This window comes from Salvelinus alpinus, chromosome 14 (assembly GCF_045679555.1).
Source record: "Salvelinus alpinus chromosome 14, SLU_Salpinus.1, whole genome shotgun sequence".
NCBI classification, from domain to species: domain Eukaryota; kingdom Metazoa; phylum Chordata; class Actinopteri; order Salmoniformes; family Salmonidae; genus Salvelinus; species Salvelinus alpinus.
The window spans coordinates 31,511,420-31,583,508 of record NC_092099.1 but is presented as its reverse complement, the minus strand read 5'-3'; the positions used below and the strand labels follow the sequence as shown (position 1 = coordinate 31,583,508).

Genomic DNA, 72,089 nt, shown 5'->3' with positions numbered 1-72,089 from the left:
AATTAGCTAGAAAGCTAGACAAGCAGTCATCATCATGAATCACTTCTACAGTCTACTGGCAAATCATATGAAGAGAAATTACAGATAAAACATATCAGTGCTCATCAGCCGTTGGACATAAACATTACACAACAAGTTGGAAATCGCAAATTCAACAATATGTGGTTTGGAAGGAATCGTCGGCTAACTGCAAGTGTTGCAAATAAATCACTAGCCTGCTATTCAGCGGAGTGGGTGTGTGTGGTCCAAGTCTGGGTTTAAGGGTCTCTTTCCAAGCTTAAAATTCTAAACATTCAACACCATGGGCCTGAAAAGGTTGAATACATTGACCATGCTGTCAATCCAGCATGATTGCTGCTGCATTCAAAACAACTGGAAACTCAGAACTTGGAAATCTCAGACTTCAGTGAGTTCAAGACAACTGGGAATTCTGAAAAAAACTATTTTCGACTGGGAAAATACGTTTTGAACGGTCATCCAACTCAGAATTCCAAGTCGGTAACTCTGGCCTCTTTCCAGAGCTCCGACCTGAAGATCACTGACATCATGATTCGACCTTGTTTTTTTCAGAGTTCCCAGTTGTCATGAAAGCACCATAAATCCAGAGAATTACATTATTTGATGACAAAGTTTGATGACAAAATGTGCCCACAAGAAGAACCGCCATGCCACCTTCTGTTCATGTGAGCACAGCACAATAAGGTGAGTCCAAAAATGTATTGTATGCTGCTGAATAAATTATCTAATATGCCAAGGAGATATGTACACTGTAGCTAAGAAAGTAATACTAAGTGTATGTTGTGTAGTAATCTGTTAGTAGCCCATGTGCCTCACCCTAATAATTTGGTCCCTTTCCCCCTCATAACTTAGCCTACTGTTCTGACTTGATGGTGCACATGTAGCCTATAGCCTGTTTTAGATAAATGCAATAATTTAATATTGTAAGAGCTTTCATTGTCTGCTTATATGCACCCTTAATTTATCCTACAGCCCTGACTTGGTGTACAGGGAGAATACTTTAAGAACGGCCCATGTTCTGAATTCTGTGCTGAACAAATAGTTATATTGACTACGTCCATCCTAGCTCACTCATTAATGTCTTAATAGAAATTACGGATTGCCTCTTATCCGCTCATTGCCCCCTTATGCCATAGTTTGTACATCTCAATTGTCAGTAGAAACCACATTTGTTTAACCTCTATGGGATTGGTGTCCATCCACCGGGATGGTTGAGCTAATGTGTGCTAATGTGATTAGCATGACGTTGTAAGTAACAAGAACATTTCCCAGGACATAGACATGTCTTATATGGGAAGAAAGCTTATATTATTGTTAATCTAACGGCACTGTCCAATTTACAGTAGCTATTACAGTCAAGAAATACCATGCTATTGTTTGAGGAGAGTGCACAACAACAACAAAAAAACTCATCCTGAGGGTCCCAGAGATAAAATGTAGCATAGTTTTGTTTGATAAAATCCATTTTTATTTTCAAATTTAGGAACTGGGTTCTACAGTTTGAACCCCTGCTGTGTCTGACTCCTCACCCCCCCCCCCCCGCCCGGCCATCTAGATGTGTGAAAGTTAGTGTATAAGCTAATGATCCATCATGTCTGACATTCCTGGGAGTGTGTAAACTTAAATTTAGTATTACCATATAATTTTTGTATGTTCTCTATAGCTATGTACTTAAAATGTATCAATCGACCAATTCGGCACATTTGGGCAGACTTGATACAAAATATTGTCCAGTATTGCAATGCTTCACTGGAACAATCTGAAACTCTGCACACACACTGATGCCATCTAGTGGCCAAAATCTAAATAGCGCCTCAACTGCAATATTACATTATGGCCTTTCTCTTGCATTTCAAAGATGACGTTAAATAAAATAAAGGCATGTTTTTTGGATTGTATTATGTTTTACCTGATCTATATATATTCTCTGACATTATTTTCACATTTCCACAAACTTCAAGCTGTTTACATTCAAATGGTATCAAGAATATGCATATCCATGCTTCAGGTCCTGGGCTAAAGGCAGTTAGACTTGGGGATGTCATTTTAGGCGAAAAAGGTTCCAATCCTTAAGAGAGCAAGTCAGCCATATCAGTTAGTTAAAAAAAAAAGGCAGTAACTTTTTTGCTGCCAGACAAGGCTCTGCTGATAGCCAGGTGTTGCAGTGGTAAGGATTCACTCCATGGTGCTGAAAAGAAAGCACTGCTGTTGGGACAGCTTTATGTAGGCCCTAACAGTTTGTGGGCACCGTTTGTCACCGTAAAAAAAAAAAAAAAAACTTTATATAACCCGGTAGGCTAGTTGAGAACAAGTTCTCATTTACAACTGTTTTAGTGCAATTCATGTATTGTTTAGTATTGTGTTGTGTAGTGGCTTTGCTGGCATGCATCTAAAAAGATATATGTTTAGTTTTCCCCACCAAGATTGACATGCTAAATTCACCACTGCATCTAATTGATTGATAATTGTTATTTAGCAGTCTTAAAAGTGTGCCTTATCTAATTTGAAGAACTTCTGAAGTAGTGATTTCGTCAGATGGCTGGCAGCTAGTCAGCTAGACTAGCCTACTAGCCTGAAGGATGACTCTTTGGGGAGAGCAGATATAGATTGCTGGCTGGCTGGCTGGCTGACTGCTACTGCCTGAGCAGAGATGAGAAGATGACTTGGAATTAAATATTAAGTAATCAAATTTTAAAAAAAATGATATACACAAGAACCAAAATATTTTATTAAAGTAAAGTAATGTGAATAAATGATGGTTAGAGCCTAATAAGTGATAGTAATGGGCAGTGACTACCATCAATTGTTTTATTCTGGGTTTTTACAGCATTGAACCCCCATAATGCATTTATTGTTTAAAAAAAATCTAAACCAAAATTGAAAACCATGATTATTTTTCTAAAATCTATCCGAAACCGACCTCAGAAAGCAGTAGTAGCTCAGCACTAGTTACCCGTAATGTTCCCGTTATGTTTAAGCGTCCAGTTTTCCGTTAGTTAGGCGAACCTATTTAGCATGTTTTAGCGTTAGAATTCCTTTAATGTCAAACAGAACTTACCCAGAATGTGGTTACCATGTTCTCAGATAGTACAATATAAATGTTCAAGACACGTTTCATGGGACGTTGCAAAAACATTAATAAGTCTAGTTTTCTGAGGGTTAGGAAAATATTTTATCAACGGCACACCAAACATACACAGAACATGGTTGCCATGTTCTAACAATATAAGATATTAATGTTCTAGACACGTTTCATTGGAAGGTTGCAAGAACATTCTGTCCTGGTCCCCTAGAGGTTTTTGTCTAGTTCCTGGCTTGTTCCGGGGACGTCCATAAAGATGTTTTTATGTTGCCTGATGGACCCAAAGAAACGTTCTCCCTCCCAAAAAAGTACACATCACCCCTTGTTACTTTTGCCGAGCCCATCAAGGCCCTGATTGGTGAACCACAGATCCATTCACAGCTCTTTGCCTGTTGGCAAGGTTAGGGACATCCACACACACAGTGCTTTTAACATACAACCATGTTCTGTGTATGTTTGGTGTGACGTTTAGGCAGTATGCAAACAAATACTTAATTGTTTGAAACCTGAACGTTTTACATCAAATTATGAGGCATGATTTACCTTGCTTCAAAGTAAAATCCAACGATAGAAACATGGAGGCATTTATTTTATAAAGACTTCCACATGCCATTGAACCAGTTGCCTATTTCTCTCATGTTCTATTGGTTTACAAATCAACATTCTTTCATTGTACAGTAGCCAAAGGCACAATCCTAGTCATATTAGCAACCCATGCTAGTTGTTGCATCTTTAGATCTTCCCTCTTTCTACATTTCTAACTGATATTTTAATCTCTGTCATATGAAACCTCTCGCAGGTGGGGTGTGATTTTGACAACAGTGTTTCCCGTTAATTACATTATGGAATGAACATTTGTGCGCAGCCTTTTAAGCTAATCGTTCTGATGTGTTGCATCAGACTCATTGCTTTAAAACATTTAAAAGAAATGTAGCCTAGACCTACTGGTTCTATGAGTTTACGATCTATCATCCCACAACTGTCCTTTCTCGCACAGAATGACAAGCTGACCAGTAAAATGGGTAAACTTTTCTGCTATGGGGGATAGTAGATTGACAGGCTGGTGATGTTGCTGTTGGTTACTGGTCTTGTTGATGAGGAAAAGTAAATGTGGACAGTTATTCTAACATCTTCAAAGTGTACATTAGAATTCAGTAATAAGGACGGACACATGCCATTGCAACCTCGAGTTGTACGTTTTGTTAAGATTAATAACAATAATCTAAATGTGATTTCTGTCATTCTGAGCATCGTGGGTGGACACCCTAATCAGGGTACGCACCCAATGCATATGGGAAATGCTGCCGGTCAAATGTCCGGTGCCATATTTTCCTATCGGAAACCCTGACATGAATGTTCTTTCAATGTTCCCATGAAACGTGTCTAGAACATGAATATCTTATATTCGGAGAACATTGTAACCATGTTCTTTGTATGTTTGGTGTAACGTTGTTGGAATATTCTCCTAACCCTCAGTAAACTGGACACTGGAATGTTTTTGCAGTTCAAATGAAACATGTCTAGAACATTACTACTGAATATTCTGAGAACATGGTAACCACGTTCTGGTAAGTTCTGTTTGACATTAAGGGAATGGTCTCTTGGAAACAGACCTAACACATCACTGGAACATTCCTATGTAAACCTTAGGTAATGACCTAATGGGGACGTTCTCTAAAGAGTGAGAGGTGCTGTGGACTGGACCAGAGAGGGTATGCGAGGGTATCTACCAGACTTCAGACTTGTTTCATATTTTGATCCTCTCTCTCTCTCTCTGATCCTCTCCTTATCTTGGGCTCCATCTCAGTCTGAAACCTTGACGGTAAACCTCACAAAAGTGTTTGATACGCCAGTAAAATCTGGCAGCTTCACATTTGAGTTTTTTTCAGTATTCTCAGATATAAATGTGAACACCTCATGCTGTGCTGAATTGGTAACTCTGGTAACACACATCTGTAGAGCACATTGAGTATCGGGGTGCTCGGCTGCGTGTGGACATCGATCTGCCTCAGGAGCCTGTCAGGCATGTGTGTGTCAGTGTGTGAACTGTATTTGGGAATGTGCTGTGTGTGTGTGTGTTTTTTTGTTTAACTATCCTTGTGGGTACCAGAAGTCCTCACAAGGATAGTAAAACAAGGAAAATTAAGACAAGTGGGAACATTTTGCCAGTCCCCACAAGCAAAAATTATATTTAGGTTTAGGGGTTAGGTTTTGGGTTAGGGTTAGGGTTAGAATTAAGATTAGGGTTAGGCATAGTTTTAGGGTTAGGGGTTCAGGGTTAGGGTTAGGGTTATGGTTTGGTTAAGGTCAGGGTTAGGGTTAGATTTAGGGGTTAGGGAAAATAGGATTTTGGATGGGAATCAATTCTATGGTCCCCACAAGGATAGCAATACAAAACGGTGTGTGTGTGTTTTGTTCAACTGTTGAGATGCAGCTGCATTCCTACTCCCAGGCATCTCTCTGTTTTTGTAAAAAAAAAGGTCAAATTAACAAGTCAACACGTAACCTAAGACAGGAGACCAATCCCAAATAATTTAGACAGAGAGCGAAGGAGAACCACCGTGAGAACCCCTCTCTCTCCCCAGTGTCCCCCTCTATCCTCCCCTACTGTAACACCTTGCCCCTCCCTTCCCTCCCCTACTGTCCCCCCTCTCCCAAGGGGGTGACCCACCAGTGGTGAGGAGAAACTGTGAAGATTGGAGCTGGCACCTCACACACTGCGAGAGCTCCACGGGGAAGAGGCCCTGCCCCGGGCGGTCTGTGCCCAGTAAGGGTTAGCGATTGTGGGGGAAAGGGGACCTGGCAGCTCCACTTCCTCTTGGCTCTGTGGAGGAGGCCTAATTAGTGCAGAGCCTACTCTCAGCTTTCCTCGGATCTGGCCTGGCTGGATTGATGGCTGGGAAGATGCTGCAGCACTAAGAGACTGACGAGGAGGATGCAGAGAGAGAAATTAAAACCAGATGAGAACCAAGGAGGAGAGGGAGACAACAAATATCATCAGCGCTGATAATCTGTATCTATTCGCAACAGACACTCCCTAACTGGTCTCTGTCAGCATTTTATGCTGAACATAAATGTAAATTCAACAATTTCAACAATTTTACTCAGTTACAGTTCACATAAGAAAATCTGTCAAATGTTAGAGAAATGGACATCAAATTCTTTGGCAACAGCTCTGGTGGATATTCCTGCAGTCAGCATGCCAATTGCGTGCAATTGGCATGAGACAATTTTGAAGATGCTCCAGAGCAACATACAGGAGCAATTAGGGTGCCTTGCTCAAGGGCACATAAACATAGCCTTGTCGGCTCGGGGATTCGAACCAGCAACCTTTCCATTATTGGCCCAACGCTCTAACAGCTAGGCTAACTGTGGCGGCTTTTTATTGTGCCCAGCACAAGATGCACCTGTGTAATGATCATGCTGTTTAATCAGCTTCTTGATATGCCACACCTGTCAGGTGGATGGATTATCTTGGCAAAGGAGAAATACTCACTAACAGGGATGTAAAACTATTTATGCACAAAATATGTGTCACGATCGTGTGGAGGAGAGACGGACCAAAACGCAGCATTTGGAAAATAAGCCATCTTCTTTATTTATAACGACGAAGATGAAAACGAAACGAAAACACTTACACAAACTATACAAAACAACAAACGATCGTGAAGCTAAATAACGTAGTGCACACACACAGGCTACAAACGTTCAACATAGACAATTACCCACAAATACATGATGCCTATGGCCACCTTAAATATGGCTCCCAATCAGAGACAATGAAAAACATCTGTCTCTGATTGAGAACCACTCAGGCAACCATAGACATAGCTAGACACATTCACTCAACCATAGACTTCCCTAGAAACATTCACTCAACACAAACCCATACACTCTAACAAAATCCCCCTAGACACTACAACCACCCAAGACAAGACAAAAACACAAACATAACCCATGTCACACCCTGACCTAACTAAAACAATAAAGAAAACAAAGAATACTAAGGCCAGGGCGTGACATAACCCCCCCCCTTAAGGTGCGAACTCCGGGCGCACCAGCACATAGTCTAGGGGAGGGTCTGGGTGGGCCTCCGTCTACGGCGGCGGCTCCGGCACTGGTCGTGGTCCCCACCCCACCATAGTCACTACCCGCTTTCCTAAACCTACTGGAATAAGAGGCAGCACCGGACTAAGGGGCAGTACCGGACTAAGGGGCAGTACCGGACTAAGGGACAGCACCAGGATAAGGGACAGCACCAGGATAAGGGACAGCACCAGGATAAGGGACAGCACCAGGATAAGGGACAGCACCAGGATAAGAGGCAGTACCAGGATAAGGGGCAGTACCAGGATAAGGGGCAGTACCAGGATAAGGGGCAGCACCAGACTAAATGGCGGATCCTGGCTGGACGGCTCTGGCGGATCCTGGCTGGACGGCTCTGGCGGATCCTGGCTGGACGGCTCTGGCGGATCCTGGCTGGACGGCTCTGGCGGATCCTGGCTGGCTGACGGATCTGGCTGCTCATGTCTGGCTGACGGATCTGGCTGCTCATGGCTGGCTGACGGATCTGGCTGCTCATGGCTGGCTGACGGATCTGGCTGCTCATGGCTGGCTGACGGATCTGGCTGCTCATGGCTGGCTGACGGATCTGGCTGCTCATGGCTGGCTGACGGATCTGGCTGCTCATGGCTGGCTGACGGATCTGGCTGCTCATGGCTGGCTGACGGATCTGGCTGCTCATATCTGGTTGGCGGCCCTGGCAGATCCTGTCTGGTTGGCGGCCCTGGCAGATCCTGTCTGGTTGGCGGCTCTGGCAGATCCTGTCTGGTTGGCGGCTCTGGCAGATCCTGTCTGGTTGGCGGCTCTGGCAGATCCTGTCTGGTTGGCGGCTCTGGCAGATCCTGTCTGGTTGGCGGCTCTGGCAGATCCTGTCTGGTTGGCGGCTCTGGCAGATCCTGTCTGGTTGGCGGCTCTGGCAGATCCTGTCTGGTTGGCGGCTCTGGCAGATCCTGTCTGACGATCGGCTCTAGCGGCTCCTGACTGACGATCGGCTCTGACGGCTCGGGACAGACGGGCGGCTCTATTGGCACTGGGCAGACGGATGGCTCAGATGGCGCTGGGGAGACGGATGGCTCAGATGGCGCTGGGGAGACGGATGGCTCAGATGGCGCTGGGGAGACGGATGGCTCAGATGGCGCTGGGGAGACGGATGGCTCAGATGGCGCTGGGGAGACGGATGGCTCAGAGGGCTCTGGAGACACACTGGAAGCCTGGTGCGTGGTGTTGGCACTGGTGGAACAGGACTGGGGCGGGAAGGTGGCGCCGGAAATACCGGACCGTGCAGGCGTAATGGCTCCCTTGAGCATTGAGCCTGCCCAACCTTACCTGGTTGAATGCTCCCCGTCGCCCGACCAGTGCGGGGAGGTGGAATAACCCGCACCGGGCTATGTAGGCGAACCGGGGACACCATGCGTAAGGCTGGTGCCATGTAAGCCGGCCCGAGGAGATGTACTGGTGGCCAGATAGGTAGAGCCGGCTTCATGGCACAATGCTCAATCTAGCCCTACCAGTGCGGGGAGGTGGAATAACCCGCACTGGGCTATGCACACGTACAGGAGACACCGTGCGCTCTACTGCGTAACACGGTGTCTGCCCGTACTCCCGCTCTCCATGGTAAGCCTGGGAAGTGGGCGCAGGTCTCCTACCTGCCCTCGGCCCACTACCTCCTAGCCCCCCCCAAGAAATGTTTGGGTAGTACTCACGGGCTTCCAGCCTTGCCTCCGTGCTGCCTCCTCATATCGCCGCCTCTCTGCTTTCGCTGCCTCCAGCTCAGCTTTGGGACGGCGATATTCTCCAGGTTGAGCCCAAGGTCCCTTTCCATCCAATTCGTCCTCCCATCTCCAGAAATCCTGTGTAGGTGGGTCCTGTTGCCGTTTCACACGCTGCTTGGTCCTTTGGTGGGTAATTCTGTCACGATCGTGTGGAGGAGAGACGGACCAAAACGCAGCATTTGGAAAATAAGCCATCTTCTTTATTTATAACGACGAAGATGAAAACGAAACGAAAACACTTACACAAACTATACAAAACAACAAACGATCGTGACGCTAAATAACGTAGTGCACACACACAGGCTACAAACGTTCAACATAGACAATTACCCACAAATACATGATGCCTATGGCCACCTTAAATATGGCTCCCAATCAGAGACAATGAAAAACATCTGTCTCTGATTGAGAACCACTCAGGCAACCATAGACATAGCTAGACACATTCACTCAACCATAGACTTCCCTAGAAACATTCACTCAACACAAACCCATACACTCTAACAAAATCCCCCTAGACACTACAACCACCCAAGACAAGACAAAAACACAAACATAACCCATGTCACACCCTGACCTAACTAAAACAATAAAGAAAACAAAGAATACTAAGGCCAGGGCGTGACAATATGAGAGAAATAAGCTTTTGTGCATATGGCACATTTCTGGGATCTTTTATTTCAGCTCATGAGACCAATACTTTACATGTTGCGTTTATATTTTTGTTTAGTAGAGATTGATAATTGAAACATCAGCCCACACAAATCCAGCCTGCTTTTTGGAGAATACCAGTTTAGGGCTTAGTTTAGATGTTACACTGATGGTGGTGACATGCTGATCCACTGAGCTGTGTTGTGGACAGGTTCCAAAGACACTGTGCTGACTCTCTCTCTCCATTTCTGTCTCTGTTCCTCTGGTGTTGATTGGAGAGGTAGAGCAGAAGCTGTGGAGGGGTGGAGGTGTAGATAGGATGGGGGTGTAGATGACTCGGTCCAGTTTTTGGTCTCACTTTCTTATCTCCTGTCTACGATCTGGGCCTGTCATCTCGAGTGTGTGTGTGATAGCTGGCAGTTTTCCCCTCGCTCCCCATCAATGCCCTGATTGGTCTTTCCTGGCGCTGACACACACATGGGGGCTTTGAGGTTGGCGGTCCACTACAATCAGCAACAAACACAGAGCTGACCTACTCTCCCAAGACTAACGCAGGACTGCAAAGAACATTTGGCCTACTGATCTGCTCGGGGAGAGGATTGAACATTAAACCAGAGCAGTCTGAAGAGTCAGAAAGAGCAGCAGAGGCCCCAGAGGAGGCTACACAGAAGAGGTACAGTACAGCACAGCAGGCCTCTGGACATGGCTCAGATGGAAAAAGCATGCAGTGAGCAACTAACAGTAGATAAAGATTCCTCCTGTTCTGTTGATGGAGAGGCCAGAGCCAGTCTTCCCCAACTACAGCTCCCACTGGGGGAAGCTCTTGCTATGGCTGACTGAAAGGTGATTGGGTGTAACACGAGTTTGCTTGCCTGAGTGTTTTTAATCAGTAACAATGACACTGATCAGTTGGTACGAGAGGAACACAGAAAAACAGAGTCAACCTGAAGATAGACTGGTAGAGTTATTGACCACATATGATAAGAGGAAGAGAGAATGCTAAAGAATGAGAAGAGAGAGAGAATGGCGTTTTTCTGAGAGCAGGAGTGAGGTAGAGAAGGGAGGAGGAAAAATAAGGAATGTAGAATGCTTGAAAGCTTCACTCTCAGAAAAAGTTGGACTGACTCAGAACTTGCTTGTATGGGGGCATACATATATGCTGTAAGTATTCTTTCTCTCTCTATCTATTTTTCTCTCTCACATCAGATTTTTAAAGCTATGATAAATACTTTGGCCAGGTCCCTCCCCCTCGCTGTGCACAAAGCAGAGAACTCTCCCTCTCTTTCTCTAGGTCTGGTTTACATTTCTGGAAAATGAAGAGGTTGTGAAAAGGACAAACTCATGGCTTGTAAATCCATTATTGTTCGGGATATAACTGAGATCCATCTTTAATAGCTCTGTTTGTTTAAGATATACTCTCAATCCCCCACTACATAATCTCATTCGCCGACCAGGGTTAGCTGCACAAATAAATACCGTAATGGATCCCATCATATAGAGAGAGGAAGGCAGCGACGGCACCATGGTCCAATCTATTCCAGATGGCACCAATAGATCGCATTATTTACATGTACTGTATTCGGTTTCCACGGCAACTCGGCTCCATTTAGATGGCTGCTGACCCGATTCCTCTTCTTCAAGGGCCCTTGATTAGCGGGATCGAAGATGGTTTTCATGGAGGGATGGGACTGCTGATGCGCAGATGTAGTGTCACACGGACGCACCTTCTCTCGAATACAGTACACCCCTCCTTCCCTCACACACACACACACACACACACACACACACACACACACACACACACACACACACACACACACACACACACACACACACACACACACACACACACACACACACACACACACACACACACACACACACACACACACACACACACACACTTTCCCTCCCTATGATATTCAATCCCCCTGAGTTGAGAACACATTAAAGCCTGATCATTCTGTATCGTTTCCATTAGCGTAGCATGCCTCTGCTTCGCTCACCCGTAAACTGTGGTCAACGTTGGAACTCATTACCCTATCGCTCTCTCAGAGCTGCCATGGATGGTGAACTCTCTTCATGACACTTAATTGTTTCTCTCTGTCTCTTCTGCTCAGGGAAGAGCCCGGTGGATCGGGCCCTGCTCTCTGAGGCACTTCTCAGTCTGGCCACTAGGCGGAGGCCTTCACGCAGGAAAGATACCGTCTGCTTGTCCAGTACATAGGCCTACATGTATTGGGAACGCCACATATTGTGTAAAGGTTTTACTCGTGATGTGTTTACTCTGTTCAGTAATCACATTTAATATTTTTGTGAAAATAATGATTTTGTAAAATGTGAATACCACTTGAATATATGGTGCATTACAATATATACAGTATATCTTCTGCACTATTTGGGAATTGATAAAAGCTGTTATTTTTCACTATCTGAAGTGGATGATTGTTTGACATTGCTATAGTTGCAGTAGTGTTCTGCCAAGGCTTGCTCTCTGCCTCTGGCATGGAGTCAAGGCTTCAGCCTGCTGGCACATGCATCCCTCCTAGAGAGGAAACCTGCAGAGGAAATGTGACATTACTGAAGAGAAGACAAGCAGAGAGGACTTAGGTTGTAGAAGTCTGGTAGGCCTACAATATGTCTCTGCTTTTATGACCTGACTATCTCTATCTTACTCATGCTGCCAGAGAATATATCTGAAAAAGATGTGTGTGTTTGTTTGTGTATATTGAAATATTAAATGGGTAATATCTTTACCTTGCCCTCTGACAGGCTGATAGAACCTAACCTTTAAAGTTTAGGGGTGGAGGTGGTTGGATTTGGGATTGATGCTGTGTTCACTTGCCATTTGGAACTAGGAAACTCAGAAACGTCTGACTTGCTAACTGGTTGTAGATATACAAGTACAGCATTCAACCAGTTAGCAAGTCGGAAATGTCTGTGTTTCCTAGTTCCGACTAGCACGTGAACACAGCATTAGTGTAGGACTACAACATTCGGACAACCCCAGCCAGTAGTGTCAGGAGAGACCAGCTGACCAATCAGAACCAGTAGAGGTCCCAACCTCTCTCTCCTCTTTAAACGAATTAAACTATAACATTATTAAATGTCATACCTCCATGAATCAAATAAATCACCACTCTAAAGACAAATACATTATTCAGCCGTAAGACATGAAGTGACTCGATTAATTGGGAAAATCAGGAAATGTAATTATTGTTAACGTTTTTGCTCAGGCTGCTGTGGGCAAGGTGGACAGTAAGCAAAGGCAGTCTGTTCTGATCCTCGGGCCAGAGGGTTGTGGGTGTGAATCCCTTGTGAGGTGAGAAGCTGTTTAACCTGAGGTAGGACCCAGCTGAACAAACGGCTGGAGGAATGTGGGAGATGTCTGAAATACTAAGTGAATAGAGTCAATGGGTAACATATAGTCACATTAGAGGATGTGGGTTACAAAGGCAGGCAGGCTGTTAGGAAGCACCACTGCTGAGACCAGGCAGATGTATAGGATCCATTTCTCTGTTTCCCTTTCTGTGAGAACACGATCCCCCTATCCGTCAGTCGTTTTGAAATGTAAAAGGGCTGGTTTCTTCCGCTAGCTGACACTTTCCTGGTTTTAAAGAGAGGGACCGTGGCCAGTTATGATTGATAGACAAATCTAAATTATATAATTATTATATAAATTATGAATACATTTTCATTCACTTATCTGAGACCATAATGTAGTTGTTAATCAAGTATTCAGTCAACATATTAAATACTTTTGTCACGTTCTTCGTCCTCCTCGTCTGAGGAGGAGTAGGAGATATCGGACCAATACGCAGCGTGGTTAGTATTCATATTTATTAGAATACTTTCAATAAAGAACAAAAACAATAAACTGACAAAATAAACGAAGACACACCAGTCCCGAAATAGTGAACACTAAACACAGGAACACACGAACAGGAACAATCACCCACAACCCACAATACAAAACAGGCTACCTAAATATGGCTCCCAATCAGAGACAACGACTAACACCTGCCTCTGATTGAGAACCATATCAGACCAAACACATAGAAACAGACAAACTAGACATACAACAAAGAATGCCCACTCAGATCACACCCTGACCAAACAAAACATAGAAACATACAACGCAAACTATGGTCAGGGCGTGACAACTTTGCTAAGAACATAGCAATAGAAAAATATATGTTTAGTGTGATCATGCTTTTTGATTAGACAATTTCAGTTTGGTATCTATATTTTGCACAAGTAATTTCTGAAAATTAATATTATCTTTGCAAAAATATTAGTGCAAATACAAATTTGCTCAAATGTTGTGTCCATTTTACTAATTTGAGATGTTTTATTTTCAAAAGAAATATTTAGAGCAAAATTGAACAGAAAACTAACAAAGTCAAAGCTTCAGACTGAATTTTAATTGAAAGAACAACAACCTGTGAACTTGTGACTTTTAGACAGAAACATAAACAACAACACTTGAGTTGATGATCGTGTTAACTAATGATCGTGTTATCTGAAATGTTTACAGTTGTTTTAAAAACCTGTTAATCTGGGAGCAGTCATATTTAGGGTATGAGTAGAGACTCCAGCTGGGGCAGGTATGCCTGGGCTCCTCTACGCTTCATTATTAGAGAGAGAACCATAAACTAAGCAGCCTGTAAAAGCAGCCAGCAGATCCTGTGTCTCAGAGCCATCTGTTGTGTGCTGTAATTTTGCAGCTAATTACATGCCAGTGCTGGAGGACTGTAGGACTCTTTCTGTTGGTGGCAGTGTTTGTCGGGCCTAAGCCTACTAATTTTCTATGAGAGTTTTATTAGTGATTGGGCACATTAGAAACCTTGAGAGAGAGAAGCAGAGGCAATTGCAGAGAGCGACAAATAAGTGTCCAGACAGTGACCTGAAATTAGACAGAGATTATTGACCTCATATCCAGTGTTAATCATGTGTTCGGGCCTTAATGCGACTCACTGTATTTGCTGTCTCCTATACTAGCCCAGCAGGACGTCAGACCTTAACAAACATTACCACAAAGGCAGATAAGAGACTGTGTGTTTGGTTCTCGGCAAAGTCAAAATACTTAACACACTTTACTCCCGCAAGAATCTGATCATTACGATGTCACTTGACATTAATCACCTGTGCTCCATGCAGCAGTCTCCTAGGACTTGACCCAACAACCATCTGGCCCCAAATCCCTGAGCCATGACTGCAGCTGGGCATCCATCTGACAGCTGGTCGGTCCTCACTGGTCCCCCTCACTCTACTCCCCTCCACACACTAACACCAGGTCTGTTTTCAACATGGAGAATGTAAAGAGATTACACCAAAATTAAATGCAAATTGAAATTACAGGGTTTGGTGCAGAGAGAGGGAGGAGGTTCCAGGGCTATGAGGACTTCAGTGTAAAGCGATACCCTTCCTAGACTGAAGAGCAACGTGCTGACAGCGATGGGCCCCACAGCATATATTACATATAGGGTCGCACAAACACATGTAAACACACGCATGCACACGTGCACAGACAAACACACGGAAATACACACAAATGTTACTACCTTAAAACAGTCTCCATCTTGATTTGTGCTTACTCATGAACGTGAACCATGAACCAGATGATGCCAGACTTTTTCACCAGGAGAGCTTGGAGCAGGTAACGTTCTAGGGACCAGTTAAATTAATGTAGATATCATAATCTTGTTAATTAGTTGTTAATTAATCATGAATTAACCATCACTAATTAATCTAGATAATTGCAGCTGAGACTTTTCTGTAAACTGACGGAGTGTTTTGAACATCTGTATAGTGAAAAAACGTCTGAACTTTCCTTCACTCCCTCTCTGACTTTTAAACTAGAGAAAATGAGATGTTATAATGTTGAGGGTGTTTGTTTTTAGCAACCCTTGAACATACACATACACACACACACACTACTGCTAGTACACACTGGATTACTGACACTTGAGGGAACAGTGTTTGCAGTGTTCTGACGCTTCATCAGTCATCAGGTTGTGAGAGAGGCGGGCGATGCTGTCGTCATTGCCGCCCTCCACCATGTGTTAATACAGGGTAATGATTTAATCATCAGAGACATATAGGCTGAGCCAAAGTAAACCCCATTCTCTAGCTGGGCTCGACCACAGTCCCTCGCTCCATGCAGAGTTCATTCACTGTGTGTGTGTTTGTGTGTGTGTGCGTTCCATGCAAGGCTGTTTAGCTACAATCTTGTAAAAACTATTTTATTTTTCCTCCCACATTATTGAACCCACTGTCACCCAAATTGAGTTTGGCTCTGTGGAAACCAGTCTCAGCGTGGATTCAGGGAGACTTCACATCTAAAGAGACAGTCATTATTTTACTGCATGGACACTAAATTAATAATGTCAGTCTGACTAATCCTGGTCCTCAATTGTGGTCAAATCAGGAGAAGTCTCGTTCTACTAGCATCAGTCGTTTTCTGATAAACCCGAGCATTGATTTATGCAGGAGGCTGGCTTTGATTACGCGCTAACTGACATGGAGTCATCCCCAGACCTTTGATATTGTGGAGATGAGTAGCGAACACACACTCTTGTGTGTTGTCTTGATCCGACTTGACACTTCCTCTCTTGTAGAAATAGCTTTCATGGAAATTCACATCTATTAGATAGGCTCATAGTCTTAAAATCCCACTAGAGAAAACCTACTGGACACAAACTGGTTGAATCAATGCTATTTTCACAATATTTCAACAACGAAATATACCTAAGGACGATATATCAACGAGGAAAGGTCTTTGGATTCACGAAATGTCACCAATGTAACCCATTTTTCGAACACAATGCAAAACAGGTTGTATGTTTCATTTTCGGTGTAGACATGCTAACATTAAAGTACCTGCTCACTCATTGTATAATTAATATATACCTATACAAAAGAGATGTTACGGTGCTGTCTAGCAGGGTTCTAGTACTCTGGACTGAGTAGCAGTGAGTGCCCCCCCCCCCCCCCCCCCCGCCGCTCTGTCAGCACTACAACAGACAACAAGACAAGGTGCTGAAATAGACCCCCCTCAGGGACCCCATACCCCCCTCCCTCTTTTCGTTCTCTCTCTCTCTCTCTCTGTCGCTCGCTCGCTCGCTCGCTCGCACACACACACACACAACACAACACAAGTGAGAGAGAAAAAGAAAGAGCCAGAGAGTAAGAGAAAGAGAGACTATGACTATCTCTCTTGCTTCATGGCGGTTGGTTGATGTCCAGGCCCAGGTGACCCCTGGTCGTGTGGTTGGTGTTCTGGTGTCAGTCACATCCGATGCTGCCTGTGACAGAGATAATTCACTTTAAGCCCCTCTCTGTCAGGCCTGGGGGGTTCTAGCCCAGTTGCTCTGCTCTGCCTGTCTCTCTCTGCTGCCTGCCTGCAGGCTACAACAGACAGACAGACATGCTGCTGCTTTAATAAAAGCCAGACCCTCCTCAGGGAAGAAAACATTGCTTTACACAAAATACTTTCGTGCAAAAAATGTTTATTATCCTTCCAGAGACTTTCACTCTAAGAAAATAATAGAAGGAGTTTGGGGAATGTTCCTGCAGGCCTTACGCGGCCGGCCCATAGAGGAACCTTCCATTAAATAAAGCAGTGATATTCATTTTTTTTTCTGACCTTCCCAGCCCCCTCCTTTTCCTCAATCCATCCATCCATCCCTCCACTCATCTGTCCATCCACTTGGGTGGCGGATACCCCGTGGTCTCAGCCGGCCACAGTGTCAGAGGGGAGGGCCTGTCTTTCAGTGTCAGGATACAGCCGTGTCAGGGATCCGTTGATCCACACTGAGGCCAATACACAGCGCTGCAGAGCCCCAGGCCCCAGGCCTCCCAGCCCAGTCCCACGGTGGGCCACTGCCCCCTGCCTGGCTCTATTATCACAGGTGGGCCGTCGGTCGCCACCACCCTGCCCATTCTTTCCTCAGCTCAGGAGGGGTGGTCAACAGGTCTCTGGCCCAATACATATGCCTGGACAAGGGGGTAGGCCCAAATACATAGCCTTTTGGAAGGAGATAGTGCCCCAACGTTGCCTATTGAAAAGTTGGTGATGGTCATGGAGGAGGGTGAGGAGTCGAGTCGTGGAGGATCAAAAATAAATCCCCCAAATGGTTGTGTGGTGAAAGGACAGACAATTAGTGATCTGTGGAGAGTGATGAAAGGGTGAGGCTGTCACTCATCGAGCAGGCAGCTTCTCACCGCTTTTCAGCAGGCTGTTGGACAGGCAGGAGGGGCCTCAGGAGATCCGCTGACTCCAGCACAAAATGGTCCTTGTTGTTTTTCCCTCCATTTTCCACAGATGGACTGTCTTTCAGAATTAAATTGAAAAGTCAGCAAAAATTCTGTAGATGGCAATGTACAGTACACAGTCAATGAAGGAAGGCCCAACCTCCATACATTTACTTAAACTCAAATTTGACTTGGGTGCTAATTTAACAAACCATGTGTTAGAAGAAAAGAGGAGGGCAATAACAAAAAGAGGGGATAAAACAAAACCCTCCTTCCCTGTACCAACAGAGATGAAGTGGAAGAACCTGCAGACACACGTTGATACAAGGGGATGAAATTCTTATTGCGTGAGGGAGGAGGAGAGAAGAGTAGAGGAGGAGAGACCAACCTCATGTGGGTGGCCAGGAAACGGGGGCTAGAGCGGGAGAAATGGTAGAGCAGGAGAAACCAGCTGACCTACACCGGGCCCATCACACACACACAAACACATATACTCTAGCAAAGCGCATGCCCCGCCCACCTGAGGATCAGTCATCTATTTCCTGTGTTTGAGGGTTGCAAAATCCACTTGTCACTTAAATCTCGCTGGATTGATTGCTTTCATTTCACTCTTGCAACTCTTTCATGCTCCTGTGGTGCCTGTCGTTTTTTCCCGTTTACGTGACGACTGCGAAAATTGTTTTAATGTCAAACATCCTGGTAATGGCTGAAATGAGAAGATTTTGATGGAAGTTAATTTATTGTGAAAGTAATCATTTAATACAGTTGAAATGTTTAAAATGTATATGCTCTGAAATTAAAGCAACTTCCAAAAACGAACACCCTGACCAAACAAAACATATAAACATACAAAGCAAACTATGGTCAGGGCGTGACTGTCACGTTCTGACCTTTATTTCCTTTGTTTTTGTCTTTATTTAGTATGGTCAGGGCGTGAGTTGGGGTGGGCAGTCTATGTTTGTTTATCTATGTTTTTCTATTTCTGTGTTTGGCCTGATATGGTTCTCAATCAGAGGCAGGTGTTAGTCATTGTCTCTGATTGGGCACCATATTTAGGTAGCCTGTTTTGTGTTGGGTTTTGTGGGTGGTTGTTTTCTGTCTTTGTGTGTCTGCACCAGACAGTTCTGTTTTGGTTTTTCACATTTGTTGTTTTTGTATTTTGAGTGTTCACCTTCATTAAACAAGATGAACAATTACCACGCTGCACCTTGGTCTTCTTCTTCTCCTCCAGACGACAACCGTTACAGTGACATTATTTCAGCTTTTATTTCTTTCATCACATCCCCAGTGGGTCAGAAGTTTACATACACTCAATTAGTATTTGGTAGCATTGCCTTTAAATTGTTTAACTTGGGTCAAACGTTTCGGGTAGCCTTCCACAAGCTTCCCACAATAAGTTGGGTGAATTTTGGCCCATTCCTCCTGACAGAGCTGGTGTAACCGAGTCAGGTTAGTAGGCCTCCTTGCTCACATGCGCTTTTTCAGTTCTGCCCACAAATTTTATATAGGATTGAGGTCAGGGCTTTGTGATGGCCACTCCAATACCTTGACTTTGTTGTCCTTAAGCTATTTTGCCACAAATTTGGAAGTATGCTTGGGGTCATTGTCCATTTGGAAGACCCATTTGCGACCAAGCTTTAACTTCCTGACTGATGTCTGGAGATGTTGCTTCAATATATCCACATACTTTTCATTCCCCATGACGCTATCTATTTTGTTAAGTGCACCAGTCCCTCCTGCAGCAAAGCACACCCACACTATGATGCTGCCACCCCCATGCTTCACAGTTGGGATGGTGTTCTTTGGCTTGCAAGCCCTCCCTTTTTCCTCTAAACATAACAATGGTCGTTATGGCCAAACAGTTCTATTTTTGTTTCATCAGACCAGAGGACATTTCTCCAAAAAGTACAATCTTCGTCCCCATGTGCAGTTGCAAACCGTAGTCTGGCTTTTTTTATGGCGGTTTTGGAGCAGTAGCTTCTTCCTTGCTGAGCGGCCTTTCAGGTTATGTCGATATAGGACTCGTTTTACTGTGGAAATAGATACTTTTGTACCTGTTTCCTCCAGCATCTTCACAAAGTCCTTTGATGTTGTTCTGGGATTGATTTGCACTTTCGCACCAAAGTACCTTCATCTCTAGGAGACAGAAGGCGTCTCCTTCCTGAGCGGTATGATGGCTGCGTGGTCCCATGGTGTTTATACTTGCGTACTATTGTTTGTACAGATGAACGTGGTACCTTCAGGCGTTTGGAAATTGCTCCCAAGGATGAACCAGACTTGTGGAGGTCTCAAAAAAACAATTCAGAGGTCCTGGCTGATTTCTTTTGATTTTACCATGATGTCAAGCACAGAGGCAATGAGTTTGAAGGTAGGCCTTGAAATACATCCACAGGTACACCTCCAATTGACTCAAGTGATGTCAATTAGCCTATCAGAAGCTTCTAAAGCCATGACATCATTTTCTGGACTTTTCCAAGCTGTTTAAAGGCACAGTCAACTTAGTGTATGTAAACTTCTGACCCACTGGAATTGTGATACAGTGAATTATAAGTGAAATAATCTGTCTGTAAACAATTGTGGAAAAATTACTTGTCATTCACAAAGTAGACTTGCCAAAACTATAGTTTGTTAACAAGAAATTTGTGGAGTGGTTGAAAAACGAGTTTTAATGACTCCAACCTAAGTGTATGTCAACTTCCGACTTCAACTGTAGCTATATTTTAATACAAAATATATGTTTTAAATACTTATACCATTAGAAAATGTATACATGAGAAATTTCTAAGATAAAAATCTTTAAAATCTACTATAGGCCTACCGCTGGCCAATTGGATGGCTCAGATGACCATGTCTGCAGGAATGTAGCGGGCATAAAAGAAAGCTACAGCAAAGTTTAGATCTCAAAACCATGACTAGAGAGAGACTGTCAATGAATACAGCAAAAATATGGTGGTTTTATGAGTGAGTTTATGTTTAAGTTCTTACTCAGCACTGTCAACACTTTGTATTCAACACTTTTATAAGGCATACAATGCGCGTTCTTCCTATTTCCACTCAGCGCTACAAGCAGCACTGCAGCAGTAATGAATGAGTAGGAAAGTGTATCTCTAGGCTTGTATTGTTGTTATTATTAGCGGCTTGTGTCTTTTTTAATATCAATGAATATTTCACTTTCTCTGTTCATAGGAGTAACAACATGAATTTGTGCATGAGGCAGAAATAATGCGGTGCGACTTGAGTTTCGCCATCAGCTGGAGGATGGTGTCCCTTTTTGGTCAGTGTCAGTGGAGGAAAGAGAGAGTGGAGGGATGTTGAGAGGCGGACCCTCACTCTGCTGCTCTCTCCCTCCACTGAGACTGACCATCAGATGAAGGCACCATCAGCCCAGCAAAAGTATTTGAATGCATGCTCACTCAGCTGTGCTTCACAAGTAATACAACAACGGATCTACTACCGGTGTGATCATATAGCCTACCTCAAAATGGCCCAAACAACAATGAATTCATTGGCAGGGCAATTCAAGCAAGGCCAATATGCGGTGATAATGTATTGGGCCTATAGCTTACTGCACAAACCTCATTGCTACAATGCTGTTTTTAATTGGTTAATGTTGCACAGGCTTACGTTTAAAAAAAAAAATCTGAGCGGCAGATCTCGGGCATGTATTTTGACTCAAAGTGATTTGGACTCAGAAAAGGTTGGTGACCACTGTTCTAGAGTTTCCCTGTTAACACTATCAACGCTTCCCTTTACTGTGGCAATTAGGATCGAATCAACGCAATATTAGCCACTTTCAATGCAACATACCAAAACAAAACTTTACATAGACCGATGTGGCATAAACCAACAGACCACTACCATATATGGATCTGTGCCATTTACTTTGAAATGGACTGTGTTTACAGCATGAGCAGTCATGAGTACTGTAGATGCGCTTGTTATGAGGTCAAAACGAAGGCTGCATGTAGCCACGTGTGCACATTTTGTTCATATCCTTCGCTAGTTAGTCAGTTATTAGCCCAGTTATAGATCATTTGTAGTCAGCAATAAGGGAGTGATTGCTTCCTACAAGAGCACAAAACATGTATATTTCTAGACATCTTTGAAAAGCGAGTCAGGTAAAGAGCTTTTATGTCTTAAAGGGGTAGTGTTGTATTTTGAGACAGGTTTGAATAAACTAAGTGACCAATAGTCAGAGGGTAGCATAATTTGAATGATTCTCTATAATAATTGTATGGGAAAAACAATGCATTTTATTTTGTAAAGTGGTTTCTTGCATCAAACAACGCAACCACATTTTCAGTCACTTCCTTGTCTGAAGGACAAGTGGATAAAAAGGTTAATGTCAAGCCATGCATGTTTTTTTTCAAAGGTCTCATGGATTGTAGGCCTACGTTGAACACCACACATTGGCTGCTACGATTGGCTGAATGATAGAACAACTATTCCCATGTTAAAATGTTATGGGATGCATTTTCTCCATTGTTTTTGATAGTAGGCAATTCTGGTAGGCCTAGATTGTGATCAAATAGCCACAGTAGCCTACATGGCCACTGTTAAAACTGTAACTTAAAGCCTAGATCTTCAGTGTTCACAGTAAACACGCGCTGGAAGTTGCACAGAACTTTCACAACATTTAAGTTTGTGCTCAGCAGACCTGAAATTTTCCCCAGTGCCAGAAAAAATTTGAGGGAACATTGGTTTAAAGTATCTGCATCCATTGTCCAACTGCTGCATTTATTAGAATTGTTTTTAAAACCTTTTAACCATTTTGATGACCATTGCTATACACACATATGCTGCTAGCCACACAAACCTCAAACCCAGATGGGAGAGGATCCCCACAGAGACCTTGTGCATTAGGAGCTCCGCGCCTCAGGAACTAATAATGAATATGGAATGATATTTGTGCAAATACAACCAGATGCAAAGGTGGGGAAAACCAGGAGCAGATGTTGGTTATGGGGACAAAACAAGGGGTCTGAAGTGAACTCTGAGGACTCAGAGGACCGAGCGTGCCCTCCAAACATGTGAAATCCAATCCGCCTCGGTGTATAATCATATCGCCCTGGTAATGAGGGAGGTATGGAGCAGAGTTCTTCAGCTGCAGCTGCTGGGGAAGGTTTAGGAGCTGGCCAGACACAACACCAACCAATTAGACATAGGTTTCAGACAGAGAGGAAACCACACGTCTGTCACACAGCTATTCATGTGTGTAAATATGGTAGGAGGATAGCGTAAACTAAAGCATAGCCTATACTGTGCCTACCCAATACACAAGAAAAATGCATGCAAAAGACAAACAACATTCAAAGTAATTGAAAATATCATAGGGTTTTTACATAATACACGGTTTTTGTTCATTATCAAATATTTTTTACCACAGTCATAGGAATCATACAAATAGCCTGTGTTTATTAAAACGTTTATCATTAAAGGGCTCAATTGTATTTTTTAACCATGAAATAATTTAATGGCACAGAAATAATTATATTATTGTCTACAAACATTTGCTGTCTCCCCATATCAAAGGGATAGACAAATTGAGCGTAGGTTAGCTTTTCTGAGCGATGAATGCGGATTCACTGTTTTAAGTATACTGGGTTTGAGTCTTCATGCCTTTGTGATCAAGCACATGGTTTGAAAATGGAGTATAGACCAGAGATCCGGGAATAATTACACCACAGGGCGTAGAATGTCCCTCGAGAAGGCAAGAAAGAGATTTTGAATGGGAAAAGTGGAATATTTTCAGAAGGAGTCGGGTAATTGGTTAAGGGAGGTGGATTGAGGGAAAGAGAGATGAGGTTGAAAAGACTGAGCGAGGCAGAGGATGGGTGTGAATTTGTTGAAGCTAGCAATAACAAGGGAGAGTGTATGTTGAGCAAGATTGGTGTCAAGTTCAAACAGAGTGAGCCAGACACCAGTTCGAGTTCTGGAGGTAAAATGAGGAGGAAGGTGTGGTGAGGAGCTCGGAGCCTGAGCCTTGCATTGATGGACATGGTTATAATAGAGATAACTTTGGTCCAGTGGGAGTGAGATTTTTGAAGAGGGTGGATCCAGGCCTTTTGGCTGATCCACGGGTGGTTTTAGGTTGGGTGGAAAACCCAGGTTGGGTGGGTCCTGTTCAGTTGGTAAAGGTAACATGAAGTGGACTTGTGATTTTTGTTTGTGTTTCTTCAGATCAGAGAGAGCAGGCACTCGGAACGACGCAAATTGGGGAAAGATCTTTGTCTTGCCTTGCGCTTAGGTGCAGGGGACCATTGAAGGGAGTGATTTCTGGGGTAGCATTAGGTGTGGAGGTGGAGCAATTGAAATGGAAGATTCCTGTGAAGCTTGTCGTTTGGTGCGACGCAGACCCGGCGGAGGGAGTGGTGAAACGGGGGTGGCACATTTTGTTATTTTGAGCTCATATTTTTTTTAATGGAAAAACACTTTTTTTTAAGGCTTTACCTGACAAAGTAATGTTAGGATAAATTAGTTATACTGTTAGAGCTTTTGTGCCGAATCCACTGGGATGTTATAGGTGTCACGTTTATGGGCATGTCACAGCAGTGTGTAGGAGGGAGATTCCAAGATGTGGAAAGTTTGCAGGAGGACATGGGACAGAGGAATGTGTCGTTTCAGCGAAAAAGTTGTGTGTTTCAACTGTAGGGCTACCTATGTTGCTGTGGATCGGAGGTGTCCGGTGCGAGAGAGACAGGTTGAGGTGGCAAGGGTCAGAGTAGTGAAGAAGGTACCGAGGCTGAGGCAGTGAAGAAAGTAGAAGATGGTGGATCAAGGGTGAGGGATTCTGAGAGGATCCCTGTGAATAGTAGATCTGTGCCAAAACAGAGGGATTGGCCAATGTTTCAGTAAGGTTGACTTCTTAGCGTTCATAGCAATGATTATTAACTGTACCACAAAGATGGAACGTAAGTGGTGGAAAAAGTATCCAATTGTCATTCTTGAGTAAAAGTATAGACACTTTAATAGAAAATAACTTAAGTAAAAGTGAAAGTCACCTAGTTAAACACTTATTGAGTAAGTCTAAAAGTATTTGGTTTTAAATATACTTAAGTATCAAAGCCAAATGTAATTGCTAAAATATAGTATCAACACTAAATGTAAAAGTATAAATAATTTCAAATTCCTTATATTAAGCAAAGCAGACAGCACCATTTTCTTGTTTTTAAAATTTACAAATAGCCAGGGGCACACTCCAACATTCAGACATTATTTACAGAAGATGCATTTGTGTTTAGTAAGTCCACTAGAACATAGGCAATAGGAATGACCACATTTTCTCTTCATAAATTTCCTGCTAAGCATTCAAAATGTAATGACTAATTTGGGTAGTCAGGTAAAATGTAAGGAGCAAAAAGTACAATATTCTCTTTAGGAATGTTGTGACGTAAAAGTTGTGAAAAACATACATAGTAAAGTACAGATACTCCAAAAAACTACTTAAGTTGTGTATATTTTTTTATTTTTCCCGGTTCCCTTTTCCCGTTTTGTATAACAAAGTGCAATGGATCTATATTATAGTTCAGCTGGGGGCGGTAATGCAACATATTGGATGCCAACCGCAGTTAAACCCCACCAAAGAAGAAGAAGAAGCTAGGCTACAGTAGCTGAGTATTATTTTTATTGCGCTTGTCACGTTCCTGACCTGTTTTCTCTTATTTTTGTATGTGTTTAGTTGGTCAGGGCGTGAGTTGGGGTGGGCATTCTATGTTATGTGTTTCTATGTTTGTTTAAATGGGTTGCCTGATATGGTTCTCAATTAGAGGCAGGTGTTTGACATTTCCTCTGATTGAGAACCATATTAAGGTAGGATGTTCTCACTGTTTGTTTGTGGGTGATTGTATCTCGTGTCTGTATGTGTTACCACACGGGACTGTTTCGTTTGTGTAGTCTGTTCCTGTTCGTGCGTTCTTCGTGTTTATGTAAGTGCTCAAGTTCAGGTCTGTCTACGTCGTTTTGTTGTTTTGTAATTTTTCAAGTATATTTTCGTGTTAGTGTTCGTTTACGTCTTGTTAAATAAATTCATTCATGTCTTCATCACCCGCTGCGCCTTGGTCCAATCTCTCTCCGCAAGACGAACGTTACAGCGCTGTTCAAATCATCAAATCAAATCAAAATGATTGGTCACAAACACATGGTTAGCAGATGTTAATGCGAGTGTAGCAAAATGCTTACGCTTCTAGTTCCGACTGCAATAATATCTAACAAGTAATCTAACAAATTCCCAACGACTACCTTATACACACAAATGTAAAGGGATAAATAAGAAAATGTACATATAAATATATGGATGAGTGATGGCCGTGCGGCATAGGCAAGATGCAGTAGATGGTATACAATACAGTATATACGGTACATATGAGATAAGTAATGTAGGAAATGTACACATTATAAAAGTGGCGTTATTTAAAGTGACTAGTGATACCTTTATTAAATCCATTTATTAAAGTGGCCAGAGATTTGAGTCTGTATGTTGGCAGCAGCCACTCGATGTTAGTGATGGCTGTTTAACAGTCTGATGGCCTTGAGATAGAAGCTGTTTTTCAGTCTCTCGGTCCCAGGTGTGATGCACCTGTACTGACCTCGTCTTCTGGATGATAGCGGGGTGAACAGGCAGTGGCTAGGGTGGTTGTTGTCCTTGATGATCTTTTTGGCCTTCCTGTGACATCGGGTGCTGTAGGTGTCCTGGAGGGCAGGTAACTTGTCCCTGGTGATACGTTGTGCAGACCGCACCAGTCTCTGGAGAGCCTTGCGGTTGAGGGTGGTACAGTTGCCGTACCAGGCGATGATACAGCCCGGCAGGATGCTCTCAATTGTGAATCTGTAAAAGTTTGTGAGTGTTTTAGGTGACAAGCCAAATTTCTTCAGCCTCCTGAGGTTGAAGAGGCGCTGTTGCTCCTTCTTCACCACGCTGTCTGTTTGGGTGGACTATTTCAGTTTGTCCGTGATGTGTACGCCGAGGAACTTAAAACTTTCCACCTTCTCCACTACTGTCCCATCGATGTGGATGGGGTGGGGGGGTGCTCCCTCTGCTGTTTCCTGAAGTCCATGATCATCTCCTTTGCTTTGTTGACGTTGAGTGAGAGGTTATTTTCCTGACACCACACTCCAAGGGCCCTCAACTTCTCCCTGTAGGCCGTCTCGTCGTTGTTGGTAATCAAGCCTACCACTGTAGCGGATGACACACAGCTGTACATTTCAATGAAACATGGTGAAGCCCCAAAATTGCCCTCGCTAGAAGCCTGTGTTTCAGACATAAGGAAGTGGATGGCCCCCCCTTGGTTTGTGCTGTGGTGGAGATCTTTGTGGTCTATACTCGGCCTTGTCTCAGGATGGTAAGTTGGTGGTTGAAGATATCCCTCTAGTGGTGTGGGGGCTGTGCTTTGGCAAAGTGGGTGGGGTTATATCCTTCCTGTTTGGCCCTGTCCGGGGGTATCATCGGATGGGGCCACAGTGTCTCCTGACCCCTCCTGTCTCAGCCTCCAGTATTTATGCTGCAGTAGTTTGTGTCGGGGGGCTAGGGTCAGTTGGTTATATCTGGAGTACTTCTCCTGTCTTATCCGGTGTCCTGTGTGAATTTAAGTATGCTCTCTCTAATTCTCTCCTTCTCTCTTTCTTTCTCTCTCTCGGAGGACCTGAGCCCTAGGACCATGCGTCAGGACTACCGGGCATGATGACTCCTTGCTGTCCCCAGTCCACCTGGCCTTGCTGCTGTTCCAGTTTCAACTGTTCTGCCTGCGGCTATGGAACCCTGACCTGTCCACCGGACGTGCTACCTGTCCCAGACCTGCTGTTTTCAACTCTCTATAGACCGCAGGAGCGGTAGAGATACTCTTAATGATCGGCTATGAAAAGCCAACTGACATTTACTCCTGAGGTGCTGACTTGCTGCACCCTCGACAACTACTGTGATTATTATTATTTGACCATGCTGGTCATTTATGAACATTTGAACATCTTGGCCATGTTCTGTTATAATCTCCACCCGGCACAGCCAGAAGAGGACTGGCCACCCCTCATAGCCTGGTTCCTCTCTAGGTTTCTTCCTAGGTTTTGGCCTTTCTAGGGAGTTTTTCCTAGCCACCGTGCTTCTACACCTGCATTGCTTGCTGTTTGGGGTTTTAGGCTGGGTTTCTGTACAGCACTTTGAGATATCAGCTGATGTAAGAAGGGCTATATAAATACATTTGATTTGATTTGATGATGACAGAAGTGAGTACTACGGGACGATAGTCATTTATTTCAGTTACCTTAGCTTTCTTGGGAACAGGAACAATGGTATAGAGGGATTGATTGAATATGTCCTTAAACACACCAGGCAGCTGGTCTGCGCATGCTCTGAGGACTCTGCTCTGGTCTTCTTTTTGTAACCCGTGATTTACTGTAGACCCTGCCACATAAGACTCGTGTTTGAGCCGTTGAATTGTCTCTATACTGACGCTTTGCTTGTTTGATTGCCTTGCGGAGGGAATAACTACACTGTTTGTATTCGGTCATGTTTCCAGTCACCTTGCCATGATTAAAAGCGGTGGTTCACGCTTTCAGTTTTGTGCGAATGCTGCCGTCAATCCACGGTTTCTAGTTTTGGGAAGGGTTTAATAGTCACAGTGGGTACAACGTCTCCGATGCACTTGCTAATAAACTCGCTCACCGAGTCAGTGTATACATCAATATTGTTGTCTGAGGCTACCCGGAACATATCCCAGTCCACGTGATCGAAGCAATCTTGAAACGTGGAATCCGATTGGTCAGAGCAGCATTGGATAGACCTGAGCACAGGCGTTTCCTGTTTTAGCTTTGCCTATAGGATGGGAGCAAAAAAATCATGGTCAGATTTGCTGAAGGGAGGGCGAGGGATGTCACGCCCTGACCTTAGTTCCTTTTTTATGTCTCTATTTTGGTTTGGTCAGGGCGTGAGTTGGGGTAGGCATTCTATGTTTTGCATTCTATGTGTTGTATTTCTTTGTTGTTTGGCCGGGTGTGGTTCTCAATCAGAGGCAGCTGTCTATCGTTGTCTCTGATTGAGAACCATACTTAGGTAGCTCTTGCCCACATGGGTTTTGTGGGTAGTTGTTTTCTGTTTTGTGTCTGCACCATACAGGACTGTTTCGTTTTGTTCCACTTTTGGTTTTTGTTTCAGTGTTCAGGTTATTAATAAAAATCATGAATACGTACCACGCTGCACCTTGGTCCTCTTCCTCAGACGAACGGCGTGACAGGGGAGGACTTTGTATGCGTCACGGAAGTTAGAGTAGCAATTGTCCAGAATGCTACCAGCTCATGTCGTGCATTTGATATGCTGATAGAATTTAGGAAGCCTTGTTCTCAGATTAGTTTTGTTAAAATCCCCACCTACAATAAATGCAGCCTCAGGATATATGGTTTCCAGTTTACATAGAGTCCAGTGAAGTTCTTTCAGGGCCGTCGAGATATCTACTTGGGGGGGATATACATGGCTGTGACTATAATTGGAGAGAATTATCTTGGGAGATAATGCGGTCGGCATTTGATTGTAAGGAATTCTAGGTCAGGTGAACAAAAGGACTTGGGTTCCTGTATGTTGTTACGATTACACCATGAGTCATTAATAATAAGGCATGCACTCCAGCCCTTCTTCTTACCAGAGAGATGTTTGTTTCTGTCGGCGCGATGCATGAAGAAACCGGGTGGCTGTACCGACTCTGACAACATATCCCGAGTAAGCCAGTGAAACAGAGAATGTTACAATCTCTGATGTCTCCCTGAAAGCCAGCTTCTGCCCTCATTTGGTCCACCTTGTTGTCTAGAGATTGGACATTGGTGAGTAATATGCTCGGAAGCGGCGGATGGTGTGCTCGCCTTCTAAATCTGACCAGTAGGCCGTTCCGTATGCCTCTGACCGCGTTGTTCAGGATTGGCCTCTGGGATTAGATCCCATGTCCAGGGTGGAGGTCCGAACAAAGGACCCGCTTCGGGAAAGTCGTATTCTTGGTCGTAATGTTGGTAAGTTGACGTCACTTTTATATCCAATAGTTCTTCCCGGCTGTATGTAATAACACATGAGATTTTCTGGGCGAACAATGTAAGAAATAATACATAGAAAAACGAATTACTTCATAGTTTCCTAAGGACCTGAATCGAGGCGACCATCTCTGTCGGCGCAATCTTGCTAATCAATCTTGCTAATCAATGGCCAGTGGGAGCCCCGTAGTTCCTGTCACGTTCCAAGATGGCTCTGCCCATCAGGGATAACGTGAAATATCTCCTTAAATTCATTCAAAAGCATCATTCTCCAAGAAGAATATTCTGCGCTGGAGAATGTGTGTAGAGAAAGGTATTGTGTTTCAAATGCACATTTACTGTAGCTATGTGTTTTATTGTTCTTAGACCAGGAGAAAAGAGTAGGGTGCTAATGTTAACAGCTCAGGTTCATAAAACAGTCACTGCTAGCTGATACAAGCATTCCTGGCTTGTTGGGGAAATGTAGCTCTGATTTCTAAACGAAAGGTATCATTATTGATTTGTTCAAGTGTACAACCAACCAGTGGCGATTTTAGCATGTCAATCTTGGTGGGGGAAAAAAAGTGGGAATGCATGCCTGAAAGCCACAACACAACACAAACAATACATTAATTGCACTATAACGGTGATAAACGGTGCCCACAAACTGTTTACAAAAACTGCTGTCCCAACAAAAGTCCCAACACCTTAACACTCACTGCTACACCTGGCTATCAGCGAAGCCTTGTCTGGCTGCAAAACAGTTAATTCAGCCTCATTTACTGCCTTTAAAAAACATAGCTGATATGGCTGACTTGCTTAACCTGTCTAGGACTGGGGTTCCGCTGGGGTTCAGCAAAGGTAGCTTTCACAAAACCCACAAATAGAGATACAATTAATCACTAACCTTTGAACATCTTCATCAGATGAGTCATATAACATCATGTTACACAATACATTTATGTTTTGTTCGATAATGTGCATATATATATATTTAAAAAATCTCAGTTTACATTGGCGCGTTACGTGCAGTAATGTTTTGATTCCAAAACATCCGGTGATTTTGCATAAATACTCATAATAAACATTGATAAAAGATGCAAGTGTTATTCACATAATTAAAGATAAACTTATCCTCTATGCAACCGCTGTGTCAGATTTCAAAATAAACTTTACGGAAAAATATTAATCTGAGAACGGCGCTCAGAGCACAATCCAGCCAAAGAAATAGTCGCCATTTTGGCGTCAACAAAAGCTACAAAAACACTATAAATATGCACTTACCTTCGAATAACTTCATCAGAAGGCACTCCCAGGATTCCCAGATCAACAATAAATGACTGAAAAGTTCCATAAAGCCCATCATTTAGCCACTTGTTGTTAGCATGTTCAGCCCAGGAATCCATTTTCATGACGCACGAGCAATCCCTCCAGACAAAAACTCAAAAAGTTCCGTTACAGGTCGTAGAAACAGGTCAAATGATGTATGCAATCCATATTTAGTATGTGTTTTACATTAATCATCAATAAGGATCCAACCGGAGAATTTCATTGTCTGAAGAAAGAGCATTGGAACGAGAGCACTCTCTCTCGTGAGCGCGCCAAAAGAGACTGACGACCACTGAGTAAGTTTCTGACGACCACTGAGTAAAATAGCTCCTATGAGCCCCTCCTTTATAGTAGAATCATATAACTAAAATCTAAAGACAGTGACATCTAGTGGAAGCCCTAGGAAGTGTTTGCTTATCCATAACTAGAAGGGGTATCATTTGACACTGTTTTGAAAATCGAGTTCTCACTTCCTGTTTTGACCTCTTCTCAGGTTTTTGTCTGCCAAATGAGTTCTGTTATACTTACAGACATAATTCAAACAGTTTTAGAAACTTCAGAGTGTTTTCTATACAATAGTAATAATAATATGCATGTATTACCTTCTGGGACAGAGTAGGAGGAAATTCCGTTTGGGCACGCAATTTGTTCAAAGTCGAAATGCTGCCCCCTATCCCGACGAAGTTAAACAAATGTGGCTTCTGCTGACAATTGAGATGTACAAACTACGGCATAAGGGGACGACAAGCGGATAAGAGGCAATCCGTAATTTCGATTAAGACTTTCATGACCGAGTTAGGATGGATGTAGTCAATACAACTATTTGTTCAGCACTTTTGAATTGTACAGCGACAGAATTCAGAACATGGGCCATTCTTACAGTGTTCTCCCTGTGCACCAAGTCAGAACCATAGGATAAATAAAGGGGGCATAAAAGCAGATAATGAAAACTCTTACAATATTCAATGATTACATTTCTCAAAAACAGGTTATAGGCTACATGTGCACCCCCAAGTCAGAACAATAGGCGAAGTTAAGAGGTGAAAATAGACCAAATTATTAGGGTGAGGCACATGGGCTACTAACAGGTTACTACACAACATACACTTGGTATTACTTTCTTAACTACAGTATACATATCTCCCTGGCATATTACATCATTTATGCAGCAGCATACAATCAATTTTGGACTCACCTTGTTATGCTGTGCTCACATGAACAGAAAGGTGGCACGGCGGTCCTTTGTGGGCACATTTTTTCATCAAAATTTGTCATCAAAGTCTGGCATTCTCTGGATTTACAGTGCTTTCAAGACAACTGGGAACTCTAGGGGGGGGGGGGGGGGGGTTGATGTCAAAGGTGTGTACGGGAGGCGAAGTCAGGTGCAGGAGAGCAGAGTGTAGTGAACAGGCGCACTTCCGTTCGGTAATTCCATTCCAAAATACACAGCACATATAAACAATAACGTGCCAAAAACACGGAACATGACAAAAGTAAAGTGCCTGGCAATAATCCACAATACCAAACAAACAATTACACACAAAGACATGATGGGAAACAGAGGGCTAAATACATGTAGATTGATTAGGGAATGAAAACCAGGTGTGTATGGGACAAGACAAAACAAGGAGAGGAGCCGACTTCGGCGGAAGTCGTGACAGTACCCCCCCGTGACGCGCGGCTCCAGAGGCACGCCGACACTGGCCTCGGGGACGACTCGGAGGACGAGGCGCAGGGCGATCCAGCCGGCGACGGTGAAACTCCCGCAGCAGTTCAGGATCCAAAAAATCCGCAACCGGAACCCAGCACCTCCCACTCCACGAAGTACTGAAGGCCCCCCCAGAAGGCCCCCCCAGGACTAGGCCTAATCAGTGCCTGGGAAACCAGCACTTAGAATCTATAATGTAATTTATAAACACTCATATGGTGAGGGGCTGAAGTTCATTGATTGAAATCGAATTGCTAAGGGGCTGGCCCATGTGGGGGAAAATTTAGGGGAACTGGTGCAGCATAGCTTCCAGAAAAAGTTGCTTTCAAACTAGGGATTTCATGGCTACTTGAGGTACGAGAATAATTATGCATGTATGAACTAAGCTACACATTGACACGTCCATCCCAAAGCAGGTTTAAAAAAATACATAGTAGTCGCCAACGTTCCGGAACATGTCTTCAATGTCATATTTAATGGATACTCTCATATAACAGTTATTTTAGTGTATTTGCTTGAACAGTGGTCAGTCACCAACCTTAAAAATACATAGTAGTCGCCAACGTTCCGGAACATGTCTTCAATGTCATATTTAATGGATACTCTCAAATAACAGTTATTTTAGTGTATTTGCTTGAACAGTGGTCAGTCACCAACCTTGGTGCTGGTCATGCATGCTTCTAATCTACCAGTACCACACCTGATGCAAACCCTCAGGTGTATGTGTATTAGTACTAGGCTGGAACAAAATCCTGCACACTGGAGTATGGAGTTTTGAACAGCATGGCCCACTTAGCTTGTGTTGGTATGCTCAATCTGCTTATATAGTAATGATTTGGACTGTTGTTGCATAAGGACATGTCCTCAGAAAATATGAGATTTTTGATAATACATTTTGTCATTAATTTCAGGTCACTAGAATATTACCTAGAGTGGCCAACCTTGACTCGGTAGAGTCAATGCAACACCTGTAAATACTGACCTCCTCAACCCAGGGTTTCCGGCCAAGGAACGAGCCCCCGGGACAATATTCATATATTGAGCCTTTTGGCACAGCAAGGACGCTAATTACTACGATCCAGTTAAAACCCCCGTATACCGATATATAAGCCTACTACACGATCCACTTCTCACTCGGTGATGTACGAACTGCCCGCCTTAATGACTGCCTGGTGGTGCCGAGGAAAGGAATGCGCGCTCACCGCCGGTGCGTCTGTGTTTTGTTAAGGCGATATCTCTTGAGATGTTGAGAGGTGTACGCCGAGGCGGGAGGCTAGATGGAAGTGGAGGAACGTTCTGCTGCCTGCAACATCCTCCAGCATGACCGGTTTGGCGGTGGGTCAGTCATGGTGTGGGGTGGCATTTCTTTGGGGGGCCGCACAGCCCTCCATGTGCTCGCCAGAGGTAGCCTGACTGCCATTAGGTACCGAGATGAGATCCTCAGACCCCTTGTGAGACCATATGCTGGTGCGGTTGGCCCTGGGTTCCTCCTAATGCAAGACAATGCTAGACCTCATGTGGCTGGAGTGTATCAGCAGTTCCTGCAAGAGGAAGGCATTGATGCTATGGACTAGCCCGCCCGTTCCCCAGACCTGAATCCAATTGAGCACATCTGGGACATCATGTCTCGCTCCATCCACCAACGCCACGTTCCACCACAGACTGTCCAGGAGTTGGCAGATGCTTTAGTCCAGGTCTGGGAGGAGATCCCTCAGGAGACCATCCGCCACCTCATCAGGAGCATGCCCAGGCATTGTAGGGAGGTCATACAGGCACGTGGAGGCCACACACACTACTGAGCCTCATTTTGACTTGTTTTAAGGACATTACATCAAAGTTGGATCAGCCTGTAGTGTGGTTTTCCACTTTCATTTTGAGTGTGACTCCAAATCCAGACCTCCATGGGTTGATAAATTTGATTTCCATTGATAATTTTTGTGTGATTTTGTTGTCAGCACATTCAACTATGTAAAGAAAAAATGTCATTCATTCAGATCTAGGATGTGTTATTTTAGTGTTCCCTTTATTTTTTTGAGCAGTGTATAACTGGCCTGAGAGAGCCATAATGGTGAATCTATTTTTGTCAGGATGTGATGTATGCAGAACTGATATTAAATCAGTTGATAGGGGCAGAAAGACTAACCTGAGTGCAAACTTGCAGCAGCTTTGGGTAGACATGATTCCTCACAGCTCTGTGTAACATGGTGCTCCATCCATTCCTCTCTGTCCGCTCCTTAACTTGACTGTGGTCCCAGTGGCTGATATCAGTCATCTCAACCCACATGGGAGGGAGAGGGGAACAGGGAAACATCATGGACTTTAGGTTGAGTATATTCATTAATTGCCCTATTTATTTTAAACAGTCAGAAAAGCCCACTAATTCTCACCAGTCCCCTCCATACAGGATAATTAGGTATGTCACAGTCCTGCTAGGCCCACAAATGCTTTGCACATTAGCCATTTGTCCAAATTTCATTTTTTGACATACCTAAGCTGAATTACAGAATAAGTCTGTCTCTGTAATATGTCCATCTTAATACCAAGGGAGCCTTACACGTTTCCCAATCCCATGTCTTACACTGTGGAGACCCAGAGGTTGGACAGAAGGTCTGACACTTTTAATTAAAATGTACCAAGTATCTGGTATCGCACTTTTGGGTCGAGCTCAAGTCAACAGATGCTGCCTGTGCAGGAGGAAATTACTGGACTCTTTAGAGAAAGAGAGAGGGATGGGGAGAGACAGCTGACAGTGGTTGGCCCTGGCCTGAGTGTTACCATAATTATAGATTGAATAATTGATGAAGTGTGTGAAGGTTATTTTTGCTGTGTTGTGACTTATGTGCTTATGGTATTATTAGTTCCACTTTCGTTTTCCCTCCAGTCTGTGGAGTAAAATTAAACAACTCCATCATTAAGTCATTGAGGGAGGAAATATTTTTATAGAGAAATTCTAAACCTTCCTTATTTAATGCAAAGGCCTATTAATGTTACCAAATGCTATTGGAAAGGACTTCATTTGTCCAATGTCTTGATTTGTACACGTTGTGCCCAACAAAGCTGTAGCTGTATAAGGTTAGCTAGGCCTGGGCTGTAGGTGTATCGGGTTAGCTAGGCCTGGGCTGTAGCTGTATAAGGTTAGCTAGGCCTGGGCTGTAGCTGTATAAGGTTAGCTAGGCCTGGGCTGTAGCTGTATCAGGTTAGCTAGGCCTGGGCTGTAGCTGTATAAGGTTAGCTAGGCCTGTGCTGTAGCTGTATCAGGTAAGCTAGGCCTGGGCTGTATCAGGTTAGCTAGGCCTGGGCTGTATCAGGTTAGCTAAGCCTGGGCTGTATCAGGTTAGCTAGACCTGGGCTGTAGCTGTACCAGGTAAACTAGCCCTGGGCTGTATCAGGTCAGCTAGGCCTGGGCTGTATCAGGTTAGCTAGGCCTGGGCTGTATTAGGTTAGCTAGGCCTAGGCTGTAGCTGTATAAGGTTAGCTAGGCCTGTGCTGTAGCTGTATCAGGTAAGCTAGGCCTGGGCTGTATCAGGTTAGCTAAGCCTGGGCTGTATCAGGTTAGCTAGACCTGGGCTGTAGCTGTATTGGGTCAGCTAGGCCTGGGCTGTAGCTGTATAAGGTTAGCTAGGCCTGGGCTGTAGCTGTATAAGGTTAGCTAGGCTTGGGCCATAGTTGTAGCGGGTTAGCTAGGCCTGGGCCGTAGCTGTAGCGGGTTAGCTAGGCCTAGGCCGTAGCGGTATTGGGTTTGTTAGACCAGGGCTCTAGTTCTGGCAGTATTGGGTAGGCATACGGTTAGGCCTGAGCTCAGACTGTAGCTATAGCTTTGTATCGCGGTAGTCTTGGGCCTAGGCTTTAGCCGTAGCTGTAGATATATATTGGGGTAGTCCTGGGCCCGGGCTTTAGCCATAGCTGTAGATATATATTGGGGTAGTCCTGGGCCTGGGCATTAGCAGTAGCTCTACATATGTATTGGGGTAGTCCTGGGTGTAACAATATAACTTTAGACCGTCCCCTGGCCCCGACACGGGCGCGAACCAGGGACCCTCTGCACACATCAACAACAGTCACCCACGAAGCATCGTTACCCATCGCTCCACAAAAGCCACAGCCCTTGCAGAGCAAGGGGAACCACTACTTCAATTCAAGGTCTCAAAGCGAGTGACGTAACCGATTGAAACGCTATTAGCGCGCACCACCGACTAGCTAGCCATTTCACATCCGTTACATGGGCATAGGCTTTAGCAGTAGCTGTATATATACAGTTGAAGTCGGAAGTTTACATACACCATAGCCAAATACATTTAAACTCAGTTTCACAATATGTGACATTTAATCCTAGTAAAAATTCCCTGTCTTAGGTCAGTTAGGGTCACCACTTTATTTTAAGAATGTGAAATGTCAGAATAATAGAAGAGAGAATGATTTATTTCAGCTTTTATTTATTTCATCACATTCCCAGTGGGTCAGAAGTTTACATACACTCAATTAGTATTTGGTAGCATTTCCTTTAAATTGTTTAAATTGGGTCAAATGTTTCGGGTAGCTTCCCACAATAAGTTGGGTGAATATTGGCCCATTCCTCGTGGCAGAGCTTGTATAACTGAGTCAGGTTAGTAGGCCTCCTTGCTCGCACACGCTTTTTCAGTTCTGCCCACACATTTTCTATGGGATTGAGATCAGGGCTTTGTGATGGCCACTCCAATACCTTGACTTTGTTGTCCTTAAGCCATTTTGCCACAACTTTGGAAGTATGCTTGGGGTCATTGTCCATTTGGAAGACCCGTTTGCGACCAAGCTTTAACTTCCTGACTGATGTCTTGAGATGTTACTTCAATATATCCTCATGATGCCATCTATTTTGTGAAGTGCACCAGTCCCTCCTGCAGCAAAGCACTCCCACAACATGATGCTGCCACCCCCGTGCTTTACGGTTGGGATGGAGTTCTTCGGCTTGCAAGCCTCCCCCTTTTTCCTCCAAACATAACGACGGTCATTATGGCCAAACAGTTCTATTTTTGTTTCATCAGACCAGAGGACATTTCTCCAAAAAGTACGATCTTTGTCCCCATGTGCAGTTGCAAACCGTAGTCTGGCTTTTTTTATGGGGGTTTTGGAGCAGTGGCTTCTTCCTTGCTGAGCAGCCTTTCAGGTTATGTCGATATTGGACTCGTTTTACTGTGGATAAAGATACTTTTGTACCATCTTCACAAGGTCCTTTGCTGTTGTTCTGGGATTGATTTGCACTTTTCGCACCAAAGTACGTTCATCTCTAGGAGACAGAACGCGTCTCCTTCCTGAGCGGTATGATGGCTGTGTGGTCCCCATAGTCTTTATACTTGCGTACTATTGTTTGTACAGATGAACGTGGTACCTTCAGCCGTTTGTAAGTTGTTTCCAAGGATGAACCAGACTTGTGGAGGTTTACAATCTTGGCTGATTTCTTTGGATTTTCCCATGATGTCAAGCAAAGAGGCCCTGAGTTTGAAGCTAGGCCTTGAAATATATCCACAGGTACACCTCCAATTGACTCAAATTATGTAAATTAGCCAATCAGAAGCTTCTGAAGCCATGACATAATTTTCTGGAATTTTCCAAGCTGTTTAAAGGCACAGTCAACTTCGTGTATGTAAACTTCTGACCTACTGGAATTGTGATACAGTGAATTATAAGTGAAATAATCTGTCTGTAAACAATTGTAGGAAAAATTACTTGTGTCATGCACAAAGTAGATGTCCTAACGAACTTGCCAAAACTATAGTTTGTTAACAAGAAATTTGTGGAGTGGTTGAAAACGAGTTTTAATGACTCCAACCTAAGTGTGTGTAAACTTCCGACTTCAACTGTATATTGGGGTAGTCCTGGGCCCGGGCTTTAGCCGTAGCTGTAGATATATATTGGGGTAGTCCTGGGCCTAGGCTCTAGCAGTAGCTGTAGATGTATTTGGGGTTGTCCTGGGCCTGGGCTTTAGCAGTATAGCTCTGTATTGGGTTAGCTAGGCCCGGGCTGGGCTGCCTCCTGGTTATTTTTGGAGTGCTATCGGTCTGTCTGCAGGGAGTACTGTTTTTGAAGGGCCTCCAGTCCCATTAATCAGCCAGGGGACCCCACGGCGTGAGCGGGCCCTGTTCCCTGGCTCGCCACACTGCCACGTTCTGTTCCTACCCCCCCCCCCCCCCCCATCCCCGCTCTCTGCACAGTGTGAAGCACAGAGGAACCTCATCAATCTCACCTGTCTCACACGTCAACCACAGATTTAATCAAACGCTCCGTTTGGGCCCCCCGCTCCTGCATCCATACCAGTCACACCAACTTTTCAGAGAAAAATAAACTCTCTCTCTCTCTCGCTCACCCTGACCTACTCACTCTTTCTTTCCCTCTAGTTTCTCCATTGCTCTCTTTCATTTTGCTCCTGTGTTTTCTCTGTGGTCATTCACACTTTGTTTCAAGCTGGGGTGTGATCTGAAACAGGCTACACCTACACACACACACACACTGCTCTATCACCCTCTAAAAGGGAGGATGTACATTAAACACCATTTCCTGCTCAATAGCTCACTGAAGTGGGGCTCTGTTGATCGCCTGCCTTAACAGGTCCCGATGCACGATAGAGAGAAAGAGGGATGGAGGGGGGAGATGAGGAAGGAGTAGTGATAGCTGCAGAAGCAGCTAGACCAAGGCCTGTTTTAGGGGTTGGTTCAGCATGGTGTCTGTGTTTTAATGGGGTGTGCGGGTTTGAGGGGGAACACTTGAACCTGTGTGTGTGTGTGTGTCTCAGTTGGAGAGAGAGAGAGAGAGAGAGAGAGAGAGAGAGAGAGAGAGAGAGAGAGAGAGAGAGAGAGAGAGAGAGAGAGAGAGAGAGAGCCACAGGCGGACGTACACAAGAACCAGAGAGGGCCTAATCCACTCTGCTTAGGCCCAGCTCAGTGCTCCCCATGCTGGGTCTGATCTGGATAGCTTCCCTGGGCTCACGAGAGGCTGATTGTACCCTGCAGGGGTGGCTGGTTCCCCCGGTGGCAACTCTGAGAAGTGTTGAAATTGGCATACTGGAGTGGTGGCCACTGCAGCGGCTGGTCTTCTGGAAGCCCTGTGAGGGGGATGTCAGTGAGCCACTCTGATATGATGTATGAGGAGAAAATCCCTGAGAAGAGAAACTGCCTCTTGCCCAATCCAATGACACCAGTGATTTATGGTGTTGGCTGGCTGGGACAGCAGCCAGTCAACTCAAATGACATTGGAAGTCTAGATCTTGCAATGTAGGCCTACACAACATGCTTGGGAAACTGTTAAGAAAACAGACTTATATTTTTGTGGTAACTTAAGAGCACAATATCCATCATTCAGTAGCTAGGTTTCCAACCAACTGGCGACCAGAATTTCATGCGATTATTCTAAAATCTGCATAAAAACAATGTGTACATTTTCCCACCAGTGATGTGTTTCCATCAAATTGACAAAAAGGCTGTGCATGATGATGTAGTGCACATAAAAAATACCTTTTGCGGTTAAATTCCCATGTACCCAATAAAAAATACAAGTTAAATGGGTTTCTATCGCATTTTTAACTCATAAAATATATTGCGTTATATAGCGAGTGTGTCCATTCTGGTATTGGCACATATGCTCTAGCCAACAGTTTGCGGATACAATGCGGGTATTGTCTACATGATGAGATTATTATGGACAAAAGAGCAAGATTATTTTAATTTGTCGAACTGCAGCCAACCGTCGATGATCATGTCACCAAAATAAGACCCAAAATATGTATTGGAAAAGAAGGAGCATTATCGTGCACTTTTACCACCCTGTGAATTCATCATAACTTATTTCATCTGTAGCCTAATAAACTGCATGCTTTCCAGACGAGTCGTGGTTGGAGGATTGCACACGTGCAAGTTTACGTCGATATGATGGTTATATCAATATTGGCACATGAAAGCGTTACCACCGACATTCCTCGCATAATTAATTTTACAGACACAAAAAGATCCCACCTTGTCTAGCGTAATTTGTTTTGGCAACATTTGGTTTACCAACACATTTTCGGTTTCCATCAGGCCTGTCATTACATTTCTTTTTATCCGACATGTACTTTACTCGCATAAAACGTTGGATGGAAACCTGGTTAGTGAGAAATCTTTTCACTCTCTGTCCTGGCAGATCCTCCCATTGTATAGCAATATATTTGACATCTTTACACATTCTAGTGGAAAGATGTCACAGCACTTTACTTTGCACTGAGTTAAAGATTTCTGGCATTCCTCTTCATCCATATGCTATGATCCACATGTGTTTCAAAGATCTAGGAGAGTGCGGAAAGAGAAGAGACTTGTGCTCCTTCATGGAATTTTGGCCTGAGGTCTTCTCATAATAAAGAAAACACTGTTGTTTTCCCAACTAACTGAATCAGTTTCAAAATGTCCAATCAACGATTGTTTGTTTTTAAGCCGCTCTGTAGAAGAGCGTCTGCTAAATGATTTTTTAAAAGTATGCTTAATAGAAGCCTTGCGTTACATTCCTGTGTAATGTCATCCGTGCTGTTTTGATGTCAGATGTGATTGGCTTTTCCCACCTGTGATGAGTTCTGTCATTCCTGCTTCACTCAGGTTGATCAGACACACACACACACACACACTCCTGCATACCCTCCTACATGTAAGGACACATATATATACACACACATGTTATATGAACACACATTCCCGGAAAGTGTCTGCAAGTGTGAAAACATGGCCTGAAAGTGTACGTAACCCTTCTAGCTGTTGGCGTTAATGTCACACTCGCACACAGTGTGTAATGTATTCACCATATGCTAGATGTGGATGAAGAAACCTTTCGTCACCTAGGCTACACTGTGGTAGGACCACGACGCACCTGTCAGAGTAAAATATGAGGAGAGAACACCCAAAGTTACCGCTGCTGCTACGTGTCATCAACAGGCCCACATTTGGTGGGAGAGATGGAATAAGGGAAAATGGAGAGACACAAATGAGTAAGGAGAGAGTGCAGGAAGAGCGAGTGGGGGAGTGAGATACAGTTGGACAGGTTGAGGGGGTTTGGTCATGAATGGAAGAGATTCTGCATCGTCTTTTTATCTTTTCTTTTCAGTTAATGGCAACGGCGAACCCTCAAATAACGCCGCATTCACATTCAATGTTTGCCTTAAAACTACACCAATACGGTCGTGCTGCCAACATTTATCAGATTTTCCAAATTCTCTGTCTCTATTCTCATAACTGTAGTGGCACAAGTTAAAAATAAGTGTATTTTCTCTGACCAAATGCAACGCAGAGCAGATGTGTCAGGCAGGCGCTGTGACGTGTGATAGCCTGATTACCCAGTGGCTCGTTAAGAGTTAGCGCTGACTCAGTTAGCCTGTTATTGTCTCAAATGACACCATTACCATGTCTGCATGGCTAAAAGCCTCCCCCGGGGCAAGGGGGGAACATGCGTTTGGCGTGTCAACACGAGGTGAGAACACACATGAGCCAGATTCAGGCCGTCCGCACCCAAATCACTCCTGACACCTCTTAAGGGGCCCTCAGCATCAATGGCTCTCTGCTACAATTACCCCCTCAGTAATAATGACATAAGCACCCAGTTCCTTCCTGCCATCGCCTTTTACTGACCTGAAATCTGATACCGAAGGGTAGTTATCTGATCCTTTAAGCCCAAAAAACCGAGACAGACAGGACTGTTCTCAGAACAGTGGTTATCTGATCCCAGAGGCCGTAGAAGGCTGTTGGTTCCTCAGATAAACTGATTGTGATTCAGAGTACTATTGCTTTTTGCCAAATTTACAAGAGTGAGAGTATCCTCTAAGTGTTTTCTAATTAGTTATGATAACCTAAAAAAGAAAATACTGTACAATTTCCTGCACAAACTTTGAGATTAAGTTTCTAAAGATTTGTAAAGATAAAGAATTTCAAAGATGGCAGCCCAAGTTACACAGCAGGGATTTCAACATGATTTTCTTGGTTGCAAGCAGGGCTCTAAATGAACACTTTTCATTGGTAGCACTGGTGCTCCCAACTTAAAAGTTACAAACACAACATAACAAAATGTAGGAGCACCAGAAGATGTTTTTTTTATTGATTGAGAGATAGCCTATATTGGGCCTAGCCTATATGAATTATAGCTATGAAGCACAAGCACATGTTGTGCACTAGAAACCTAAACCCTAATATTTAACAGTGTAAAGACATTTGTTTATTATAAAAAGCTAAAATATTGATACAAAAACCGGTATTACAAAGTCATTTGTCAAAATATTAGGTTTCTACATTGTGTAAAAGCAGTACCTACTGAGATGCATTACATTGGAAATTGTACACAGTTTCTTTAAGAGCATCAAGTTTGTGAGTGAAGACATGCAAGAGATCGTCCCACCTTCAAGACAACTCGGAAACTCGCATATGTCCGACTTGGAAACTTGTAGAAAAATGAGGTATGAGTTTCCCACTTGGAAAGTATCAGAATCAACCAATAGAAAGCTCTATGCAAAAAAAAGTATGTACATGTTACCTCTCAGTTTCTGAGTTGTCTTGTACGTGGCACCACTGGCGTAGCACACACTCCTGCAACCCCCTCAAGGTGGGGGGCCCACGAGTTTTGGGAGCCCCGAACCCAAGAAAAAAATATAATAATCACAATGGTATTATTTTTTTTTTAATTGGGGTTGGGGTCCACCTAGAGGTTGGGCCCCCCAGATAGCATATGAACACGCCATAAGCCATGAAAATATATTTTGAATAACAGGGAATTAGCTTTAAAAACAATTCTCTCAGCCTCATGACAAAATGTGTAGAATAGCAGGAAATTAGCTCAGGGATTCATGAAAGTCGGGACAATCCTTGTCCGGCAAGGAAACTTTTATTTTTAATTCGATTTTGTTGCATTATTTGAGTTTACAATTTATATTTTGGGGAATTTAAAGGAAAAGATTTTGAGAAAATATTTGTTTGGGGAATTTTCTAAATGTTTTAAATATGATGAATTTAATAGGCTCTATGCCTGGACTGTCACGCTCTGACCTTAGAGAGTCTTTTTATGTCTCTATTTTGGTTTGGTCAGGGTGTGATTTGGGGTGCGCATTCTATGTTTTGTTTTTCTATGATTTTGTATTTCTATGTTTTGGCCGGGTATGGTTCTCAATCAGGGACAGCTGTCTATCGTTGTCTCTGATTGGAAACCATACTTAGGTAGCCCTTTTCCCTCCTTTCTTTGTGGGAAGTTAACTTTGTTTGTGGCACATTGCCTTAAGCTTCACGGTTGTTTTTGTATTGTTTATTGTTTTTGTCGGCGTCATCCTAAATAAAAGGAATATGTACACTTACCACGCTGCGCTTTGGTCCTCTTCATTCGATGGCCCATGCCCTTGTCCGGAGCAAAGGATCTACATTTCAAACTCTCCAAAAAATGACAATAATGGATATTATATGAACAATTATATTATGTAGCTTCTTGCAATAGCCCTCTGTGACTTTAAATAATATTTATCTCAAAACTGTGATAACTAAAAGATGTCAGATTTTTATAAAATCCTAAATTAATCAGGAATGAGCAGGGTCAGCTATACCATACCTTATTCATGTCCTCATTACATGTAGTGCAACAAGACCACTCATTGTCTGTAAAGTTCTCTACTTTTTATCAAACAATATTGGAATCACCTTGGTCACAACCATACGTATAACTCCATCTGCCTGATAGAATTAGAATTTTGGATCCAATATGTTAGGCCTACATTTCTTTAGGTTTTAGTCAAATTAATGACTGATTATGAGGAAAACAACATTGCTACTGTGTATACAACTTGAATGAAATATAAACATTTTGTCAACTCCGTGACAACCAACTTCGTTAGATTTTTGTCTAACGTCAACTCAACCAATGCTTAAAGATCTGATAGAATGGTTGTTTTTATTGGGGATTTTCAAATGATGAATCGTTTTCTGTGGCTTGTCAACTCAGTCAATTATAGCTTACCCTTAAGACCTTAATATTCTGATAAAATATTTTAATCACTGTTCTGCAACATATGCTTAAACTATTGAAGTATTTGCTGTGCAAGACCTAATGGATAATGTTTGCTTTATAAAATGTATTTAATAGTGCTAACGGCATCAGTCATTCATTCATTGCTAATGATATTGATCTCCTGTATAAGCTATCCCTTTTTCTCTCTTTCTGTGCCCCGAAATTGTGGGATATAGGTAAAGTAACCACGATTAACAGATAAACCAAAAATTATCGACACCGACCACACCGATCATTTATCGTAGGCATTTTGCTGATATCATTCATTACGGTAAGTAGCCTATACTAGAGAAATGTGAAGTTTGAAATGGAATTAGTTTACTAATATGTGTGATTGTTAATGGGACAATTGATGGATACAACCATCAAACTTGTAGTACTTAAAAAAAAAAAAATAAGGTCTAAGGGTCCGGGGGTTGGGTTTCTACTTGGCTAACAAATGGAATTGTTTTTAAGATAGTCATACCGAGGATCATTTAGCTATTGATTTTGAATTTTTGTACCCCTGTAAATACAGTGCATTCAGAAAGTATTCAGACCCCTTGACTTTTTCCACATTTTGTTAGGTTACAGCCATATTCTAAAATGTATTCAATTGTTTGTTTTTTCTCATGAATCTACAAACAATACCCCTTAATGACAGAGCAAAAACAGGTTTTTGGAAATATTTGCTAATTTATTACAAATAAAAAACAGATCACATTTACATAAGTATTCAGACCCTTACTCGGTACTTTGTTGAAGCACCTTTGGCTTACAGCCTCAAGTCTTCTTGGGTATGACGCTACAAGCTTGGCACAACTGTATTTGGGGAGTTTATCCTATTTCTCTCTGCAGATCCTCTCAAGCTCTGTCAGGTTGGATGGGGAGCATTGCTGCACAGCTATTTTCAGGTCTCTCCAGAGATGTTCGATCAGGTTCAAGTCCGGGCTCTGGCTGGGCCTCTCAAGGACATTCAGAGGCTTGTCGCGAAGCCACTCCTGCGTTGTCTTGGCTGTGTGCTTAGGGTCGCTGTACTGTTGGAAGGTGAACCTTCGCCGCAGTCTGAGGTCCTGAGCACTCTGGAGCAGGTTTTCATCAAGGATCTCCCTGAACTTTGCTCCATTCATCTTTGCCTTGATCCTGACTAGTCTCCCAGTCCCTACCGCTGAAAAACATCCCCACAGCATGATGCTGCCACCACCATGCTTCACCGTAGGGATGGTGCCAGGTTTCCTCCAGATGTGACGCTTGCCATTCAGGCCAAAGAGCTCAATCTTGGTTTCATCAGACCAGAGAATCTTGTTTCTCATGGTCTGAGAGTCTTTTAGGTGCCTTTTTGGCAAAATCCAAGCAGGCTGTCTTGTGCCTTTTACTGAGGAGTGGCTTCCGTCTGGCCACTACCATAAAGGCATGATTGCTGGAGTGCTGCAGAGATGGTTGTCCTTCTGGAAGGTTCTTCCATCCTCACAGAGGAACTCTGGAGCTCTGTCAGAGTGACCATCGGGTTCTTGGTCACCTCCCTGACCAAAGCCCTTCTCCCCCGATTGCTCAGTTTGGCCGGGCAGCCAGCTCTAGGAAGAGTCTTGGTGGTTTCAAACATCTTCCATTTAAGAATGATGGAGGCCACTGTGTTCTTGGGGACCTTCAATGCTACAGAAATCTTTTGGTACCCTTCCCCAGATCTGTGCCTCAACACAATCCTGTCCTCGGAGCTCTATGGACAATTCCTTCCACCTTATGTCTTGGTTTTTGCTCTGACATGTACTGTCAACTGCAGGACCTTATATAGACAGGTGTGTGCCTTTCCAAATCGTGTCTAATCAATTGAATTTACCACAGGTGGACTCCAATCAAGTTGTAGAAAGATCTCAATGATGATCAATGGAAACAGGATGCACCAGAGCTCAATTTCGAGTCTCATAGCAAAGTGTCTGAATACTTTTGTAAATAAGGTGTTTCTGTTTGTTTTTTTAATATATATATTAAAAAAAAAAAAATTGCTTTGTCATTATGGGGTATTGTGTGTAGATTGGTGAGGAAAATGTTTTATTTAATACATTTTAGAATTAGGCTGTAACAAAATGTGGAAAAAGTCAAGGGGTCTGAATACTTTCCGGATACACACTATTTTACATACAGTAGGTTTTTAAAGGACCAAAGAGTTTGGTCTGCTTCGTGTTTCAATTACGGGGATGCGACCTCCACAGAAGTCAGAGCATTCATACTTCTTGTGCTTCGGGGCGCTGACATACGCATCCAATAAATTGGTTTTCACTGCACCACTCGTAGTGATTCAGGGTTAATCTCTATAGCCATCCAGCTAATTGCGAGCAACTGGCTAAATGAAAAGACCTTACTTCTTGTGAGATGTTGGGGAGTCCGTTTCCCGGTGCTCTGCCATGATAGCATGAAGTAAAAAGGCTGCACCATTTTCTCACCTGCATCTCCATCCCGAATCTCCTCATTGCCCCCCAGGAAAATTTGCCTACTATTTATGTGTATTTCACACTATGTTGAGGAAAGAATCGGAGTATAATGCTTGTTCTGATGTCAACCCCAATGCATGTTCATGTCATGGTCATCAGTCATCTGCATTACAGTTAAAAATGAACGATTTCTGTATGCTAACTATGCTACTAGTTTATACAAACGGGAGTTAGCATTTAGCAGTCACTTCTTCTAATCCGGAACAGGAACAACTTCTAAATGTTATGCAGCGAAAACAGCCAAATATCCAAATCGTGTTTTGGTAACCACATTTGTGGGCCTGTTACAATGCATCGATCATAACGAATTTGATAAATATCCACTTTGTTAGATCAGATTTGTTGAATCTGCGCCAACCCAGCGTCCTTCAATCCACCACGGTCCTCATTCCATCGACCTCTTTACTGCATCTTCCCCATTACCTCCCCAATCTCTTTCTAGGAGTACAAGCTCATTTTCGTGTCTTCGAAATTTCTAAACAACGTATCATAAAGATTAATTTTATTTGTGAATTTGTTCTGACCGCCTTTCATCAAAGTTCTCCATATTTTTTTTCAAGGAATTGAGTTTGTGTTTAGGGATAGGCATCCCGCTAGCGGGACACTAGCCAACAACATCCGGTGGAATTGGAGGGCGCAATTCAAATAAATAATCGTAATATTAAACATTCATGAACATACAAGTATCTTATATAATTTAAAAGCTTCAATTCTTGTTAATCTAACTGCGTTGTCCGATTTACAATAGGCTTTACGGCAAAAGCATACCATGTGATTGTCTGAGGACGGCGCCCCACATCAACATATTTTTCAACCAGCACAGGCTTCATAAAGTCACAAATAGCGATTAAATAAATCACTTACTTTTGAAGATCTTCCTCTGTTTGTAATCCCAAGGGTCCCAGCTACAACATGAATGGTCGTTTTGTTAGATAAAATCCTTCTTTATATTCCAAAAATTCTGTTTAGTTGGCGCCATCGATTTCAGTAATCCACTCGTTCAACATGCAGACAAAGGAGTCCAAAAAGCTACTGCTAAACTTCGTCCAAACAAGTCAAACAACATTTCTATTTAATCCTCAGGTACTCTAAAATGTAATTAAACTATATATTTCATAGGGAAAGTAGTATGTTCAATAGGAAATCAAAATTAGTAAGCGTGCACCCTCTCTCTCGCACGCCGAAAGACTGATATTTTGCCAGTGCTCTCCTAACCAAAACTCAAATTTCTTGCTTGTCTTTCAAAAAGCAAGCCTTAAACCTTGAATAAAGACTGTTGACATCTAGTGGAAGCCATAGGAATTGCAATCTGGGAGACTGATTTACTTAAGAACAATAGGTTTGAATTAGAAGAGCCTGGGACCTCCAAAAATTAATTATGGTTGGTTTTTCTTCAGATTTTTGCCTGCAATATCAATTCTGTTATAGTCTCAGACATTATTTTAACAGTTTTAGAAACTTCAAAGTGTTTTCTATCCAATGCTACCAATTATATGCATATTCTGGCTTTTGGGCCTAAGTAACAGGCAGTTTACTTTGGGCACGTCAGTCAGGCGGAAATTCAGCAAACTAGACCCTATCCCAGAGAGGATTTATACAGGATGTATCTCCCCCACCTACCATCAACCAATCATGTCATTGCGGAGCTATGCAGAGCCCTCCACATTGTTACAAAATTTGGGAGGCGCACGGCATGTGGGTGTATTTTTTTTCTAGTCGCACTGGTGCTCCCAGAATAAATGTCAGGTCACATAGCAAAATATTTAGGAGCGAATGCTTTGGTCACACTTTAGAGCCATGGTTGTAAGGTATCCCGACTTCTACAGCATTTTATGACAGCTGTTTTTGCTTGTGTTGTGGAGGGTATTGTGTCGATACAATTTCAAGCACGGTGTATAACTGGCTTTAGAGAACATTTTCAGACAGGTATTGCTGACAGTCTCTTCTAACATATTAAAATGGTTCCAATTGACAATTGTTTACGCTTTTTGTTTGTGCTGCTTAATAACAGAAGCCTTGCGCTGCTGTTTAATATATTTAGCTAAGTGTCACGGCCATTTAAAGGAGTGGACCAAGGCGCAGCGTTTGGAGCGTACATACTTATTTATTTACCCATGTCACCAACAAAAACATCACAACGACACGTGACGCCAACGTAGTGCATCCAGGCAACTAGCAAGGACAACTACCCACAAAACCAACTTGGAAAATGGCAACCTAAATAGGCTCCCCAATCAGAGACAACGAAAAACAGCTGTCTCTGATTGGGAACCCATCCAGGCCACCATCAACCTACATACCCCTAGACAATACAAAATCCCCATAGATAACAAAAACCCTAGACAAGACAAAAACCCCTAGACAATACAAAAACTAAACAAACCACCCTTGTCACACCCTGACCTAACCAAATAATAAAGAAGGCAAATATAACTAAAGTCAGGGCGTGACACTAAGAAACCTCTCTAGTCATTAGTAAAGTTCCAGGTCCCCTTTCATGCCACTCCCCTTGCCCCCTCAGTAACACAGTATTTTAGTACAGGCCGAGCAAAATGCCATTACTAGTAGGAATGGACCAAGGCCAGAATCAGTATACTTTATCGATGCCAAGGCTCAATGGAGTAGGTCAATGCCAGACCCAAGCCTGCCAGAACCCAGCAGAACCAGAAACACAATATTTGCCCACAGATCAGAATGCGAAAAGTGATCCCTCTTTTAGAGTCGAAAGGACATAGGGATGTAACATTTAAACAACCATTTTCATATTGGTTTTCCGTTAAAATTCCATGTGAATTCACAATGCTGCTGCCAGCAATGGTTTGGGTCTCACGATGTGTCCCTTTTTAGATGGTTAAGCATTGCACCCGTACTGCCATTACTGTACCCCAATTCGACCTCGCAATGTTTGCATTTCCTTCTCATTTAACTTCTCAAAAGTATTGTTGGTGCTGTCGCTTGCATTTTTCCAAAGTTACTGACGATGACTTGGTGATTGAGAGTCGACTCCAAAATAATTGATTCCTCGACTCCTTGCATGTCCACTGCCATTTCTGAGTGTCAACAGAGATCTGTATATGATGACGAGATGCTCATGTCTCTGCCCTAACAATGGGAGTCGTCCTAAAGGAGAGAAGGCAGGTGACAAGCTTAGGTCCGAAACAAGTCCATAGAAATGCATTGGGCTTATTTTGGCGAGAGTGAAACCTCTCGCTTCACCTCTTCCTCTATGGTGTCAGGATTAAATTCAAATCAAACCAAATCAAAGTTTATTTGTCACGTGCGCCGAATACAACAGGTATTCAACCTTACAGTGAAATGCTTACTTACAGACTCTAACCAATAGTGCAAAAAAGGTATTAGGTGAACAATAGGTAAGTAAAGAAATAAAAACAACAGTAAAAAGACAGTGAAAAACATTAGCGATGCTATATACAGTAACGAGGCTATAAAAGTAGCGAGGCTACATACAGACACCGGTTAGTCAGGCTGACTGAGGTAGTATGTACATGTAGATATGGTTAAAGTGACTATGCATATATGATGAACAGAGAGTAGCAGTAGCGTAAAGAGGGGTTGGCGGGTGGTGGGTGGCGGGTGGCGGGACACAATGCAGATAGCCCGGTTAGCCAATGTGTGGGAGCACTGGTTGGTCGGGCCAATTGAGGTAGTATGTACATATGTACATTCCGCTAATAATCGCCTCCTAAGATTCAGTATTTTTGAAATGGAGGAGACTGATTTAGTTGCCGTACTTCCGAGAACACAAACACTCGCATCTTTCATAGTGAGCTAGCAAGGGACAGAGAGAGAGCGGAGGGGCACAGTAAGGGCAGGTTCGGCCACCAGGCAGACGGAGTCAAAACCGTGCACTAGGCCTATCTATTGGCAATCAAAAGCTGTATCTTACAATGGAATGTTGTATATTGCAATTTATTGGCTTGCAATGTCTCGCAATTTCTGTAAAGCAGGGCCTGTCATCAATGAATAGGCTAGGATATTCTACACGCAACAGACTGAAGTCTGAACACGCTCGCATCATTAGCGATGAGCAAAGGCAGGCGAGCAAGCGTGAGGGAGAGAGAAGATGGGGCAGACAGAAAGAATGTCTTGGTAATCTGTATCGCAACGTCTTCTTTTGTATGTCTAGCAAAGTAGCCTAAAGTTTGCCTTTTTCTCTTGGTTTAATTTAAATGACACAACTTTCCCCTGGCCCTTATAGCCTATCGTCTAAGTAGGCTATAAAACGGAGAATAACATTCCGTGATAACTGCACTGTGATTTTAAATTTTGTTTAAAAAAACAACAACAATTGAAATCGGTTAGGGATTTTTCTTAACGTTAAGGATCCCAATTTTGAAAAGAGCCTATTCCTCAACTCCGACCAAGGCTTTAAAATAAGGTCTTCATGTAATTGTGTCTGATAGCTGTGGTTTATGATGCTCTTGAGTATAGACTCTCATTCACACACACCCCACTTGATTTCTGCTCTGACTATATACCTACATTTTTTTTCAACTCTTATTGGTTTATTTTCCACTCTGCCCTGCTTTCATTGGCCATTTGTAGTTGTTGCTCTGGCCTCATTGGCTGGCTGGAGAGTGTTCTATATTTTTATTGGACATATGCTGGTTACGTTCTCCCATTGACTGTTACAGAGGTGCTAGGTATGAATTTTATTAAGCATCTCCATAACAGCAATACAACCATGACCACTGCCTCCCAATCTGCCAGTTGGCTGCATACAGTACAAACACCTCTGCAGGTGACTTCACTTTTTCTTTCTCTCCTTAATTTCTTATTTTTTTTCTCTTGATGTTGTCTTGAAGTGTGTTACTTTTATTACTCTTGTTCAAATCCAGTCAAACTTTATTTGTCACATGCACCGAATAACACAAGTGTAGACCTTACCGTGAAATGCTTACTTACAGGCCCTTAACCAACAGTGCAGTTCAAGAAGAGTTAAGAAAATATTTACCAAATTTACTAAAGTAAAAAATAAAATTTAAATAAAAAGTAACACAATAACATAACAATAACGAGGCTATATACAGGGGGTACCGGTACCGAGTCAGTGTGTGGGGCTGCAGGTTAGTTGAGGTAATTTGTACATGTAGGTAGGAGTGAAGTGACTATGCATAGATAATAAACAGCGAGTAGCAGCAGTGTACACAACAAATGGAAGGGGGGTCAATGTAATTGTCCGGTGGCCATTTGATTAATTGTTCAGCAGTCTTATGGCTTGGGGGTAGAAGCTGTTAAGGAGCCTTTTGGACCTAGACTTGGCACTCCGGTAACGCTTGCTGTGCGGTAGCAGAGAAAACAGTCTATGACGTGGGTGACTGGAGTCTCTGACAATTTTATGGGCTTTCCTCTGACACCACCTATTATATAGGTCCTGGATTACAGGAAGCTTGGCCCCATAGAAGCTTGGCCCCGCCATACCAGGCGGTGATGCAACTGGTCAGGATGCTCTCGATGGTGCTGCTGTATAACTTTAGAGGATCTGAGGACCCATGCCAAATCTTTTCAGTCTCCTGAGGGGGAAAAGGTGTTGTCGTGCCCTCTTCACGACTGTCTTGGTGTGTTTGGACCATGATAGTTTGTTGGTGATGTGGACACCAAGGAACTTGAAACTCTCGACCCGCTCCACTACAGCCCCGTTGATGTTAATGGGGGCCTGTTCGGCCTGCCTTTTCCTGTGGTCCAGGATCAGCTCCTTTGTCTTGCTCACATTGAGGGAGAGGTTGTTGTCCTGGTACCACACTGCCAGTTCTCTGACCTTCTCCCTATAGGCTGTCTCATCGTTGTCGGTGATCAGGCCTACCACTGTTGTGTCGTCAGCAAACTTAATGATGGTGTTGGAGTCGTGCTTGGCCACGCAGTCGTGGGTGAACAGGGAGTACAGGAGGGGACTAAGTACACACCCCTGAGGGCCCCCGGTGTTGAGGATCAGCGTGGCAGACATGTTGTTGCCTACCCTTACCACCTGGGGGCGGCCCATCAGGAAGTTGCTTCTCCCTCTCAAGTTTGATCTCTTTTCAAACTCTTCTCTCTCCTCCGCTCCTCAACAGGAGCCTCCAGGAGGGTATGTGTTCTCTGGGATCCAGCCCACATCTGTGCCCCACCTAGGGAAATACCTTGGGGCTCTGGAGAGCTGGGTGTCCCTGCAGAGCCAGTACCCCTCAGTGCTCTACAGCATAGTGGACCTGCACTCCATCACCCAGTCTCAGGACCCCGCCCTTCTGCGGGTCAACATACTGGTCATGGTTGCCAGCCTGCTGGCCTGTGGCATCGACCCAGAGACATCTATCCTCTTCCAACAGTCACAGATTAGTCAGACACATGCAGGCAGGTACACACTCATGCATACACACACACACATAATCACTGCTCTATTAAAAGAGTTTGAGCCTATTTTCTAATGTGGTGTTGCAAACAGTTGGAAAAGCTGAGAGTGTGTTTGTGACTTGGCGGTCTGAGCAGGCTGCTTTGGATTTGTTTCCCAGCATGTCATCAAGAAAGTCAGCTGAAGTGGTGGCCATATTGGAATGTTTATTTTATCATGGCAAGCTCTGAATGGTTACCTAATGCAGGCAGTTTAAAATGCTTCTTTTATCACTCCAATCCTTATCTTCACTGTGTGCTCTGCAAATTCACAGGGATTATGAAAACACATACCACCATTTACTTCAGAGGAAGCCACATGAAGGGGATAATTATTTTTTGGGGTAAACTCCTGAGTTAGGAAAGGAAGTGTAATCCGAATAGACATTTTCTCCCTGGACACTTAAAATGTGTGTTTATATGTGTCAGACTATCTCTGCAAGTGACATATGTGTTTTGATAGTGTGGTCCATCTGTGATATTTCTCTCACACACGCACCAAGGCCTATTTTTATTCCCATTTAGCTTCATGCCACATATCTTGGCAGCGAAGGGGATCTCCTATTGAACAAACTAACCAGAGTCTGTTCCACATGTACAAATACCACTACGGCCAAAGAAAACACTTGACTTCATTGAAAAAATGGTGACCAGTTGAAATCAATAGTGTCTTAAGTGAAGGGCCTTCAGCTTGAAAAGATTGGCGCGAGTGTGTGTGCGTGGGCATATGTGTGTCCGAGAGAAAGACCATAGTAAAGTTACACCAATGGAAGCTCCTCAGAGGAGGAAGGGGAAAACCATCCTACTCAGTGAACTTCATAAAATATAAAAATAGTGAAACGTCTGTTATCCTTTTTAGATAAAACTATACTAAATATATTCACGTCACCAAATAATTAATTAAAACACAATGTTTTGCAATGAAGGTCTACAGTAGCCTCAACAGCACCCTGTAGGGTAGCACAGACTTCAATACAAAACCTAGGAGGCTCATGGTTCTCACCCACTTCCATAGACACAGTAATTATGACGACTTCCAGAGGACACCCTCCGACCCATCAGAGCTCTTGCCGCATAAACTGACATGTTGTTCATACAATCAAAGGATCAGAGCATGAATATAGTACTGAACGCATAAGCTGCAGCTAGCTAGCACTGCAGTGCATAACATGTGGTGAGTAGTTGACTCAGAGAGAGAAAGACAATAGTTGAAGAGTTTTGAACAAATTAATTTCTTAAATGGAGAAGCAGCAGAGGGGGAGAGCTGGCTATATATATTTATTTTTTTCCTTTTTTTTCTTCTTCTTAGTTAACCTTTCACTTACTTAGCTAATACAGCTAATTTAGCCTACTCAACAACCTGACTCAAACAGAGAGGAATGCTATTTCTGTTAGCTAGCTGGCTAAGGCCATCCAACACTGCATCTCTTCCAAGTCAAGGTAAGCTTTTGGTTTTATAAATGTATTGCCACCGGTGTAATTGCAAACTGCTTACTGTACACTGTTATGCCTGATTGTGCACATGGATTTGATTGTGGGTTTACTAAAGCGTTAGTTTTACTTCAGTTTATTTTAGTAAATACTTTCTTAACATTTCATTTTTTTCTTAAAACTGCATTGTTGGTTAAGGGCTTGTAAGTCTACACCTGTTGTATTCGGCGCATGTGACAAATACAATTTTATTTGATTTTGAGTTTGTTGACTATTACATTAGCTAATATGGTTACAATGATGGAGACTCTGTAGAGGTTAGCATTTATGGTTTGAATGTTTGGCTTGGAGAGGTTTTTGTGCCTTGTCACAGATTGCTTGTGGACTTCACTCCACAACACAACAGCTAAGGGAAAAGGTGAGCGGAGGAGAGCGCGCAGATGCGATAAGAAATTATACAATGAGCAAAGTGATGATGCTGTACGTGGCTGCTATGAAAGTGAACTGTGTGTGACTGATGATCAGAAGTGTATTCATTCTGCCGATTCTGGATGGACCTACCTGAATTTGTCCAAAATAAACACATTTTGGACTAATGATTACTCCCCAGATCAGCTAGATGCAGGCAAGAGGTACCGGTGCCGCACGGCAAGACGTACCGGTCATCAAATCTGACACCAACAATCTCTTAAACAGCTTCTATCCCCAAGCAATATGACTGTTAAATAACTACCAAAATAGCTACACGGACTATCTGCATTAACCTTGCATCTTTATTGACCTTTTATTTCAATCTTTGCACTGTTGTGACACACTGTCACCCCAACACACATACAAACACTCAGTCCATAATTTGCTCACTCACACATATATTTATACTCAATCAAATCAAATTGTAATTGTCACGTGCTAAAAACAACAGGTGAAGAACTCACCGTGAAATGCTTACTTACAAGTCGTTAACCAACAATGCAGTTCAAGAAATAGAGTTAAGAAAATATTTACAAAATAAAAAAGTTACAATAATAAGGCTATGTACAGGGGGTACCGGTACTGAGCCAATGTGTGGGGGTACAGGTTAAACAAGGTAATTTGTACATGTAGGTAGGGGTAAAGTGACTATGCATAGATAATAAACAGCGAGTAGCAGCAGTGTAAAAACGGGGGGGTGGGGGGAAATCGTCTAGCTGGCCATTTGATTAATTGTTCAGCAGTCTTATGGCTTGGGGATAGAAGCTGTTAAGGAGCCTTTTGGACCTAAACTTGGCGCTCCGGTACCACTTGCCATACGGTAGCTGAGAGAACAGTCTATGACTTGGGTGACTGGAGTCTCTGACAATTTTTTAGGCCTTCCTCTGACACCGCCTTGTATATAGGTCCTGGATGGCAGGAAGCTTAGCCCCAGTGATGTACTGGGCTGTACCCACTACTCTGTAGCGCCTTACGGTTGGATGCCGAGCAGTTGCCATACCAGACGGTGATGCAACTGGTCAGGATGCTCTCGATGGTGCAGCTGTAGAACTTTTTGAGGATCTGGGGACCCATGCCAAGTCTTTTCAGTCTCTTGAGGGGAAAAGGCGTGGTTGTGCCCTCTTCACGACATTATTGGTGTGTTTGGACCACGATAGTTTGGTGATGTGGACACCAAGGAACTCTCGACCCCCTTCACTACAGCCCCGTCACGTGAATGGGGGTGTGTTCGGCCTTCTTTTTCCTGTGGTCCACGATCATCTCCTTTGTCTTGCTCACGTTGAGGGAGAGGTTGTTGTCCTGGCACTACACTACCAGGTCTCTGACTTCCTCCTTATAGGCTGTCTCATCGTTGTCAGTAATCAGGCCTACCACCGTTGTGTCGTCAGAAAACTTAATCATGGTCACGCAGTCGTGGGTGAACAGGTAGTACAGGAGGGGACTAAGCACACACTCCTGAGGGGCCCCAGTGTTGAGGATCAGCGTGGCAGTTGTGTTGTTGCCTACCCTTACCACCTGGGGGCGGCCCGTCAGGAAGTCCAGGATCCAGTTGCAGAGGGAGGTGTTTAGTCCCAGGGTCCTTAGCTTAGTGATGAGCTTTGTGGGCGCTATGGTGTTGAACGCTGAGCTGTAGTCAATGAACAGCATTCTCACATAGGTGTTCCTTTTGTCCAGGTGGGAAAGGGACAGTGTGGAGTGCGATTGAGATTGCGTTATCTGTGGATCTGTTAAGGCGGTATGTGGATTGGAGTGGGTCTAGGGTTTCCGGGATGATGGTGTTGTGAGCCGTCACCAGTCTTTCAAAGCACTTCATGGCTACCGACGTAGTAGTCATTTAGGCAGCTTACCAAATCAAATTTATTTATTTTTTGGGTCACATACACTTGGTTAGCAGATGTTAATGCGAGTGTAGCGAAATGCTTGTGCTTCTAGTTCCAAAAGTGCAGTAATATCTAACAAGTAATCAAACAATTCCCCAACAACTACCTAATACACACAAATCTAACAAGTAATCTAACAATTCCCCAACAACTACCTAATACACACAAATCTAAAGGGGTGAATGAGAATATGTACATATAAGTATATGGATGAGCGATGGCCGAGCGGCATAGGCAAGGTGCAGTAGATGGTATAAAATACAGTATATACATGTGATATGAGTAATGTAAGATATGCAAACATTATTAAAGTGGTATTATTTAAAGTGGCATTGTTTAAAGTGACTAGTGATCTATTTATTAAAGTGTCCAGTGATTGGGTCTCAATACAGTATATACATGTGATATGAGTAATGTAAGATATGTAACATTATTAAAGTGGCATTAAATGTGGCGTTGTTTAAAGTGACTAGTGAGCCATTTATTAAAGTGTCCAGTGATTGGGTCTCAGTGTAGGCAGCAGCCTCTCTGAGTTAGTGATGGCTATTTAACAGTCTATGGCCTTGAGATAGAAGCTGTTTCTCAATCTCTCTGTACCAGCTTTGATGCACTTCTTGATGAAGACGGTGACTAAGGTGTTATACTCCTCAATGCCATTGGATGAATCCCTGAACATATTTCAGTCTGTGCTAGCAAAACAGGCCTGTAGTGCCAGGGTTGGTTTGTGGTAGTAAATAGACGGCTACGAAAAATATAGATAACTCTTGGTAGATAGAGTACCTCATGATAAGCTGTAGACCACACTACCTCAGGCGAGCAATACCTCGAGACTACCTTAAAAACTTCTTAAGGCTAGGTGGGACGCTAGCGCCCCATCTCGACAACATCGGTGAAATTGCAGAGCGCGAAATTCAAAATACAAAAATCGTAATATTAAACATTCAAAACATTTAAACATTCAAGTGTCATACATCATTTAAAAGCTTAAGTTCTTGTTAATCCAGCTGCTTTGTCAGATTTCAAAAAGGCTTTACGGCGAAAGCATACCATGCAATTATCTGAGGAAAGCGCCTCGCATACAAAATCATTAAAAACATTTTCCAAGCAGCAGAGGCGTCACAAAAGTCAGAAATAGCGATAAAATAAATCACTTACCTTTGAGGATCTTCCTCTGTTTGCAATCCCAAGGGTCCCAGCTACACAACAAATGGTTGATTTGTTCGATAAAGTCCTTCTTTATATCCCAAAAAAGTCCGTTTAGTTGGCGCGTTTGATTCAGTAATCCACCCGTTCCAGTCGTTCAACATGCAGACATAGCAATCCCAAAAGTTACCAATAAACTTTGTCCAAACAAGTCAAGCAACGTTTCTAATCAATCCTCAGGTACCCTAATATGTAAATAAACAATCAAATTTAAGACAGAGAATAGTATTTTCAATACCGGAGATAAATAACGAAGGGCGCGCCCTCATCCACGCGCGCCACAAGACTACAGTCCAAATGAGAGCCACCTTGAAAAACTACAAATTCTAGCTCCATTTTCAATAAACAAGCCTGAAACCCTTTCTAAAGACTGGTTACATCTAGTGGAAGCCATAGGAACTGCAATCTGGGAAGATTTCCTTTGAATATCCCATAGACAAGTGTTTGAATGGGTGGTGACCTCAAAAAATTATCCTCTGGTTTTCGCCTGCCATATCAGTTCCGTTATACATATCAGTTCTGTTATACATCAGAGTGTCTTCTATCCAATACTACCAATTATATGCATATCCTAGCTTCTGGGCCTGAGTAACAGGCAGTTTACTTTGGGCACGTCAGTCATCCGAACTTCTGAATACTGCCCCCTAGCCCTAAGAAGTTTTAATATTACACATCGCGCATAAGTTGTTATTGACAAATGGACACACACCCCCAACCCTCGTCTTACCAGACGTAGATGTTCTGTCCTGCCGATGCACCGAAAACCCAGCTAACTGTATATTATCCGTCATCATTCAGCCACGACTCTGTGAAACATAAGATATTACAGTTTTTAATGTCCCGTTAGTAGTATAGTCTCGAATGGAGCTCCTCCAGTTTATTCTCCAGTGATTGCACGTTATCTAATAGAACGTATGGTAGAGGCAGGTTAACCACTCGCCGACTAATTCTCACAAGACACCCTGATCTACACCCCCTGTATTTCCTTATTTTCTTCATGTGAATGACAGGGATTTGGGCCTTGCCTGGGAGCAATATTATATCCTTTGCGTCAGACTCATTATAGAAAAAATCTTTGTCCAGTTCGAGGTGTGTAATCGCTGTTCTGATATCCAGAAGCTATTTTCGGAGATGGTAGCATCAACATTATGCACAAAATAAGTGCGAAAAAACACACAAAATGGCACAACTGGTTGGGAGCCCGTAAAACGGCAGCCATCCCCTCCGGCGCCATTCTTCCATCTGACTCTACACTCTATACACACGCACACCCATTCACATACAAGCTGCTACTTCTCTGTTTATCTTATATCCTGTTGCCTAGTCCCCTTACCCCTATCAATATCTACCTACATCACTCCAGTATCCCTGCACATGTAAATATGGTAGTGGAACTGACTTTTTAAATATTTCCTGAATACAGTATGCTACTTACTTTGTGTGCAAGGCCGTATTGAATGTGTCACTGGCCGTGTTTGAAATCTGTTTGCCTACTACTTACTTAAACTGCATACTGTGTACTAATTGTACTACATACTATTTAGCATGTACTGTTTAGAAAAAGTATGCAGTATGCCATTCCCGAAATGTCCTACTTTTGGTGCATTCACGACAACTCGGAATTCGGCAACAAAATTAGCTCAGACTGTGTAAAATCAGGATGTCGGTGATCTTCAGGTCGAAGAATTGCCTGAGTTTCTGACTTTTTGGATGACCGTTCAAAACAATTTTTCCCAGTCGTAGCAGGTTTTTTCCAAGGTCCATCAGTGTCGGCTTCACATATGAACCGGAAAGGATGGTCTGTAGCCCAACCCAGTGACCTTTCGTGTTATTGTTGTGGGCTAAGTGGCTAGAATTTGGAATGACGTATTTGGAGTGAACTTGAATGTACCGTAGGCCTACACATGTATCAATTGCAGTCACCTGGAGCTTGAGAGGAGTGGGTAAAGCAGTAGAGGAGTGCAGTGGTGAGGCAAAGGGCTCATAATGAGGACAACTGGCTACTACTCTGAACTGTGTGCTGAGATTTCTGGCGCCCAGAGCTGGGTGGGTGCCATACATTGTGAAGGATGCTAGTGGCTACATGACTCAAGCTGGTTCCCAGAGTAGCTATTCCTCTAAAAGATCGTCACCAGACTCCATCTTCATCACCCGTCTCCCTGACCACCTTCCTCTGATCAAGCCAGGAACTGTCCCTCTCCAGCTTTGGAGGATGCATGCACTCAAAGACTTGGCCTCTATTGGTTGACCTAACTATACCTAGGCTACTCCTGATATTGCTTGTTTGTTTTTTGCTTTTGATGCGCTTTGAGATTGTTATGAAAAGTATTATAGAAATGCAATTTATTACTATACCAAAGCGACAGCAGTGTGCAGGGTTTCTTTTTACTTTGAATCAATCAATCAATCAATCAAGTTTATTTTATATAGCCCTTCGTACATCAGCTAATATCTCGAAGTGCTGTACAGACACCCAGCCTAAAACCCCAAACAGCAAGCAATGCAGGTGTAGAAGCACGGTGGCTAAACTCCCTAGAAAGGCCAAAACCTAGGAAGAAACCTAGAGAGGAACCAGGCTATGAGGGGTGGCCAGTCCTCTTCTGGCTGTGCTGGGTGGAGATTATAACAGAACTATGCCAAGATGTTCAAAATGTTCATAAGTGACAAGCATGGTCAAATAATAATCATGAATAATTTTCAGTTGGCTTTTCATAGCCGATCATCAAGAGTTGAAAATAGCAGGTCCGGGACAGGTGGCGGTTCCATAACCGCAGGCAGAACAGCTGAAACTGGAATAGCAGCAAGGCCAGGTGGACTGGGGACAGCAAGGAGCCATCACGCCCGGCACTTCTCTAATTGTTACCATCCACCTGCAACAAGATAGCTCAGATGTGCGAGTGCATTTTTTGATGTTGAAAGTAAAACACACCAACAGTAAATGTAACGGTATCAAATAAATAAAAAATATTACAAGCAAAAAACACTTTCAATGAGAACAGAAATCCACTTTGGGTTTAAAAAAAAACTAACTTCACCAAAAACAGTAAAGAAATGAATACATTAACAGCTATAAATAAAATGCATACAAAATAAATAAAACGACTTCTTAATCATGGCCTCTAAAATGACCATAAGGAGTGCCTCACAGGCGGTCACCTCCTTCTCCCACCTCCCCATCTGGACCCTTTGGGGAGAAAGAGGAGCCCACATCTGCAATGTATTTTTGCTTAAGTCTATGGTTCTTCCACTTATTTTTCACCCATGCAGGTGACAGCTGCCCCTCCAGCTCACACTCCTTTATCTAGATCCTGAAAGACATGAGATTAAGTACATTAACCAAAACATGAGTAAAGTAGAGTTGTTTGAACTTTATGTAGCTAGATGGCCACATACTTTATAAAATTGGAGTGCCAAGGTGAAACAGTAATGAGTGCAGCTTACCATTACTTTTACCTTAACAGGGATGTATACTCCAAACATTTGTAAAACGTTTTACAACAAAAACTAGCGTTTCTATTGGAAAGGTTCAGCAAACGAGGAGGGAACCTGCCTGAATCTGTCCAATAGAAACACTCGTTTTTGTTGCAAAACAGAATATTTTGCAACTGTTTGGGGTAATGATTACACCCATATGTGCAATGAAACTAACCAGCTAGCTAACTAGGCTAAAGTTAAATTGGAAGATGACGGTGAACAGCAAGTAACCATGTAGCTAGCAAACGTTACTGATTGAACAGTTATAACTTCTAGTCCTAGCTAGCTACTAAAGCACATAGATAGTTAAAGGCACGGCAGGCAACTACAAATCAGCTACAAAGCCAAAATGAGTATAACATCCTGGCATTTACAGCATACTCTATTTTTTTTTTATTAAAAAGTTACATACAATAAAACATTATATTTTTGTATACTGAGAATGTGTCATGTGTGATTGTTTTGTTTCCCGCTTTTGGTTAATTTTGGTAATGCATCTCCATATCTAATTGACATCTTCTTATCAGCTGTTGTCAAAGGAGAAATGATTATGACATCTGGGCATCGAAAGTATACTCGATTTTCGAAATGTCACATACTATAAAACATTTTTTTTTTGCATACGCAAACGGCCTACTATTTAGGATGCAAGTATGGGTATTCGGACACAATCACTGTCTGTCACCTTGATTACTCCAATTTGTCTCTCAATCTGTGCATCTACGTCATAAACTTTAATTTATAGACTACGTTGTAGCAACCTCATGATGGGTGTAGGTCAAATTGGAGTATCATGTAGTAGCCTAAATCTCATCGATGTTATATTGAGCTAGGTGAATGGAATATGAATGACAGTCATTCAATAAGCTGTAAAAGAAATAAGGACATGCACATAAAAATGAAATAAAAACTGTCTTCCCTAGTCTTAAAACGCCACTGGTCGCCACTGAGTTACACCGTTTCTTACTGAAATAACAGCAGCAGATCCACAAAGCTCTGAGGTTAATAGGAATATCTTGGCTTTCTCCTAAAAAAAAAAAAAAAGAGTCCTATAATCACATAATCCATAACATTACTAGTAGTGTGTTTGTTTCAGATACTACGAAGACAGATCACATTCAATATGAATGGAGTTGATGTTCATTCTAAAATGTATTTTATTGCACCTACATCTATATCAGTGTCTCCTTCCTCACTCTGCTGTCATCAACATCTGTCCTATTTCACGTTCATAGTCTGTCTGTAACTAATCCCCCCCTCTCTAGCTACAAGTATTCATTGTAAACATTTTGTTTATGTCCGTGCTGTTTTGAGTTTATGTCACACTCTTTAGAATCCGTTTTAAGCGGAGAGGGATGGCAGTCACTTCACCAGCACCCATAAACTCTAAGTCTCTGAAGCAGAAGGATTTTGCGCCTTTTTTCCCACTAATGAGAGTTGTTGGCAAGGCCCATAGGTTTTAGAGAGACCCATGTTGAGAGAGAGAGAAAAGTATGGGATGGCTGTAGCGTGATGCAGAGAGGGAGTCGTTAAATCCAGCCCTGCTAATGTCCAGGAGATTGGAGTTATTTAATGGCTCTAATGCCTTGTCACTTATGTAGTATAATGGAGTATGGCTATTGGCTATGCATCTGGGCAACAGAGCACCTGGTTGTTAGGGCACAGGGAAGATCCAGTATAGTTCCTTTCTCTGCCACATGGTGGAGCTGAGGAGTCCCACCATGTGAGGATCTGAAAGGTTTTTAGTTATATTTATTTGAGGTGGTGGAGAAGAGACTTGATTTTTTATTTTACATGTGGGCTTAGTTTAAAACCAATAATAATTTTTAGGCTTGGACCATGTTGAGTGACTGGTTGTGGTGTCTCCCTCCCTTCCACAGGTCTCTGAACACGCTGAACTGTCCTGGATCCTGGGCTGCCTCCAGTATTCCCCCGACTCTGACACCTGCCTCAGTGAAAGGTACATAACAGCTTGGGAATACTGTAGGATTTGAAATGCAGTGATACAACCACTGAATGAGTTTACATGGAGACAAATCCTGCTTTTTGTATAAATTATGCATTAATATCAATGGCTGCACAATTGAGTTGATGATCAGTTAAATTGTTAGTCAAGTTACAAATGGTGGAAAGTTCAATGGTATCCTTCCATTTTCCTCCATTTCCTTTCTCATGTTCAGCATCCTGACTATTGTTAGTCCTGTTTGTTTCTCATAGCAGCACCTCACTTGCCAGATCTGTTTAAATGTTCTCATAATGACAGTGATTTCCTTGGCCACATGCAGTTTTACTAGGAGGCCAGAGGGAAGGAAAGGACGGCCAGCAGTGTTCTGGTTCTACACTGAAAACACCTTTTGTTTACTCAACAGCTGACTTCACGTCAAACGTGGTGGAAAATGTCCTGTGATTCAGCCATGTTGAGTTTGTATGAGCGAGTGCTCTTCATTCGTAAAGAGAACATGCCGCCTTAAAGAGAAGCTAACCTGTTTTCTTTTTCTTCTTTTTGTCTTTCATTTTCTACTTTTCTCTCCTTGCAATGTTTCTTTCTCTTTCTTCTTGCTACACCCCTCTCCCCTATTTCTCTTGCTCTCTCTCCAGATGAAAAGTAAACAGAAGAATGAGGGGAGTGTGGGGCTGTGGTCTTTCCACGTCCTGCAGGCTGCGGATATTCTCCTTTACAAGTGAGCTCAGTCTCTATTAAGTGTGGGTGTGCTGCAGCAAATAAATTAAATTAATATTTAAAAACAAATTCACTGAGTGTGAGGTTTTCTATGTTGTTACAGGTCCACTCACGTCCCAGTAGGATAAGATCAGGTCCAACATCTGGAGTTGGCTCAGGACCTAGCCCGCATCTTCAAGATCACATACGGAGACTTATTCCCTGAGCCACGTGTTCTGCTCAGTAAGTTACTGTGTACCACACAGGGGTTACATCTATGGATGCAGGCAGTGTAGTACATTTTCTCTTACTCAGACACTCACTCATATGTAAACATACTCAAAATCCAACTCTCTCTTTCTCTTTTTCTCTCTCTCATACACATAGATATACCCATATGGATACATACACATACGTCCAGATGCACATGCACAAAGACACATGGCCAGCATGTTCTACTGATGGATACTTAATAACCCCACTCTGATATACTCCGTTTTATACTCCTTATCGCCGTCATGAAAGCACAAGATGTAACCAGCCATGCGTGCAATGGAGCTTTGATTAAAGGACCGTTCCCTTCCTCATATATCTGAGAAATAAAGTGATAATAGATTTGGGGAGGCGGGAGGCGGGAGGGGGTATGTCCTCAAGACGACTTCAGAGATGTGTGTGTGCGCCCGCGTGTTGAGATGGATAGATAAAAGTGTGTGTGTATTACAGGGGCGGGTTAGGGACAGTGGTTGGCTCAGGCTGATTGATGCTGCCTTTTTATGCTGTCTTTGGCTGTTTACCGATGGACGTTTTGTGGGAAAGAGACCAGAGCAACAGCTTCTGGCAGAACTGCCAGTCACCCGCCACCACTTTGAAACCCAATCAAAGATGTCCTCTTAAATCACCCTGAAACAAAGAGCTCATCAGGAAAGAGACCCTCCCCCTTTCATCCTCCAGTGCCACCCCCCATGCACCCCTGACTTCTCTGCTGACAGCATACTGCCAGGACCTGGTTCTTCTTATCGGGATATGATTAACTGATGTAATGATATCCCATGCGTACATTCACCTTAATAACAATAATAGCCATATCGTTGCCAAACACAACCCAGCCTTAACAAGGCATATTCTCTTTTCATCCCAATCAAGCTCCACACGGAAGGTCAAATCCCTCCGCGACCCCTCCTCCAAGATGTCCAAGTCAGACCCCCAGAAGATGGCCACCGTCAACCTCCTTGACTCGCCCGACAACATCGTCCTCAAAATCCGCTGTACCGTCAGACTTCACCTCCGTGGTGACCTTTGACCCTGCGGCGCGCCTGGGTGTGTCCAACCTGGTGCTGACGCACGCAGCATGTTGCACGGTGGAGGAGGCGGTGGGGCTAGACATGGGGAAGTACAAACAGCTGGTCGCGGAGGCCATGGTGGTGCGACTCACACCGATCAGGGAGGAGATTGAGAGGCTGAGGGGGGACAGGAGGCACCTGGAGAGGCTGCTGGCCCAGGGAGCCCACAGGGGCCCGGAACTGGCTGCACCCATCCTCAAGGAGGTCCGCCACAGAGTAGACTTTTGCTAAAGGAGGGGGGGGACTTGTTAAACTGTTTAAAAAAGTAGAGACTTGCACTCTGTGTATGGGGAATGGAAGATTCTACTGGTGCTTGACTACGTTTGCTTGAGTTACGTATATTGTTGTTGTCATTTATTCATCTCTATGCCTTGCTTCAAATTAATGGCAATATATTTTTTACTTAAACAATAAATATATGTATAGGATATGCTATGGGTTTTCTGTGGAAAGTCCAATGAGAACTTTCAAGCTCTAATACAATAAACAGACACACATGCATGTCATCAGACACAGTCTGTGGGCAGTGAGTAATGAGTAGGCCAATGCCCTGTCAATAGTAGTCATTCTGCCTGTTCAGTTCTGGGCTCTTGTCTGCAGATGGAACATAAAGAAGAGCACAGCCTCCCTGTGATACTTGGATAGACTAACCTGGGATCCTGACTGCTTAGGATAATATTTTCACCCTCTTTGCTCCCACCATCCTGGTGATGGAGCAGACCATCTGTGGGAGCTGGACTCTGATGTAGTTTTCCAGATCCATATTTACCTGGGAACTAACTAGTCAGATCACATCCAACTGCAGTTATTTCAACTTTAGTATTTGCAGTGGCATAAGCAGCAGACTGAAAATACAGCCTATTCATATGAGCCAATAATAGCCTACAATGACTAAGAACTATAAGCTACCAAATTTGATTTAATTCTAGACTCAGCGAAATGACGTTGGCAGGAGCAGCACCGCAGATATTGAGATCAGCGAGATGCAACACATTGCTCTCACGCAGTATCTGTGCATGTTCAGAGATTTGCTTCACGCTGTTACAGCATGGTAGCCACAGGACTTTCATTTGCATTTATTTTTTTGTCAACGATCTACACAAAACCCTCATAATAATGTCAAAATGGAAGAAAAATTCAAACATTAATTTTTTTTAAATATGAAAAATAAAACGGGAATATCTTGATTTAGATAAGTTGGCCTATTCAATCCCCTGAGTCTATAAATGTTGGAATCACCTTTGGCAGTGATTACAGCTGTGAGTCTTTCTGGGTGAGTGTAAGAGCTTTGGTTGTTGATCATTGCTAAACAAACATTTTCAGATCTTGCCATAGATTTTCAAGCAGATTTAACTCCAAACTGTAACTAGGCCACTCAGGAACATTCAATGTCATCTTGGTAAGCAACTCCAGTGTATATTTGGCCTTGTGTTTTAGGTTATTGTCCTGCTGAAAGGTGAATTTGTCTCCCAGTGTCTGTTAGAAAGCAGACTGAACCAGGTTTTCCTGTAGGATTTTGCCTGTGCTTAGCTCTATTCCGTTTCTTTTTACCCTAAAAAAAACTCCCTAGTCCTTGCCGATGACAAGCATACCCATAACATGATACAGCCACCACCATGCTTGAAAATATGATGAGTGGTACTCAGCGATGTATTGAAATTTGCCCTAAACATAACACTTTGTATTCAGTACAAAAACGGAATTGCTTTGCCACATTTTTTGCAGTTTTACTTTAGTGCCTTATTGCAAACAGGATGCATGTTTTGGAATATTTTTATTCTGTACAGGGTTTCTCCTTTTCACTGTCAATTAGGTGAGTATTGTGGAGTAACTATGTTGTTGATCCATCCTCAGTTTTCCCCTATCACAGCCATTAAACTCTAACTGTTTTAAAGTCAACAGTGGCATGAACGGGCTCCCGAGTGGCGCAGCAGTCTAATGCACTGCATCTCAGTGCAAGAGGCATCACTGCAGTCCCTGATTTGAATCCAGGCTGCATCACATCCGGACATGATTGGGTGTCCCATAGGGCGGCGCACAATTGGCCCAGCATTGTCCGGGTTTGGCCGGGATAGGCCGTCATTGTAAATAAGGATTTGTTCTTAACTGACTTGCCTAGTTAAATAAATTAAGAAATTATGGTGAAATCCCTGAGCGATTTCCTTTCTCTCCGGCAACTGAGTTAGGAAGGACACCTGTATATTTTTAGTGACTGGGTGTACTGATACACCAGCCAAAGTGTAGTTTATAACTTCACCATGCTCAAAGGGATATTCGATGTCTGCTTTTTTTTTTAAACCAATCTACTAAAAAGGTGCTCTTCTTTGTGAGGCACTGGAAAACCTCTGGTCTTTGTCGTTGAATCTGTGTTTGAAATTCACTGCTCGACTTTGCAGATAATTGTATGTGTGGTTTAAAAAGATGAGTTAAACACTATTATTGCAACTTATGTTACTTGATACATTTTTACTTACTCCTGAAATTATTTTGGCTTGCCATAACAAAGGCTGTGTCTAGACTTGACAGTTCATGCAGCTTTAGTATTCTGATCATAGAGTTCTGATCATGGAATTCCGTACACGTCATGCGTCTAACCCTACATTTAAATGTGTCTACCGTGTCCACAGTGTGTCCGGATTCCCTTTTCCCGCACTATATTCAAATGTCAGTATGCATTCTACAAACGGTGGAATAGGCTAAATATGATAACACAACAACAACGGGTGGCAGTAGCTAACTACTGTAGCTAATTAGCCAGCTTACCTCTGTAGCCTGCTAAAGGGATTGCAAATGGGTTAGCATAACTCGAGCCTAAGAAACATTGTTTTTCTTCTAAATATTAGCAAGCTGGCTAGCATTTATGAGGCCAGCAAACACGTTCCTCACAAGCTAGGAATGTAATTTCCTCCAACGTTATAATGAAAAGGTGCCTCTCGGTCTCAAAACACACATTTTCTGGAGACTTGTGGGAGGAGTGCTGATGATGTCGCACACAGTATGTGGTGTCAGTAGCCTGATTGCGTCCAGACTGAGAAGAAATCTGCACACAATGCATCCCTGACCGGAAGTGGTCAGCCAGATCTGGACACAATCAGACCGCAAAGCGACTTTGGCGCATCTTCGTCTTTTCAATGATATCTTCATATTCTGATAGCAGAAGTCGCATGTAAGTGTCAAATGTAGACATGACCAAAGGGGTTGAATACTTATTGTCTCAAGACATTTCAGCTTTTTTTTTAAATCCGTTTAAACAAATATATATATATATATATATATATATAATTCCACTGACATTTTGGGGTATTGGGTCTAGGCTAGTGACAACAAAACTCAAAGTAATCCATTTCAAATTCAGGTTGTAACAACAACAGTGGAAAAGGGGTGTGAATACTTTCTGAAGGCACTGTAATATTTGACTAAATCAATCATTTCAAACCTTGCTTACATTTGTATGTCTCTAATGTGTGTGGGAATACTTGTGAAACAATATTCAAAATGTAAATCAATTGGAGCTGATTTCCTGGTGTTCAGTATTTTATGTCCAACAATGATTTTTTTTTTTAATAATAATGATGATAATAAAAACAAATTGCTCAGAACTTTGGGAGCCAAATAAAACCACCTGCGGGCCAAATTCAGCACGTGGGCCGCTAATAGAGGAAACCTGATCTCCATCACATGGCTGACTCTACCTTTAAGACATACAGTATGATATGCTATTTTTATAGAATATTAACTTGCAGGATCTTTCAGTAGGCTATAAAACATTTCATATATGTCAAGGTAATTTGAATATAAATGTAGGCCTAATGGAATCGAGCGTACTTGAGTACACATATAAAGGTCTCGATTCTAATTTCTAACGTTTTTACACAGGTCGACTTGATTTATTTAAAAATATATAGGCCTATTTCGTTTTTTAGTTTTTTTTGCCTGCCTCGGCTGAATCTCTCCTCTCGGTCTTATATTCTGTCCAGACTTCATATGTAGCCGAAATATGTCCGGTTTATAGGCATATGTATAATACACTGTGAAATGGAGTGTATGCCCAATTTGCTCACCTGAAAAGCTGTACATGTATCTCAATGGAGGCTATATTCCATCAGAGCATAGGCCAAAACTTGGAAAAAGCCTGCACCCCCAGAGCCGCTGAAGTACTCTGACTGGACTATAAGGCACTTTCATTCGCAACACATGTAGCCGGACTCAGATACTTTATGAAGTGTTAGATTCATTTAATTTAAATTGAAAAACGTAACGGAGGCAAATGCACTTTCAAAATGTATTTTTATTTCACCTTTATTTAACCAGGTGGGCCAGTTGAGAACAAGTACTCATTTACAACTGCGACCTGAACAAGATAAAGCAAAGCAGTGCGACAAAAACAACAACACAGTGTTACACATGGGATAAACAAACATACAGTCAATAACACAATATAAAAAGTATATGTACAGTGTGTGCAAGTGTAGTAAGATTAGGGAGGCAAGGCAATAAATAGGCCATAGAGGCGAAATAATTACAATTTAGCATTAACACTGGAGTGATAGATGTGCAGATGATGATGTGCAAGTAGAATACAAAGTTTAGGAAATGTAGCCTATTTAATGTACATTTTTATTTGACGTTAGTCAATGAAACAAAAACAAACATTGAGGGTTTTATATGTATTTTTGAATTTGTGTTTGACTTTTGTACTATAGTCCTATTGGTAATATATTTATTGATTTACTCAGAAGTTTGAAATAACATAACCCTGAAATAACCCACTGGGCAAAAACTACTTGAATCAACGTTGTTTCCACGTCATTTCAACCAAAAAAAAAACGATGACATTGAATCAATGTGGAAAACTAACTGCATCAAGGTAAGGGATTTTTTTTTTTTACCCAACTTTTAACCTAAATCCAATTACATGGTGAAATTGTTTGTTGTATTTCACGTTAGTTGACGACGCAATCAAAGTACATCAAAACTAGATATGTAACTGACGTCCGTGCAATTGCATTTTCTTCCCAATCGGAAATATTTGTCGGAGCAAACAATCACGTTCAGAAAATAAACTGATTATTTCCACGCTCCTTAAAATTCCCATGCATGGTCAACTCAAAATAGTATTTGTATAGGCCATTCTGCTGTGTTATCTGAAGGCATAGGTTGAAACCAGATAATAGCCTTGAACTTCTCCCGATCGGGTTTTCATTTGTTATACCCTGCAGCAGCTCACTGTGTAAACACCGAATCCACTGAAGAGATCTGCGTGATTTCTAGGATTTGGCCCTTAATTCAGAATTTTGCGTTCAGTGTTTGGAAATACCTGACCTGTCAGTTGACGTAGAGGAGACCGAGTCGCCTATAGCCTGAACTGCCAGTTCATTTGGAAGTTTTATAAACAGCCGATGTGTCGTCATTTTGGATGGTTTACTGCGCCCGGACATGTTTCCTCTGTTGCATGGTTTATTTCCCCGAGGTCACGGGGTCAAACGACTTCTTGCACAAATTGAATGTGAACGGTGGGTGTTGAAGTCTTTAGCCACTTCATAATCAACAAAATGATATCCGGCTACAGTGAAAAGTGAAAAGTAACCCATATCTTATTCCGCTGATTAGCTCAAATAGGGCCGTTATGAAAAACCCTCATGATCATCTGAAATGGAAATCCTGCATACTTTCTAGTGAGACATTTTACATTTTCCAGTAACAGAAATTGGGATCTAAATGGTTTTAGAATGGGAAACAGTGCTCGAGTATTTTGATATTATAGTCCGAATTCTTCCCTGAGGCTCTGAGGGATTTACACTCTTTGTCCTGGAATATTGGACATTATGCACACATTTGCCTTGTGCAATTTTAGAGCTATAGGTGTGAAATACTCTACATGGCCACCGTAGG

General features: G+C 42.9%; 1 pseudogene; it reads left to right on the top strand.

The window, feature by feature from the left end:
- The first annotated feature begins 30,052 nt into the window (after positions 1-30,052).
- Positions 30,053-66,486, top strand: LOC139538186 (tryptophan--tRNA ligase, mitochondrial-like; annotated as a pseudogene).
- The last annotated feature ends 5,603 nt before the right edge of the window (positions 66,487-72,089 follow it).